This window comes from Gobio gobio (assembly GCF_949357685.1).
Source record: "Gobio gobio genome assembly, chromosome: 2".
NCBI classification, from domain to species: domain Eukaryota; kingdom Metazoa; phylum Chordata; class Actinopteri; order Cypriniformes; family Gobionidae; genus Gobio; species Gobio gobio.
In genome coordinates, this window is record NC_137098.1 from 73,859,155 (window position 1) to 73,931,243 (window position 72,089).

The 72,089-nt window shown below is 43.0% G+C and overlaps 1 long non-coding RNA gene across 1 annotated transcript; it reads left to right on the forward strand.

The window, feature by feature from the left end:
* Window positions 1–45,501: 45,501 nt before the first annotated feature.
* On the forward strand, window positions 45,502–48,378 carry LOC307122655. Its single transcript, XR_013816074.1, has 7 exons — window positions 45,502–45,620; window positions 46,211–46,284; window positions 46,503–46,550; window positions 46,634–46,717; window positions 46,868–47,073; window positions 47,241–47,400; window positions 47,499–48,378. It is a non-coding gene; the product is annotated as an uncharacterized lncRNA (long non-coding RNA).
* Window positions 48,379–72,089: the final 23,711 nt, after the last annotated feature.

Below are 72,089 nucleotides of genomic sequence, written 5' to 3' on the forward strand. Positions count from 1 at the left end.
CTGTAAATGTCAAGGAAGTTCCCGACACGAATCACTACCCCATTTATCCTTGAAACATAGGTGTTTCTGTTAGTGATGGTTACTCTGTTCACTCTGTATATCTTCAGAAGATCCACTCTCCACCACGGGTCGGTGTCTTCGTTAGTGTGGGTCCAGGTGTCGAGTGAGCCATCAAGCGCAAGTTCAGGGTAAGAGGCTGCGAAAGTTGATGACTGAGTGGTTTTGCCCCAAAGTGCTGCATTCTCTGGAAAATGTTTCAAGGACAAAGGCAAAAATTGTCAAACAGGCAAAAACAGAACAAAGGTTTAAATAAAACGGATGATTCTTACCTTCTTGTCCATTTGCCCTTTCCCCAATCAATAAAAACCCTGTAGAATCGAAATTCAGATTATCAGAGTGAGTTTCAGAGCACTGTGTTGTATTTTGCTTTAATTTACTTTTATAATGTCACTAACAAAATATAATATGAATGATAATGGAAACATAAAACATTGATCTTGTAATGAGCATGTTGGAGGACACTATTGACAAGAATAATAATCTGCAATGAACAGATGTTTCTGTGGAATCACCACCTGACAAAAAGTCATGTAGACGGTCAAACTATTTACATACACAAATGAGCAACTATTCCACTTAGGATTTGATTAGTAAAGTAGATCTGAAGAGTAAACTGAGAAATACTATCCCAGAGATCAAGTGACAGACAACCCTTCAAGTTTGGAGTAGTAAAAAAAAAAAAGAAGATGAACGTCATCATTTTATTCGCAAGAATTGATTAAATTGAACAAAAGTGATGGTTAAAAAAATATATAATAATAAATAAATAAATAAATAAATAAATAAATAAATACATATATATATAAAAACTGACCCGTCGAGGAATTGACTCAACTAGACCCCTGAAGGTCTGTTGTGGTATCTGGCCATCAACGTGATATAAGAGAACACATGATCATCAGACCAGGCCAGCTTCTTCCATTGCTCCGTGGTCCAGTTCTGATGCTCGTGCCTCTGTTGGTGCTTTGGGCAGTGGACAGGGGTCAGCATGGGCACCCTGACTGGTCAGCGGCTGTGCCGCCCCATACGCAACAAACTGAGATATTCTGTGTATTCTGACACCTTTCTATCAGAACCAGCATTAACTTCTTGAGCAAGTCTGTTTGATCACACGGGCCAGCCTTCGCTCCCCACGTGCATCAACGAGCCTCGGCCGCCCATGACCCTGTCGCCGGTTCTCCACTGTTCCTTCCTTGGAGCACTTTTGATAGAGACTAACCACTGCAGACCGGGAACACCCCACAAGAGCTGCAGTTCTGGAGATGCTCTGACCCAGTCATCTAGCCTAACTAACTAGCCACTATATTTTCAACTAAAAATCCAAATAAATCTGATTAGTAAACTAAATTAACCACATAAACTAAATTACTGATCTGCCCACATTGTCACTGTATGATAATGGAAATGAGCTGGATGACATCACCGTTCCCTTTCGAAAGGGAACTCGCGCTGCGTCAGCTTGACGCTACGGGGAACGCCTCCGGCGTGACAGGTGCCTGAAATTACTATCAAAAAACGTCAATCCTATTGACCGACAACAGCCTATGATGTCATCAAGGCGCGACCAGGAAGTATAAAAGGGCGCCTTGCCAACATGACAGTATCTCTTCGTCTTCAGTGACTGTTTTGCCTGTTTCGCTATCGGGAAGCATCAACAGAGAAAAGAATGAAGTGTGCGAAGAAGCAGCGACACTTCCGCAAGTGTGTGGATCCGTGCAACAGGTACCTTACACCTGATGACACACACACACTCTGCGTGTACTGCCTGGGGGAAGAGCACGCACGGGATGTTCTCGAGGGAGCATCCTGTGCGAACTGTGAGCGTTTTCCCATGAGAACGCTCCGCTCTCGTTTGGCTCTCTTCTCGAGGGGAGAGAGCTCAGCAGCTGGGAACGGCCCTGCTCGTGCTGAGGCTGAGCGGCGGTTACAGACTTGGGGTTCCCAGCTGGATCTGGCTCGTCGTCTGGAGACCGGTGTAGTGTTGGCAGACAACGAGCCAGATCGCGAGGGGCGGACCTCGGAGGAGGAGCAGGATTTGCGCTCCTCCTCCTCGTCCGCTGCTTTTCCATTTGAGCAGAGGATGGTTGAGGAGGCGAATGAAGCGCCTGAGGCTGAGGCTTCTCAACCACCCTGTCCCATGTATGGGGAGCTGTTGGAGGTGATGGAGCGCGCTGCAGGTAGACTGCAGCTGCCTTGGCAGCGCGCTAGGAGAGAGGACGTGCGTCCGGGTAGGCTGGACGACCGTTTTCTCTCCGCCCATGACCAACCAGCTCTCGGGAGCCTTCCATTCTTTCCTGATCTCCACCAAGAGATCGTGAGAGGATGGAAGAAACCTTATTCAGCCCGGATCCATCGACACCAGCGGGCTAATTTCGCTGATGTAGAGGGATTACACGAGGCGGGATACGTGGCGTTGCCGCCCGTAGACGAGGCGTTTGCGAACTACCTCGCCTCCGGACGGCTATCGACATTTAGGGCTCCCACCCTGCCGTCTGAACCTCTTAGGACGTCTGCGCGCCTGAACGGCAGGGCATACATGTCGGCGGGTCATGCCGGGGCAGCCTTACACACAATGGCGGTGTTACAGGCTTACCAGGCAGACCTGCTGGGGGACCTCGATCAGGGGGTGGGTCTGACCCCTGAGGCGGTAGCCGAGTTGCGCCGGTCCACAGATCTGTCTCTCCGGGCCACCAAGCAAACCGCTTTTGCCATCGGTCGTTCGATGGCGGCGATGGTGGCCACGGAGAGACATCTGTGGCTCAACCTGGCGGACATCGGGGGGAAAGAGAGAACCTTTCTCCTCGATGCCCCGTTATCGCCCTCTGAACTTTTTGGCACCTCCGTAGAGGCGGTGGTGGGTAAGTTCAGGGAGGCGAGGGCGCGCTCGGCAGCGTTTAGGACTTGCATACCGCGGAGGTCCGGGATAGCGCCCAGGCAGTCGGGTGTCCCGCTCCCGTCTCAGTCTGAGGGCTGGAGACAGGGGCAGCGAGCCAGCGTTGCCTCTCGAGCGCCCCCGCCGTGGAGGAGCGGGACGCAGAAGAGGCGGGACACCCGCAACCGGAAGAGGAAGGAAGCCGGGGCTGGCAACCGGGACCAGCATAGGCGGCAGACTCCGCCCCCGAGGGCGCGGAGATAAATGCTGCCTTTCCCTTCCTCGCTCGTTCTCCCCGGGCGCTTTACATCAGGCCGTTGGGCCTATGATGAGCAGAAAATGTAAGATTCTGACGGCCCGCCTGGCTTGGTTGTCGAAGCGCCCCCCTCAGGTCGGCGGGCGGATATTAGCTTGGTGGCTGGATTGATGCACCGCGAGGAGCGATTGGTGAGTCCCCCTCTACGAGGGTGAAACAATTTCAAAACTATGTTTTTCAGGACTTTTTGACCGTCGCTCCCCTGAGGGGTTGCTTGGGGAGATTTTTGGATCATCGCGGGATGTCGCAGGGCTGCAGCTCCCCGTGAGTAGGCTAAGAACGATCTTCTTTGCAACATTATGTGATTGTGTGTGTATGCCTCACTTTTGCTAGTAGAGTCTTGCTGCCTCTCCGTGTTATATTTTCCCACTATGTGGGTTATTAAATTGCGCTCTCGCCCGAGGGCTTGTAGTGTAGAGGACTAGCTGTGTTTTTCCATAGCGTAAAAGTGGGAAGTAGCTGAAGACCGGGTACGCGCTAATGCGCGAGCTGTAGTGAGATCTGCGCCCAGCTCTGCGGGGCTTTGGGGAAAGGGGTTTCGGGGCCTCAGTGTGTTATATTAGAGGTAATAATATATTTCTTCCCGAGCCCTGAGTAGATCTAGTGCGGTTTGCCGCACCACTTGGCCTAGGCTTTGTCAAGGATGGGGGCGTTCCCTTCTAATGAAGGTGTTTGCCCCTGGCCTGTCTTTTGATATAGAACATGGCGTGGTTTATGCATACTTGTTTCAGCCTCCTCTTATTATAGAGTCGTCCGGCCAAAGCCCGCCCCCTTCTCTGCGTTCTGGGGTTACGAGTAACGCAGTCGGGGTGTTGCAGCAGACAGCGACTTTGCCAGTGGTCGTGGGGCGGAGTGAAGCGTCTTTCGCTGGTTTTGCGATCAGACTTATCTGCCGTTTCCGCCTTTCAGAGCTTGGTGGCCGCCATCTTTGGCGGCCCCCGGCCTCTTCCTGGAGGATGTTCGGCCGGTGGGTTCTATATTTTCTAAAAGAAAAGGTATGTTTCGCCCTTGCTCTATGTCTCTGCTCCACCTCCTTTAGGGCTCGGGTTGAACTGAACATCGGATAAACCTCTGTGAAGGTTCTGGTCGGATGCTCCCCTAAGGCCCGAGCATTACCAATGGCTGACTCCCTCGCACTTATGGTTGGCCGCTGCATGGAAAGTAAGACAGCCGCCCCGAGGCAGGTGACGTAAGTTGTACTCCCCTCGCTTTAGAGGGTCTTTGATTAAGCACTTTCGCTGAGTACACTGCTGTTGGCAATGTGATTAGGTCCATGTTTGTAGGCGCTGCCCGAGAGACTGCACCGTCCTAGGGGCCCTAGGACACGGCGATGCAAGTTGTCCCTAGCTGCCTCTGGGATGGAGCCAGCCCCAGGTGCGGGCATAGGAGCCAGCTGGTTGTTAGTAACCAGCTTCGGCAGTCTGGGCAGTTGGACTTCAGAACAGGTAGTAGGCGTCAACCGGCCTCCCTGCAAGGAAGTCTCGACGCCGTGGCCCACGAGTGGGCCCTGGAGGCTCTTCTCCACTGGTGTCGACGTCAGCAGTAACCTCGTCAGCTACTTCCTTGGGGTTGAGTTCCCAGGGGTGAACTGGATTTCCAGGCTTTGTCAGCAGCAGACAGCTGCCGCCAGCCCAGGCGCAGCCGCCAGCCCAGGCGCAGCAGCCAGCCTTCTTAAGGCCACCCTGAGGGGTAGGCTCCAGGTTTGGTTTACCTTTACTCAGATGGTAGGCCCGATTGGCCTCCCTGAGGGCCTGCTGTGGTCAGCAGGCGCTGCCTGGTCTCCCCCGAGGGGGCACGACTGGCATTGAGTCCCTCGATGGCTGGTATAAGCTGCTAGTAGGCGCTGTATGGCTAGCACGAGTGCTAGTAGGTAGTAGGCCTCAACCGGCCTCCCCTAATGCAGCCGCTGGGGCGGTGACCATGAAGTGCCATGAGTAGCACATTCTGGCTTGGGCGGCTCGCTCTGCTATCAGGTGGAGGCATTGCGCCTCCCTGGAATCGTTCCCCGGTCCCCAGGTTTGGTAACGGATCGTAGCATGGGATGCTATCAGGAAAAGCTGCACGGGGCTTCCCTGTGGGATTCGCTTGGAGTAGTAGGCCCCACGTGGCCTCCTCTGAGGGCACGCTCCTGTCTCGTGGTCTCTGGATAGGTCCAGTCACTGAGCAGAGGGCTGTGATGGAGAAATGCCCGGCATTGTTGCAGGTGGTAGGCCCGTTAGGCCTCCCTGATGATGCGAGTCCCTATCTTCCCTGCTACCTCGAGGGCTAGCACGACTGCGATCAGGTTTCAGGCCCGTTTGGCCTTCCTGAGGGCGAGCTCCGCTGTTGGACACGCGAGCAGTCGGCAAGGGTTACCAGGTGGAGGCTCCTCTCGGCCTCCATGGGGAACGAGTTCCCCTGGCGGGAACGCACAACTGGCTTTACGCTGACAGCTAGTGGTCACCCGCTATCAGGCGCCGGTCTCTGGCCGTTCGCGAGACCTGGAGGCGGTGTTCTTACCCTAGCACGACGAAACTTACTGCTGCTATGCGGTCCCCACGGGAGGGGACTTTCATAGTTTGCCTACTGCATGGTTACCTACCAGGCAGGCTTATGAGCTCCTCTCAATGAGGGTCTACTATGAGCTTACGGCCGCTTGGCGCTGGTTAAGGGTTGTAGGCCCTCGGGGCCTCCCTGGCATAATCAGCCTGTAAGGCCTCTGGCCTCCTAAGCACGTTTTAAAGTAGGTGCTTGGTAGATCCGAGGATCGAGCGGCTAAACTCCCCTCGCTAGCAAGGGTTATATAGCACTTCGCTGAGAGCTGCTCTCCGGGATAACCCGTCTCTGAGATCTGGCTAGTGGATGTCACTGCCTTTTTTGCAGCACCCTAGCGGGATGCCTCTTCGGAGGCGAGTACCAGAGGCTCTGTACTGTACAGACAGGGTTGACCGTATTACGTGTCCCACATTAAGTCTGGGTCACCTGGTCAGGTCTCCCTGGTGGCATTCGGTGAGAACCTCCCGAATAGTGACTGGCATAGGGTTCCCTCGTAGTTCCCTTGCCACGTTCCCTTAAAGGAACCCCTTCTAAGTCGAATGGGCTGGTTCCAGGCCTTCGAGCAGGGCCTGGGAAGGACCTCATGTGTGTGAAGGTTCCTTCTTGGGCGATAGCTTGGGCTATGACCGTAGGGAGCGCTGTCACTGACAGCCTAATGTGACCAGAAGGGGAGTGGTTCAGGCATCTCAGTAGAATCTGCTTGTCTTGACAGTTGTCACTGCCAGTGGGCATGCACTCCCGTCGGCATGGCGGCGTTGGTATATCGTTCCCCGTAGCGTCAAGCTGACGCAGCGCGAGTTCCCTTTCGAAAGGGAACGTCTCAGGTTACGAATGTAACCATTGTTCCCTGAGAACAGGGAACGAGACGCTGCGTCGCTGTGCCATGCCGCAGGGCCTACCTGCCGAAAACAGTCCCTTCAGACGATTAGATACTGTCATGTTGGCAAGGCGCCCTTTTATACTTCCTGGTCGCGCCTTGATGACATCATAGGCTGTTGCCGGTCAATAGGATTGACGTTTTTCGATAGTAATTTCAGGCACCTGTCACGCCGGAGGCGTTCCCCGTAGCGTCAAGCTGACGCAGCGTCTCGTTCCCTGTTCTCAGGGAACAATGGTTACATTCGTAACCTGAGACGTTTTCTCCGGAGCGGCTGTACGGTCAAATCAAATTCTGTTGCATTATTTTCCTGTTTAACACTGTGAAGCTGCTTTGAAACAATCTGCATTGTAAAAAGCGCTATATAAATAAAATTGGCTTGACTTGACTAGCCGTCACAATTTGGATCTTGTCAAACTCGCTCAAATCCTTACGCTTGCCCATTTTTCCTGCTTCTAACACATCAACTTTGAGGACAAAATGTTCACTTGCTGCCTAATATATCCCACCCACTAACAGGAGAAGAAGAGATCATCAGTGTTATTCACTTCACCTGGTAATAATGTTATGCCTGATCGGTGTATGTTACAAGAGATTTCTATTTCAAATAAATGCTATTCTTTTGAACTTTCTATTCAAAGAATCCTGGGAAGAAAAAATAAATATATATATATATATATATATATATATATATATATATATATATATATATATATATATATATATATATATATATATATATATATATATATATATATATATATATATATATATATATATATATAGAGAGAGAGAGAGAGAGAGAGAGAGAGAGAGAGAGAGAGAGAAAACAGTATTTTAAATTATAATATTTCACTGTTTTACTGTTTGATCAAAATAATACATGCAGGATAATGATAGTGATATAATTATTGAACCTATGATAAAAAGGTGGGGTTAAAAAATACGGCATCATTATACAAAATAATGAATGTATGAAAGAGCTGTTTGTTTGGTAAGACATTTCAATACATTCCATAATATACATTAAATCCACAGTAGAGAGATGAGTGTAAACTAAACTACAAACAGAGCAAACAGAACAAAGTAAAGCCTTGCAGAAACCTCTAATTTGTTTGTTGTACTTTACCCAGTAAGATCCACAGGCACTTGAAGAGCTTCATCATGGCTGATTAAAGGCGTCTGTCTTTCTTTTAGGGATGAGAGTGAGAGTTTTATAGGTTTTATGGAGGACGACCCATTTAAATGTGCATCACATGATCAACCTTGTCTCTCCTCCCTTCCATCTCCATCATCTCATCTCATCGCTCTCTCTCTCTCTCTCTCTGAATTCAAATTCAAAAGAGCTTCATTGGCATGACAAATTGTACATCGTATTGCAAAAGCATTTATATGAGCATGAAAATATAAATAAATAAAATAAAAAATTAGAGAAAAACCCACCCCGTTTTTCTACACTTGTACTTTAAGTGGTGTGTGTTGCATGAGCGCCGTCATGCATGAGTGAATTATATTTTTGCAATTTTACACATAATAATCCACGATGATCACATTACACAAAACTTAAATTGCACTTCAAAATAACACAGTGTCAATATTTTTTGATACCTCCCCCAAAATTTCACAAATCACGTTTTCAGGGGAGCCCATGTCTTATTAAGGGAAGCCGAGCTCCCCCTAGCCCCCCAGTAGTTCGCACCCTGGTTTTATTCCAATAAGAAAGGTAATTTTTTTTTGTGCTTTAATCATTTGTTTGGGCCAGATTTTGTGGATGAGTGTGTCAGTGTCCTGAGGCTGATTATTGTTAGTCGTGTTAGTTTGTTTGTGCAGCTTCAGGATCAGCTGAATCAGAGGACTCTTCTCAGAGTTAACTTCAAGGTTTTTAAGTGCTTTAAAATGATAAGAGTTGGGGTCACTCATTTTTAGATGTTTCCAAAATTTGATGGCTCGTTTCTCAATGTGGATCAGTAGAGGGTATTGGCCTAATTCCACCCTTCATGCGTTGTCCAGCATGTTCCTCTGTACTCCCAGGATACTCTTACAGAACTTAGCATGCAGGGTTTCAATCTGATTTTTGTCCCATTTGTCAAATCCATAGTTTAGGAGAGGACCCCAAACTTCACTGCCATATAGTACAATAGGTTCTATTACTGATTGGAATATTTTGAGCCAGATTCTGATTGGTATTTCAAATTGAATCGATTTGATGGCATAGAAAGCCCTTCTTGCTTTCTCTTTCAGTTAATTCACAGCCAAGTTGAAGTTTCCGTTTGCATTGAATTTCAACCCGAGGTATGTGTAGTCAGTGGCATGATCTATTTTGGTCATACTAAAGGTGAAACTGTGCCTCTTTCCCTGACATCTGGGTCTTTTCTGAAATGTTAGTACTTTAGTTTTAGCCGTGTTAATTGTCAGGGCACAGGTCTGAGAGAGACTTATGCTGGACGTCCAGGTTCTGCTGTAGACCCTCTTCTGTTGGAGACAGCAGCACCAGATCATCCGCATACAGGAGGAACTTTAAAGAGGGGTCATGTAGTGTGAGGCCAGGAGCTGCTGATTGATCCTGGAGTTTCGCCAATTCATTGATGTAAATATTGAAGAGGATCGGTGATAGTGGGCAGCCCTGTCTCACACCCCGCCTTTGAGTGAAGAACGCCGTTTGTTTATTTCCAATTTTAATTGAGCATTGATTGTTTGAGTACATTGTTTTAATAATATTGTATGTTTTACCCCCGATAAGTTTAGACAGAAGACCTTCATGCCAAATTGAATCAAAGGCCTTCTGGAAATCTGCAAAGCAAGCAAAAATGTTGGTTTTGTTTTGGTTAATGTGTTTGTTGATCAGGGTATGCAGGGTGAAGATGTGGTCTGATGTTCTGTAATTTGGTAAGAATCCAGTCTGACTTTTGCTCAGGACATTGTGCTCTGTGAGGAAGTGAACGAGTCTCGTGTTGATGATCTTCCTCAGGTTACTGCTCACATAGATGCCTCTGTAAGTGTTCGGGTCTGATTTGTCTCCACTCTTGAATATGGGCGTTATGAGTCCTCTAATCCAGGTGTCAGGGAAATGACCAACACTCAGAACCAAGTTGAACAGTTTTGGTAAGACCAATCTGAATTTGTGCTCTGTGTTCTTCAGCATTTCATTGAGGATGCCATCTGGTCCACTTTTTATTTTATTTTTATCAATAAGTTAATTTTCTGTGATGGGGGTCTAATGGGTTTTGGTATTTACCAATTGTATGTTCCATATTGATCTTTTTTTTTTCCTTCATATATTTGGGTTTGTTCTGGGTTCATTTTTATTTCGCCATAAAGTTGTTCACAGTGATTCCACGTGTCTCCATTTTGTATTGCTGTTTGTTCATGTTTTTTATTCAGGGAGTTCCAATTGTCCCAGAATATGTTAGAATGTACAGATTCCTCAATAGTTTTAGTTTTGCATGTACTGTTCTCTCTTGTTTCTGAGTGAACACAGAGAATATACAAGTTTGAGTTACAAACTTAATCAACCAGCCTTTTTAAAAGAGTCTGAGAAAGGACGGCTGATCATCATCGTGTTCAGCACAGATTTTCAGGGTTTTTACTGTCATGTACAAATGCCTTTAAGTTTACATAGACCTCCTAAAGCAGCTGCAAAAACACAAACAAATCAGCAGCTTTGACTAATCCCCCGTCCCTGGCACACCTACAGCTTAAAGGTGATCACACAACTTTATTTCTGCACTATAAAAACTGATGGGCTGAAAGTAACCCAATTTGGGTTGTTTTGCAACCCACTGATGGGTAAATATGCGCAAACCCACCAGTGGGTTAATTAAAGTATGTTAAATATGGGTTTTAAATATTATTTTTTTCAGCGATGCCATAGAAAGAAGAAAAATGTTGGTTTCTCAAAGAACAGCTCTTAAAAAAGAGACTTAGTATTTCTTAGTATGAAGAACATTTTAAAGAACCTACTGTGAAAGGTTCCGAAGATGTTAAAGGTTGATGGACCTAACTTTGAATTTCAAACCTCAGACCGTCGTCTCACATTTCTGATTGGTGCACCATGTTGTGACTGATTCCCTTACAACCTGCACTTCAACAAACAGTACACATTTCAGAAAACAGATTTCAACATCCAAAGTAATTAGGTTCAGCATTATAACAAGTAAAATCAGTTTATTTTAGGCAAGGCAAAAGGCTTTTGCGTCAATTATGCGGCTCTGAGGCTTGCTCTCTTCTGACGAGGATGCAAAAACATGAGTTGTTATGTCAGAGGGTGTATTATTTCAACTGTCACTGAAACTGACCAAGACACTAACCAATGCCTGGGTGACAAACACTAACAAACACTGGACAACAAAACAACCCCCAAAAATACTTCCCAACAAGAATTTTAGTGTGAACAGCTTCCATCTCTTGCTGTTTTTAAAGGCTGTTTAAAGTGCTGTGCTCCCTAGCCTTTTAACCTTTTAGAAAAACATTTTAACTGGCCAATTTATACACCAGTGGCCTGTTGCACGAAGCCAGTTTCAGGTGCTACCCAAGTAAGTTTGAGGTTAGTTTGAGCAAATTCTGGTTTTTCGGGCTCAAGAAGATGGATTGTTTTTTAGCCGTGTTCATCACATATGGTAACTTACACTACATGGCTAACCTGCTCTGGAGCAGGTTTAATTCTGGGTTAGAGATCGCAAACCCAATCTGGACCAGTCAGCTGCAAGTAAAGGTGCAATAAAGCCACTCCCCCTGTATCTCTCGTTCCAAATTAAAGCAGTTTATAGTGAAAAAACTTTTGTGACAAGATTGCTCATCTTTTGGTGTTAATTATTTATTATATTTATATTATATGAATTATAATTACTTTTAATTCATATAATATATTCATATAATTATTATATGAATTGACAAGTAGCCTAATGTTAATATAAATATAATACATGCATTCATAATTCTTTTAAACAACGTGTATTCATTTGAGCTCTTTGTGAACCTATAATTATTTGGCATAATTCTTTGATTCACATCATAGTCAGATATTTTTTCAGCTGCTGTCTCAAACATTTGCTGCAGGAGCAGTGTTTATTCCTGCCTTGTAAACGCATTTCATTTCATGATACTTTTAAAAATGATCTCTCAATGTTCAGAAAAAAAGTGAATTGCGGCGTGTCTCTTGCGAGAAGTGAATCAAACGGACACTGTGATTGGCTGTTGGCCACGTGTCACACTTTCAGAGTTAATCACAAACTCTGGATTAAACCTGAGTTGACAGAGAATGTTTATACCAAGCTTTGAGAGACCGTTTAACTTGATCTAAACCAGGTTGGATTTATCGGGATTTGTCAACTCTAAACCTACTCTGAAACTCAGAGTTTGTTCAGCTAGCTTCATGCAACAGGCCTCAGAGGATCTATCCATGCTGTGTTTACATCCATTTCTATGCAACCTTTGAACTGTCAACTCTCAAATATTTGCATCAACGTTTATGCACTAGACTCAGTAGTGGCTTTTGCTGTTTCACCTGAAACAGGCCTAGCAACAGAAAGATAAGCACTAAAGAGAGCCAACAAAAGTATTTTGCAGTTTAAAAATATATATAATAATATTAATTTTATTTTTATTTTTTTATGTGTCAGAAAATTTGATGGGTGGTGAGCTTTGACCTTGGGTATGGATATGAATATGAATGGGTATTTTTATTATATGGGTTTGAATAACCTTGAATAAGCCTGAAGCTATCATTAATGCTTGTTGAGGACCTGTTTGCTGTTCATACCACCACACCTGTCCCTAACTTGACCCTAAACTTACTCATACCACCACACCTTACCCTAACTTTACCCTTAAACTTAGCCTTACGACCAAAGCTGTCCCTAACTTTACCCTTAAACTTACCCATACCACCACACCTGTCCCTAACTTTACCCCTAAACTTACCCATACCACCACACCTGTCCCTAACTTTACCCTTAAACTTACCCATACCACCACAGCTGTCCCTAACTTTACCCTTAAACTTACCCATACCACCACACCTGTCCCTAACCCTACCCTTAAACTTACCCTTACCACCACACCTGTCCCTAACTTGACCCTAAACTTACTCATACCACCACACCTTACCCTAACTTTACCCTTAAACTTACCCATACCACCACACCTGTCCCTAACCCTACCCTTAAACTTACCCATACCACCACACCTGTCCCTAACTTTAACCTTAAACTTACCCATACCACCACACCTGTCCCTAACTTTACCCTTAAACTTACCCATACCACCACACCTGTCCCTAACTTTACCCTTAAACTTACCCATACCACCACACCTGTCCCTAACTTTACCCTTAAACTTACCCATACCACCACACCAGTGATGAGCGGGTTGATCCAAAATGAGCGGGTGCCCGCGGCCACCCGCGGTTACCCGCGGTTACGAGTCATCCAAAAATATTTTTAATGATATTCGGGTCACGGTCGGTCGGATCGTCAATAAATCCTTATTTACCTTTTGAATGTTGAGCGTTATTAACTTTTGAATAAATGCTGACGCGGGACAAAATGCCCGATTTCCCAAAACGTTGAACTGAGCAATGCCATTGTACCATTTTAATAGGCTACTTTTAAACGCATTTAAAGTCAGTTTTATGTATTTTCTGAGAGGGGGCGGGATTTTTGTTGGGAAAGTCGGGGGAGAGACGCACACTTCGATTAGACTGGATAAACACATGCAGCATCTTAATTGTTAAGAAAATTAAACGAAATAAATGAATAAATCAAGCCTGCATTACATAACACTAGGCTATATCATACAGCATTCAGAAAAATAACAGTTTGCGCTCCTAAGGGCTTTCACACTTTTCCAAATGTTTTCCAAATGTGGGCTGATGAATTCTTCAAGCCGGGTCGAAACATAAACATCGCGTTCATCAATAATATGCATCTGGAGCTGAAATGGAAAATGATGGGCCGCCACAAGAACTTCCTGCTCTCGCTGCTGCACCTCTGAGCACCACGTCAGGGCCTGAAACATTTTCTCAATGGCCCAATGAGCTACGATGAGCATTTACTACTTTTAAAAAATGCGGGTCAGGAAGCGGGTCGGGTACAATATTTTCTTCTTTTTTTTTTGCGGTCCGAGTTGCGGGCGGGTTAGTTGAAAACTTCGGTCGGGTGCGGGTTGTTTATACATTGACCCGCGCATCACTGCACCACACCTGTCCCTAACTTTACCCTTAAACTTACCCATACCACCACTCCTGTCCCTAACTTTACCCTTAAACTTACCCATACCACCACACCTATCCCTAACCCTACCCTTAAACTTACCCATACCACCACTCCTGTCCCTAACTCTACCCTTAAACTTACCCATACCACCACTCCTGTCCCTAACTTTACCCTTAAACTTACCCATACTACCACTCCTGTCCCTAACTTTACCCTTAAACTTACCCATACCACCACTCCTGTCCCTAACTTTACCCTTAAACTTACCCATACCACCACACCTATCCCTAACCCTACCCTTAAACTTACCCATACCACCACTCCTGTCCCTAACTCTACCCTTAAACTTACCCATACCACCACTCCTGTCCCTAACTTTACCCTTAAACTTACCCATACCACCACTCCTGTCCCTAACTTTACCCTTAAACTTACCCATACCACCACGCCTGTCCCTAACTCTACCCTTAAACTTACCCATACCACCACTCCTGTCCCTAACTTTACCCTTAAACTTACCCATACCACCACGCCTGTCCCTAACTTTTAGGGCTGCTCGATTATGGAAAAAATCATAATCACGATTATTTTGGTCAATATTGAAATCACGATTATGTAACACGATTATTTCACATGACTTTGGGAATGTGTTGCATTTATTAAAAATACACCTTTCAACAATTCAATTGAAATTGTAACATTTGTTGTACTTTTTGAACTATTAAAATAAATAATATAACATATATTCAAATCAAAGTATAAAAGTATTCACGTAAAAATGATAACCACAAATAAATAAGATCAACAATATGGTTCGGCTAGATATGCTTTTCAGGTATGTCTAACATTAGTTTTCAGGTACAGAAATTTATCAAATGTACAATAACATTGCATATTTAAGTGCATAAATTAAAGATTAATCCTATTAAACTTACAAAAGCTATTCAATCAAGAGCGGTGAGTGATGTCCTTGTCTTTTGTTGTTTGACATTAAACAGACAGCAGTAAAGGCTACTGCTCCTTTAAGACCTAATGATACTGCCCCTTTAATACCTAAAGCTCGGATATGCGTCGTCTTTCTCGACTGTATAAAGTTCACTTAAGGCATATTCAGACTATGTCTGCTAGGATACTCATCAAGATGGACATGTTGACATACGTTTTGTGTGAGTTTGTCCGTTCAAGAGCAAGACTTGAAAGAGAACTCAATATTTGCGCGCTGTGAGACGCACATTTTCTCACAGCGCGCGCGTCTTCTCATTCGCGTCTTCTGGCACTAAACCCGGGTGAAGACGGCGAAATGGCAGCACTCGCATGCATTGAACAAAGTTTACAAAGAGAGAATTATTTGAAAAATATGAAGGGAAAAAAGGACGTTTACACGGCATCCCTGCTCTCGTCAGTTTTTGTTTCCATATTAGATTGTCATAGATCACTCTGTGTTTAATTTTCAAGTGGTTAAACAAATTCGTGATGTTCCCTTGCGTTGCAGCCACTACCATGTGGCAAATCTTGCAGCATGTTTCTGCTGGTCGTCTGATTCCTCGAAGCCAAACTGTTCCCAGACAACGGAGTTGGTTTTGCCTTTTTTGCTCACCAAACACTGCTGTAACTGCCCTCCTTCTGGCATCTTTACTCGCGCCGAGTTTTTACATTCCAGCGGATGATATGCACACGAGACTCACGAACTGAGAGAGATTGTGGCTTCGGGAGGGGCGGATGTGCGCGTGCGCGTTTCATTCAGAACGAAAGACAAAATAAGAGTGTTCTTGCAAAACTGAACATGGCAAAATTATCGTTTTTTCTCGATTGTACTATTTTGGTGATCGTTGGGAGGCGAAATCGAAATCGAAATTCGATTAATTGCACAGCCCTACTAACTTTACCCTTAAACTTACCCATACCACCACACCTGTCCCTAACTTTAACCTTAAACTTACACATACCACCACACCTGTCCCTAACTTTACCTTTAAACTTACTCATATACACAATAAGTACATTGTACTTAAATTATAATGTAAGTACATAGTAGTTAAGGCCACCTAATATAAAGTGGGACCAAATTATTTAATACGAATAAGAAGTTGATCAGAATCTCACCTCCATTATCAGTCCTGATGCACCAAACAGTGAATTGGCATCCTGTGACAGACACAATGAAGAAGATGGAAAGATGCAATAAGGTTAGATTAGTACCGTATACTCGTATTTGTACTGGGTTTATTCCATAAAGTCATTAACAAATATATTTTCTAATAACTTGTTTTACTAATGTATGAAAATTTCCAAATCCATTTTTTTTTTATTATTGACTATACTTATGAAAAAGAAATTTACTTTGAGTTAGTTTTATGAATTCTACTTAAGTAATGTTCAAGTATATTTTTAAGTATGCGTTATGTAGTAAGTATTCTAATATTAATGTCTACTAGTAGTAAACTTGTAAGTGCATTTCAATACTGCTTCAGACTAAATTTGCCCACTTTTAGTATATAAAAGTACACTTTTAAAATGTAAGTGACTAGGTTTCCCATGTGTACTGCATCTGTACTACAAGCAAACTTATAAGTATACTTGTAGTTTACTATTATAATACAAGTAGTGCATTTTTTAGTTTAGGAAAATACACTAGGAAATGTACTCTCAGTAAAGTACTAGTTTAGTAGTTTATACTGCAAGTATACTTCTTTAAGTGTACATAACATTATACTTATATAGTTTATCAATTATATAATATTTTTGCACTTGTTCAAATGTAGATATAAATTTTTTTATACTTGAAATACACTGTTAAATTTAACTTATTTTAAAAATAATTTTATTATAGCTTAATGAGTAACGTAGATTTAAGTAAATTCCTAGTGGACTAGCCTACACAAACATTCAGATGCGTAGTGTAGTGATAAACAAGATTTCCTTTTCAAACTCTCCCATGATGTAAAGGACAGGGCTCTAAAACTCACACCTCCAAAAGACGTTCCACTATTCAAAAAAATAGGTGGGCTAGGAGATAAGCCTACAAAGACAATTGCCAGGTACCATTTGTGGAAAGGAAGGATGATGACATTAACATGTCATGGATCACATCACCATTTGCCCATTGTTCACTCCAGTCCCTCAGCCCTGAAACTAAAGGTGTGAATGACCATTGACTCAGACTCAACAAACTGGTTTTTACCATGTAGCTTGAAGCCACAAAACATGGATTTCTTACAAAAAAATGGACAAAACTGAGAAAATCCTTTTCCTTTAACATAACTCAATATACTTAATGAGTGTTGTTTGTATATATGCAAAATATATTCAAAGTTATCTATTAAGGTATACATAAATGCATAGGTACAAGTTCAACATTACTCAATGATGTTTGGACTTTATGTTTTCAGCTCAATGCCTAAGTTAATCTGAAATTAGTTTGGAAAGTGAACAATGAACTTTAAGCTATGCAAATTAACCTCATTTCAGAGAAGGGCCATGCCGTGGCCACCTTTGACAGCATCAGCCAATCAAAACACGGGATCTGAAAGGGGCCAATTTGCCTTATCACGAGAGATTAAAAGGTTCTCTCTGAGACAGAGAGTTGTTCTATTTTCCAGTTCTAGATTTCTGGATTGTTCCAGGATTCTGGTTCCAGGGTTCCAGTTCTGGCCTCCAACTCCAGTTCCTGGTTCCAGTCCTAAGATGCACTAAGCTGAAGGAACAAGCTGTTTCTCTCTCCCTCTAAAAGAGAGAAACAAAGAAGTTCTGCAAGAAGTGAATTTGGGGAGTGTACAACAGGATCAACGACCATAAACTCAGCGCCCCCCATTTTCAAGATCTTCTGCACTCATTTCAGAATCTTTTCATCAGAGATCCTCCAGATCTGCGTGTTCCAGATTGCTCGGATCTTCTGTACGGACTTCAGAATCTTTTCATCAGAGATCCTCCAGATCTGCGTGTTCCAGATTGCTCGGATCTTCTGTACGGACTTCAGAATCTTTTCATCAGAGATCCTCCAGATCTGCGTGTTCCAGAGGATAGGGATCGTCTGCACAGACGTTAGAACCTTCCACTTCAAGGCTCCTTCATCTGCGTGTTCCAGAATAAGGACCTTCTTCAGGATTTCAACGTTCACAAGTACTTTGTGTTCAAGTCTGTGAAACACGGCCCGGCTCAGCAAGTGGAAGACGTCACCGCTCGGACTCAGCACATCACCAGGTGGAACGTAAATATACCACTTCACCAAACCTCTTTCCAGAGACCTTGGCATTAAGATTCAAGATTCAAGATTCAAGAGATTCAAGAGTTTTATTTGTCACATACACAGTTATATACACAATATACAACTGGCAGTGAAATGTAAACAGGTCCGCTCCATGGACAGTGCAAATAACAGTTACAAGAAATTAAATAGAAATAGAATAAAGTTAGAATAAAAAGTATTAACATAAGTAGAATTATAAATAAATCAAGTAAAAGATAAAAATAGGAAATAAGATAAAAATAAAAATATAAAAAATATGTGGATGATAAGTGAGATAAACTGTAGACTTAAAAATAAGTGGTTAACATAAAATATATAATATGTATATATAAAGAAGTATAATGTGCAAGGTTTATTACAGGTTGTTACGCAGTAACAATAGGGACGTAAAGTGCAGTGCAATTGCAGTATGTGGATGTTAATGTTGAAAGACCGTATGTTTATGCGTGTGCGGGGGTGAAGTGAGTCACGTGACTGAGTTCAGGAGTCTGATGGCCTGGGGGAAGAAACTCCTCCTGAGTCTTTCAGTCTTTGCCATCAGGCTACGGAAGCGCTTACCAGATGGCAGCAGGGTGAAGTGAGAGTTTGCAGGGTGATTAATGTCTCTGATGATTTTAGTAGCTCTACCTCTGCAGCGTTTGGTGAAGATGTCCTGCAGAGACGGGAGAGCTGAGCCTGAGATGCGCTCGGATAAGCGCACCACTCTTTGCAGGGCTTTGCAGTCGTGACTGGTGCTGTTCCCGTACCACGCTGTGATGCACTGAGTCAGGACACTTTCTATCGCCCCTCGATAGAAAGTTTTCAGGATGGCTGGTGAAACCCTGAATTTCCTCAGCTGGCGCAGGTGGTACAGTCTTTGCCTGGCTTTTTTCACCTGTGTCTGGATGTGTGTAGTCCAGGTCAGATCCTCGGAGATGTTCACACCCAGGTATTTGAAGCTGCTCACTCTCTCTACCGGTGTCCCGCTGATCATGAGAGGGGAGTATGACCGATGCTGTCTCTTCCTGAAGTCCACAATCAGTTCTTTGGTCTTGTTAACATTCAGAGAGAGACAGTTGTCCTGGCACCATGATGTCAGTTGCTCCACTTCGTCCAAGTATGCCGTCTCATTGTTGTTGGAGATGAGACCCAGGACAACAGTATCATCAGCAAACTTGATGATCGAGGTGGAGCTGTGTGTGGACAAACAGTCATGGGTGTAGAGAGAGTAGAGCAGGGGACTCAGCACACAGCCCTGTGGAGCTCCAACACTCAGGGTGATGGAGGTGGAGGTGAACTGGCCTACTCTCACCGCCTGGGGTCTGCCAGTGAGGAAATCTTCAATCCAGAGGCAGAGAGAAGAATTCAGGCCTAGATCCAGGAGTTTGTGTGTTAGCTTAATGGGAACTATGGTGTTAAAGGCTGAGCTATAGTCAATAAATAGCAGCCTGACATAGTTCCCACTTTTGCTGTCGATGTGAGTGAGGCAGGAGTGAAGGACGTGAGAAATGGCATCTTCAGTCGATCTATTGGGACGATAGGCAAACTGAAGAGGGTCCAAAGTGTCAGGAATGGAGGAGCAAATGTTGTTTTTAATGAGTCTCTCAAAGACCTTCATGACTAAAGATGTGAGAGCCACTGGACGATAGTCATTTAGGCAAGAGGGTTTACTGATCTTAGGTACAGGGATGATGGAGGATCGTTTGAAGGAGGTGGGGACAACAGATGTAGCAAGGGACTCGTTGAATATGGATGTAAAGAGCCCTGCGAGCTGATCAGCACAGGACCGCAGAACACGACCTGAAATACCATCCGGCCCAGCAGCTTTCCTGACATCCACACGTTTGAGTGCCCTCCGAACCTCGTCCTCCGAGACAGAGATCACGTGACCGTTGCTGCTCTGAGGGACTCTCTCTGACGCGTCACTCGCCGGAGTCGCGCTGCCGCGATTACCATCAAAGCGAGCGTAGAAAGAGTTTAACTCGTTCACCAGTAACGGATCAGCTCTCACCTCTGCAGAGGATTTAGTTCCAAAAGCACAGATGGTTCTCAGTCCCTGCCACATCCGCCGGGAGTCGTTGAGTTGGAAATGAGATTCCACTCGGTCTTTATAGCGGAGTTTTGCGGCTTTAACGGCGCGCCGGAGAGCGTAACATGAAGCTTTGTACTCCCTCATATCCCCCGTTAGGAGACCGGCATTGTAAGCGGTGGTGCGCGAGTTTACTGCAGTGCGAATTGAACTGTCCACCCACGGTTTCTGATTAGGGAAGGACGTTATAGTTAATGTTTGTGTGGCTTGCTCTGTCAGTGTGTTAATAAAGCAGAGCGCCACTTCTGTGAACTCGCTGACGTCTTCAGAACTCGCGCGGAACATGTCCCAGTCGACGTCATCAAGAGCTGCCTGTAGCGTGATCTCTGAATGGGATGACCAGCGTTTGACTTCCCTCCTCACCGGGGGCTCTTGAACGAGCCTTTGTTTATATTCCGGTGTGAGGAAAATGGCGGCATGGTCCGATTTGCCAAAAGCTGGCTGTGAACGAGCTTTGTAGGCGTTCTTAAACGGAGAGTAGCAATGATCCAGTGTGTTTGCTCCTCGTGTGGGACAGGAGACATGCTGGTGAAAGTTTGGCAATACTTTCTTTAGGTTTGCTTTGTTAAAATCACCCGCGACGATGAAAGCAGCGTCGGGGTGTTTGTTTATGAAGCCGCTGGTCACATCATGGAGGGCAGATAAAGCCAGCCCCGTGTCTGCTTGTGGTGGAATATAAACGGCAGTGGTGATGACCGAGGAAAACTCCCTCGGCAGGTAGAAAGGCCGGCACATGAGAGTTAAATGTTCCAAGTGAGGCGAGCAGGATCGCGAAAGAATGGAGATGTTCCTAGGATCGCACCATTTCTTGTTTATCATGAAACACACTCCACCGCCTTTAGATTTCCCGGCCTCGGCTGTTCTGTCCATCCGAAAAACAGAGAGGTTCTCGGACGGCGTCACGGCTGTATCCGGGACCGCTGGCGTGAGCCATGTTTCGGACAGACAATAGATGTTGCAGTCTCTCATGTCCCGTTGAAAACTTATCCTGGCTCTAAGATCGTCCATCTTATTCTCCAAGGATTGGACATTTGCGAGCAAAATGCTCGGGAGAGGAGGACTGAATGCTCTTTTTCTCAGTCTGTTGCGGATCCCAGCGCGTTTCCCGCGGTGTTTTTTGAATCTTCGCCGTCGACTCGAGTGGCCATTGTTCAACTCGGCGTCCCGGCGAATCTCAGATGGAAGATTGGAGAAAGTGTCCTGAAACAGGTCAGTGTAGCGGTAACCAATTTCCAGAAGTGTTTTGCTGTCGTAACAGATCAAAGCAGATGATCCGTTGGAAAAAATAGAGAGTAAAAGAGAGTAGAATAATAAATAAAAGCAAAGTCTTAGCGGAGCGACCTGAACGGCGACCGAGCACGGCGGCGCCATCTTTGGAAAAAAAAAAGTTTATATTAGTTTATATTGTCATTATGTGGTTATCTAACTTGTATTAGATTCTGAATAGCTGATGTCAGTTAATAACAAATAATCTCTCGATTTATTTGTTTAATTCAGAATAAGGTTTACCTTATCACTGTTTATCTTTCCACAAGATAAATGCCATAGTAACTTCCAACTCAGTCTCTTGCATTTATCATTCTATTTGCACTTTATCCATTCAGTAGTTGTTAGTTACTCGTCTATCCTTTTGTTAGTAAAATCATTTTATTACACTTCTGTCTTCCTTGTGTTGATAATACAGTAAGAGACTCTACAAGTTAACGATATCTCACAAATCCTTCAGATTGGTCAGATGACAAACTTCCTACAATTTATTTATCTATATTCTAATTCAGTCAACGATCTTTCATGATAGTTATTTATTGTCATGGTGAAATTCCTTGTCTGGTGCCCCGTAATACAGGAAGGAGTCTTCTGACACTCTCACACTCAAGTGGTTATTTTAGGTTATTAGGAACATCTGAGAGCTTAACAAATATAGCATTCCTATGCATACATCCTTTATCAACAGAAAGTAATCAAATGTTAAACAACACTACTAAATAGCAGTGAGTGATTTTCTCTTTGTCTTTTCTTGTTTGATTAACATTAATAACACAGATGGCAGCAGGATTATTAGGCTGCTGTCACTTTAAGACTGAATGAATGGATCTAATATACTGATACACATGTGACGACTTATTAAAATCAAACACCTCTAGCTCTCCGCAAACATGTTGCAAATGTATTGTTCTTTTCGGACACCTGGTAGAACTGCCAGACCGGTCAATGTAGTGAAGCAATTTCAGCGTTGCCACAGTAAATTACCAGGTGTTAAATTAACATTAAATTATGTGTTTCAATTAACACTGTTACAAAAACCACAAACTCACATTAAAAGCCAAGAGTCAAACGGTCCTACTAAAGGAAACTCTCCAAATTTTCAATAAAACAAACATCTAAACCTCTGTTAATTCTCAAAAAGAAATGTGGACAAAAGAAATGTCCACATGTAAACATGTACATGTAAAGAGAACATTCAGAAATAACAGTTTCATAACCTAAAGCAGAAAATAGTTGTTATAGCAGGGTTGCCCAACTTTTAAGTTCAGGTTGGCGATAGCGATTTCAATCTTGTTTCAGTATCAATTCATATGTATATAGCCTACTAGTGATGTTACGTATGACACTGAAGCTTCGATGTGTGTATCGCGCATGCGACACAATTTGTAGTGAAGCTCTGTATCGGGGTGTGTATTGGTTTCCCTGAGTCACGTGATCGATGACAAATGAAGCCGTCTCGGGTTATGTATATAACCCTTGTTCCCAGAGAAGGGAACGAGACACTGCGTCATCGTGTGATGACACTTTGGGAACGCCCTCAGCGTTACGCATCTGAAGTATGAATGAAATCAAGCCAATCTGATTGTTGGTGCGTCATGACGTAGTAGATGACGGCATACCCGGAAGATACAAAGGGACGCTGATGCAAACACACGGCAGCTTTACCGCGATGAAGCGAGCGCTCTGACCGTGATGGGTGTGGCGACGAGACGCAGTGTCTCGTTCCCTTCTCGGGGAACAAGGGTTATATACACAACCCGAGACGTTCCCCTTCGAGGGAACTCGCACTGCGTCATCGTGTGATGACACTTTGGGAATGTTAATACCCACTATGCCACACCGACATCACCCATGTCCTAGTGTGAAGCTGAAGACCAGGCACACTTAAGACGCAAGCACTCTAGCACCGGGAGGTGCAGACTATAAAAACGAATGAAGGTGTGCGGAGTGGCCCACCCGGCCGCCTCGCAAACCTCTTGAAGCGAGGCACCAGAGAGGAGGGCCACAGAGGAGGCCATGCTCCTGGTGGAATGAGCCCTCACAGCCATGGGTGAAGGCAGATTGCGCACCCTATAAGCTGTGGCTATAGCCTGGACGATCCAGTTGCTGATTGTCTGAGTAGACGCAGGCAGCCCTCTCTTAGGTGAGCCAAAGCACACCAACAATTGGTCTGACCTTCTCCATTGGGAAGACTTCTCCAGGTAGATCTTAAGTGCTCTGACGGGACAGAGCAGGTGAAGTCTCCCCTCTTCCGCCGTCAGGTGGGGAGGAGGATGGAAAGCCTGAAGAACCAAAGACCGAACCACCTGCGATGGCACCTTGGGTATATACCCCGGTCTAGGGTGCAAGATGGCCTTAACCCAGCGAGGCTCTCGAGGCTGGTCTCGGGTGTTAAATGAGACTCGTTCTCGACCCCCTGAAGCGGCTGACCGGCAGGGAGAAGCCGAGAACGGAGCTCTATGGGTGCACACGCTCGCTGGCCGGTCGCAAGTCCTTCCGGAGGCGACGAAGGCAGTGAGCGCGCGCGGGAAACCAGTGAGGCCTGAAGCGTCATGGACGGCAGGATTCCAACACTGATCTCCCGAGAGCTCCGGGGGGAAAACGACCTCGGTCGCTCCACCCCGGGGGGGACAGCTCTCAGTGGTCCAGCCGCAGCTAGGACCGCATTGAGGTACCCTTCTTCGCCTGAAGGACGGTCCTCAGATCGACCCTAGGCTCTGAAGGCTTACCACGAGAGCGCCGCCTCTTTTGCCAAGCTCCCTCAGGAGGGGCGCGAGAAGCGACGCTCTCCTTTTGCACCTGTCGGTGCGAGGAGGAGCTACCTGACGGCTGAGGCTGCCCTTGCTGGACAGCCTTCCCCGAGGAGCCAGAACGGCGAGGGAGGTACTGCTGGAAGGCCCTTCGCCTGCTTTCGACAACGGTGTTAACCGCGCCGCCGAAGAGGCGAAATCGGGGAATCAAGGAGAAAATGTTTCTCTCTCTCTCTCATCCCCGACAGGTTTAACCAGAGATGTCTCTCCGCGACCACCAGACCAGCCATGGAGCGGCCGATGTTGCGGGCCGTCTCCTTGGTGATCCGGAGAGACAAATCGGTGGCCTTCCGCAGCTCCAGGATGTCGTCCGGAGACGGACCCTCCCCCTCATCCAGCTCCTTGAGGAGGTCGGCCAACTACCAGCCCGCCCAGCCGCCATGTAAGCCCTACCCACCAGCGCCGAAGTGTCCCGGCATGGTTTGGTGGGTAGCACCGGGGCCTTGAGGGACTTAGCGGCCTCTGGAGAGAGGTAGCTCGCGAGAGCATCCTCCACCCGAGGCAGCGTCCCATAACCCCGCTCGGCCGCCCCCAGCACATTCCCAAATTCGAGTGCTTGAGGGGTGGAAAGTCTGGCCGAGTAGGGTTTTTCCCAGGATCTACACAACTCATTGTGCAGATCCTGAAAAAATGGCAGGCCCCGGCGTGAAGGTTGAGACCCACGCTTGAAGAACCTTTCATCCAGCTTACTGGGTGGCTGGATTTCAGGCTCTTCCTGTGGCCATTCAATGCTTAATTTGGCCACAGCACGGGTCAAAACCTCCACTAGCTCCTCCTGAGCGGGTGCGTGACGCGATGGCTGAGCTTCCACGTCACCCGCCTCGATGCTCGGCCAGCCGTGAGCGCAACACCCTGAGCGGCAGCTGATCACACTCGCTACAAGCGGCTCCCTCGAGAGCCGCTCTAGCGTGCTGCACGCCCAGGCATTGCACACACATTAGATGTGTGTCCATGCCCGAAATGAAACGCGGACACGGATGCACACATCTCTTAAACTGAGCCATCTCACTTGCTTTGCAACGTTGGTAGACAAACAACACCAAATAGACAGAAGACAAAAACACAGAGCGCTTCAGCTGAAGAGCGAAAAGCTGCCGTGTGTTTGCATCAGCGTCCCTTTGTATCTTCCGGGTATGCCGTCATCTACTACGTCATGATGCACCACCAATCAGATTGGCTTGATTTCATTCATACTTCAGATGCGTAACGCTGAGGGCGTTCCCAAAGTGTCATCACACGATGACGCAGTGCGAGTTCCCTCGAAGCGGAACTCACTTTCTGTCCAATCACGTGCACGTTTCACTTTGCGTGTCAGAAGCTTCGAACCCCCAGATCTTACTTAACGAGTCCTTGTTGGCTCAGTCTGGTTGATGGTTTCGTGAGGAGAGTGCTGTACTTTGAAAGTTAAACAATATATTACATTTAGATAAACATTTATTTGTCACTATTTATTCTTTTTTGTTTGTTGTTGTGTCTTTGTATTTTGGTAAAATATTTGCAATTTTTTTTTAGGTCATTTGGTGTTGGTATTTGGGATTAGGGTGGGATTAGGGTATAGGGTGTTGGTGTTTGGTGAAGGGTTTGTATTTAGAGCAATGGCAACAGGGAAAAAAAAAGAAAGACTTCCCCTATCTGGGAACATTGAGCTTATAGCTTCCAATGTATGTATGCTTTAAAAAAAAATAAAAATATATATATATAATGTATTTTATTCTGTATTTTATTCTTGTATGTAATTTCTTACTTTCATATAACTTTTTTCAGAAGGTGAGATGCTTGGTGTGTGACAAGCTTACGTATGGAAACAGCACATCATCCATGCTAGGGCATTTCAGAGCTTTGCATGACATTGCACAGCCCCAGAACAATCCTACAAGCACACAAAGTAGGACTGTTACTTAATGATTTTTATTCATAATTGTGAATACATTATCATGATTTAAATTAATATATGTATATTATGAACTTCTTTCATTATAGAATCTCGCAAGCAAATGGTTGAGGCAATGGTCAACATGGTCATAAAAGACTCTCAACCATTTACAGTGGTTGAGGATGAGGGTTTCAGGGGCCTCATCCATGCCCTTGATCCTTCCTATATAATCCCAACCAGACAAGTGAGTATAGCACAGACAGGTGAGTATAGCACAGTTGGATTTTGATATATTATAAATATATTTTTGTACACATAACACTGAAACGATGGGAGTGTGTTGTGGCTGCTTCATCTGACAGAGCTTCTTCCACAGGCTTCTGCCTGCTTTATTTTAAATAAGCACTAGATGGCGCTGTTCTCGACACTCTCGAAGCTTTGAATCTTTTCCCGAAACAGTCAGGGGAAAGCCTCACTGCTTCATGAGGCTTCATTTCCACATCCCTATAGCCTACTGTACATACAAGGAAAAATATGTTTGCCTTAGCATTAATTAAAAATTAATATGTGCATTAAAATAGTTAAATTATATGTTCTCATATTCATTAATATTCACTTGTTGTAACAAGTCCACTGACGAGGCAAGTTGCTGAACCCAAGTGCAGTTTATTATAACTTAAAACTTAACATAAATCAAAACAAAGACTTGGCAAAACAAAGACATGACAAACTTACCGACACAGCAGGTTACACATTCAATAACAGACGAAGTTACATGGCAAACATGAGGGCCTAAATACACTGAGACAAATGATTAGACAAGTGACACCTGTGAACAGTGATTAAACAATGAACCAATGACATGACATCACATGAGGGCAGGGGAATCAAATGACAAGACCAGGAAGTGCATGCCGAGACAAAACATGACTGTGAACATGACAAACTGAAAACACGAAACATGAACATGAACCAACACCAAAACACCCTGTGACAGATCAACCCCTCTATGGGCGGCCCCTGACGCCCAAACATAACCAAAACAACAGTCTTAACAAAAGCCCTGGGGGGCGGTTTTGGTCCTGTCCCTACATCACCTGAGTCTGTGCACTGCCTACTATGACTAGCTTGTCATAATTTTGTAATTCAAAATGGAAGTAAAGGGCAAAATGCAAATGAAGGTTTGTAGACTCCTGTCAGGGCAGGCATACTCAAATCGCTCAGCTCAAGACTAGTACATAAACCTCTTAAAGAAATCATACTGAATTTTCATTTGGTTTTAAAGTGTGTAGTAGTAAACAACAATGACAGCTATATTTACTTATATTGCAAGTGCCCTACTGTTACCCTGATTTTAGTGTAAATTGCTATTATTATTATTCGTAATTAATAATAATAAAAAGTTTAAAGAAAACTATTACTTTTAAAGAAAAGGAGGAATAAGTTCAACAGAATCCAGAACAACAAATTATTACAACCAATGATTTTTCACTATTCAAAGTCCTAGTCATGTGAAAGGTTTATTTGCAGACTTTTATTTGCTACTAACAGTCTGAATTCTCCCTGGTTTTAAAATGCGCTTAGACGGTTTTAAGTGTCTCTGACTGTATGATAATGACACCTGACCGTAGGCTACGACAAAAGTTAGTACAGAAGAATAAAACGTCATCAGCATGCACTAATGGTAAACAAATAGAGCAAGATGAATCCATTTGGCAATTGTGTTTTATATGTGCTTTGAGAAAAAAGGAGGAAGCAAAAGAGGAGAATATGGACGTGGTCATGGCTAGGGAAAACAGGCCATTGCATTCCAATTTTGCAAATGAAGCTTGAGCTAAGTATTTTTAACGCCATGTCACGTTCATCAGTACGCCATTTCATGTTGCATTTTTATTGGCTAGTCAATAGACGTAGGTTGTGAGATTGGCTTGGGTGACTGCCTTGAACACCCTGGCTCCCTCTCCTTCAGAAGGACCCATCCAGCTTCTCTGACCGACCAGAGAGGCCTCTGGTGGGCTTGGGTGACTGCCTTCAACACCCTGGAACTTTGGAGGACTTTCATCCATCCAGATAGACCCATCCAACTTCTCTGACCAACCAGAGGGCCCTCTGGTCGGCCTTGGATGACTGACATGAACACCCTGGTACCATCTTCTCCAGATGGACCCATCCAACTTCTCTGGCCAACCAGAGTGGCCTCTGGTGGGCTTGGGTGACTGCCTCCAACACCCTGGAACTCTGGAGGACTTCTATCCATCCAGAGGGACCCATCCAGGCCTTGGATGACTGACATGAACTCCCTGGTTCCCTCTTCTCCAGAGGGACCCATCCAGCTTCTCTGACCTACCAGAGTGCTCTCTGGTTGGCTTGGGTGACTGGAGAAGAGGGAACCAGGGTGTTCAAGGCAGTCACCCAAGCCAAAATAAAAATAAAAACTTTTTATCTCACAATTCTGGATTTTTTTTCTGGAGTTTGCATCTTACAGTTCTGACTTTTTCATAATTGTGTGTTATAAAGTCAGAATTGTGAGATTAAAAGTCGCAATTACCGCGATCGCAAATCACAATTGCAAGGAAAAAAGATCACAGATATCTCTTATTTTGATAAAATTATTAACACTTTGAATATTCTGCAAGGGGTATGAAACTTATGAGCAGAAATGTAGATCTCACAGTAGCAATGTTATTAATTCTGTGGTGAATTTGAACTCTTTCTCACTGGATCTCTAGTGCTGTGTAGTAACGGTGTGGTGTGATTTGAGGTCGGCCAGTGTGCGAGCTCACACTGCGCTGTCTATTATTGAGTGCAGCTCAAACGAGTAGCGCGGTTCCGTTCCGCTTTCGTTTCTTTGATGTTTCTCATGTGTAACAGAAATGGCAATTCTCATCAGTTGGGCACCAGTGCGACCTCTAAGAAAATGTAGTCGCACAAGCAGGAAAAAAGGTTGCAAAATGTCTCCCTGCACTAGCTGCTACACATAATACAAATCACAACCAGGAATGTGGGTGAATACTCTTGATCATGTCACTTCACTCATCCACATATGGTAGCCTAATAGTAGTAATATGTATGTTTAGCTAGCTAATGCTATGTTGTAATGCTTAATATTTGAAATAACCCAATAAATTAACTAAACAACGTACATTTGGGTATTTAAGACAGGATGGAGGTTATCCTAACTTTAGGAAGTTATTTACGATGACTTTTAAGACATTTTTTTTCGAGAATATGAATACTTAAAAAAAAAAAAGATAAGATAATTTTTGGGAATACAATAGAGGTTCTCTCGTATTGCGTAAGTTCCTTACGCATCGGGAAAGTATTCTTTCTTCGAGAAATTCTTTCTTTCTGAAAAACCCAAAATTATCCTTAATTTTGTAACATTGTCAACGCAGTGCGGCAGTCTGGCAGACCATAGCAGGCTATTCCAGCGTGCTATTGGCTGCTCTGCTGGCAACTGCAGCAGCCTATCGGTGAGCCCGCGTGACGTGGCGACCAATGAGGGCGCTTCGCGCCCACCTGGCTTCATTTGCCTACAGGTGGGGCGTGGCCACGTGTATATAAGCAGGGCTCATGGGCTGCATATTCGATTTTCTTTTCTTCAGTGAAGCCCTTCGCATCGCTGGATCTGGAACCCGCCGCCGTGATCGTGCAGACGAGCAAGCAGAGGACAGCGCCTGAAGAAGCCGGCAGCATCGCGCCACCTTCAGCCATCCGTGCCTGCTCTGCTATCCGGCAGCCCATATCCTTTTTCTCGCTCAGTGTTGTCGCCGCTGCGTCACACTTTCTCAAAAAAAGCCGAGCGTTTGTTCCAAAATGTCTCGTTCCACCTGCGGCTCGTGTCACGCGCAGCTCAGTTCCGGGGACCGCCATGTGATCTGCGCTCTCTGCCTGGGCCGTGATCACGCCGCCGCCGCACTTCTCGCCGGCGGATGCCCGGAGTGCGAGGAACTGACGATGTCGACCCTGCGGGCTCGACTCGATCAGTTCGAGGACGACATCCCTCCAGTCTCTGCTAAGCCGCGCAGAAAGAAGCGCCGCTCACAACGGACTCCGGAGTTCGCTGAGAGAAGCTCGCCAGAACCCTTCCCGCCCGCTTCACTCTCGCCTTCCCCGCCCCCACCCCAGGCCGCCATTTCTGTTGCCGCCTCCGGGGATGAGGCGGATGCGGCCACGGAACGCGCCGACAGCTGCTCCATCATGGCTTCCGACAGCGAGGAATGGTCTTCCGCGACCTCTTCAGTCCGAGCCTCCGGATGCTCTCGAGCGGGTGAGGACGCCGAACTGTTGCGCCTTCTCACCCGGGCTGTCGAGCAGCTAGGCCTCGAATGGGCCCCGCCCAAGGTGGCAGCGCCGAATCGACTTGACGGATGCTTCCTAAACAGTCGCCGCCGTGCGCCCACCTCCAGGACTGCACCTTTTCTGCCAGAGCTTCACGAGGAGCTCGCGAAGTCCTGGAACGCGCCATTCTCCGCGAGGGTCTCGTCTCAGGCTTCTTCGACGCTCTCACAAGTTGACGGCGCGGCTGAGAAAGGCTACAATGCTATCCCTCCGGTGGAAGAGGCGGTCGCAGCGCACCTTTGCCCGCCTTCTGGTTGGCGCTAAAAGGCTGCCCTCCCGTCTAAGGCCTGCAGAGTGACGTCATCGCTGATCGGCCGCGCTTTCGCTGCCTCCGGTCAAGCTGCATCTGCTCTGCACTCTATGGCCGTGCTGCAAATCCTCCAAGCCAATCTCCTCCGCGACCTGGACGAGAAAAGCTGTGACGCTGAGTTGATCACGGATTTGCGAAGCGCGACGGATCTCTCCCTCCGCGCTACCAAGACCGCAGCACAGGCCCAACGCGCTCCATGGCCTCCCTCACGGTAGCTGAGCGCCACCTCTGGCTCACGCTCGCGGACATGCGAGAAACAGAGCGCGCGGCCTTCCTAAACGCCCCGCTCTCCCCGTCTGGGCTCTTCGGACCAGCGGTCAAGGGGATCGTCGATCGTTTCTCTGAAGTACAGAAAACGACGCAGGCCATGAACCTCTTCCTGCCTCGACGCCCCGGCGCCAGCAATAGCTCCGTTGCTCGCCGTCCTCGCGACCAGCCAGCACCGAGGTCCGCGCAGCGCCCAGCGCGGCCTCCTTCGTCTCAGCGAAGACCGAGCGGCCGCCCCAGATCGCGCTCTTCCAGCCGTGGTAAGCCGCCTCCCCCTCGGGGCCCCCGGCCTAGGATCGCGCTGAAGTCCGAGCCTCCAAAGTCAGACTAGCCAGAGGCAAGAAACGACGGTTAAGTCCCGCCGCGGCCAGACCACCGTCAAAACTCTCTTTCCTGTCAGCCCCCACCACTGTGGCTGCTGCAGATGGATTTCACGCAGCCAACGAGCCGGCAAAAATGCCCTCTCGCCTGTCAATAACCGCCGTTTTTACGGCGAACCAGAGAAATCACAAAAGTTGCATTATTTCTGGTTGCACGGCTCACGCCGTATGTGTTTCAAATGCAGTAAATGTGCCCACTTTTCTGTGTTCACCCCTGCACACAAGCACTATAAACCCCGTGTCCCCCACTCACATAAAGCGGCCACCGGCCGCTCGAGTGCTAGAGTTAGGTCACGTGTCCGCTTGTTCCCGTCCACGCCTAGCCACCACACGCGCTGTCACACAGCCACTCTTAACCGGTCATGTTCCACGCGTAAGAGTTGTGCCCGCTCAAACGCGCTAACACATTTTCGCGAACATTATGCCTCAGGCGCTACGTGCCGCGCCACACACCATTTGTTCTCTGCCCAGGGTGGCCGGAGCGATGAGTGTAGGGCCACACACAAGCCATTCCCCGCTCAAAGCGGCAGAGATACAGTGTGTAAGGCGGCCAGCCATCGAGAGCGATCGGCTGGCCCACAGCACAGAGAGCGCGCGCACCGCGCCCGCCCCTCCTATACAGGCCGTCAAACCCGCGAAGCGCGGCGTTTCGAGCCCGGAGGCCGTTCTATCCCGTGTGGCACACGCGAAAGCGTGGGAAGCCATTCCAGGTGTATCAGAATGGGTGCTGAGAACAGTGAAGCACGGCTACACTCTGCAGTTCGCTCGCCGCCCTCCACGCTTCTGTGCGCGTACAGAGACGAGAGTGAGCGAGGAAGTAGCACATCTACTTCGAGCGGAGATAGCCACGCTGCTGTGCAAAGGGGCTAAAGAACCGGTTCCCCATTCTATGAGCGAGTCAGGCTTTTACAGCCGGTATTTTAAGGGATGGGTCGCTCAGACCGATTCTGGGTCTGAGGTGTCTGAATAAAGCTCTTATGAGGAGATCGTTCAAGATGCTCACGACCAAGCAGATCCTCGCGCATATTCGCCCGAGAGACTGGCTAATTTCCCTAGATTTGAAAGATGCATATTTTCAAATCAAGATAACGCCGCGTCACAGGCCATTCTTACGATTCGCCTTCGACGGCCAGGCTTATCAATACACCGTCCTTCCGTTCGGCCTGTCACTAGCACCCCGTACATTTACGAAGTGCATGGACGCAGCCCTCGCTCCCCTGAGAAATCGAGGGATGCAAATATTGAACTACCTGGACGATTGGCTCATCCTGGCGCAATCAGAGGCCGAGCTCCTCGCCCACAGGGCAATGCTGCTCAGCCATCTGGACAGCCTGGGGCTCATGGTCAATTGGACCAAGAGCTCATTAGTGCCCACGCAATCAACCTCATTTCTGGGTTTGAATCTGGACACTGTGGCAATGTCAGCCCGCCTGTCACCCCAACGCGCGCGCCAAGTTCGGCCCATGGCTGCGTACTTCCGGCCGGGCAAAATCGCACCTCTCAAGCTTTTTCAGAGGACGCTGGGACGTATGGCCTCAGCTGCAGCTGTGCTCCAGCTGGGCTTAATGCGCATGCGCCCGCTGCAACGCTGGTTAAACGCCCGAGTGCCTCACAGAGCCTGGGCTTCCGGAGGCTTCAGGATCAGAGTGACTCAGGGCTGCGTTTCAGCCCTAGAGCCCTGGTTAGTAGCCGACTGGTACCAGCGGGGAGTGACAATGGGAGCCATCTCACACCGCAAAGTCATCTCGACGGACGCCTCCACCTATGTTTTGTGCATGTTTTGTGTATATGCATAATGTTTGCCATTTTCGAGGGTAGACCGGCCTCGGGCCTCTGGTCGAGCGGAGAAAAACTCCAACACATAAACTGTTTGGAGATGATAGCGGTAGAGAACGCGCTCAAGCAGTTTCTCCCGTTTATACGAGGACCACGTGTTGGTCCGGTCGGACAATACCACGGTGGTGTCCTACGTGAACCGGCAGGGCGGTGTCAGGTCCAGGTGTCTGGGCAATCTGACGGAACGCCTGCTCGTGTGGGCACACAGCTCGCTGCGCTCGCTGAGAGCTGCGCACGTACCGGGCCACCTCAATGTGGGCCCGGACAAGCTGTCCAGGGGCCTCATTCTCCCAGGAGAATGGTCCCTGCACCCCCAGACAGTCCAGCTGGTATGGTGCCTATTCGGCAGAGCGGAGCTCGACCTCTTTGCAACAAAAGAGAACGCCCGCTGCCCGACGTTTCTGTCCAAAAGCGAGGATGCGCTGTCCCAACCTTGGCCCAGCCTCCCGCTGTATGCTTTCCCGCCGATTTCCCTATTGACCCAGGTCATAGCGAAAATCAGGGAGACGCGCCGCCCGGTGCTCCTTATAGCGCCGCGCTGGGAGAACCAGATTTGGTACCCAGAGCTGGTGAAGCTGTCGCACTCACCCCCCTGGCCAGTTCCGCTGAGAGTAGACCTCCTCTCTCAAGCAGGAGGGTCAGTTTGGCATCCCCATCCAGAGCGATGGTCTCTGCATGTATGGGTGACCAACGGATACCCGTAGACCTGCCCGAAGGGGTTATGAACACGATTTCACACTCTAGAGCCCCCTCGACGAGGCGGTTATATAGTTCTAAGTGGTCGGTGTTCACTGAGTGGTGTGCTTCCAAGGGATTGGATCCACAGCAATGTGGGGTCCAGCGGGTGCTCTCCTTCCTCCAGGAGCTGTTGGAACTGGGCAGGTCCCCTTCCACGCTCAAAGTGTATGTAGCGGCTATAGCAGCGTTCGCTCAGACGACGCTAGGCAGCACGCTAGGAAGGAACGAGCTCATCATCCGTTTCCTCAGAGGAGCCAGACGGATGAATCTCCCGCGGCCCCCATCGGTTCCTATTTGGGATCTGGCCTTGGTCCTAGAGGCCATGAAGGCTCATCCTTTCGAACCGCTCGAGACTGTGGAACCAAGGTTCCTTTCGCTAAAAACCGCGTTCCTGGTAGCTCTGGCTTCAGTAAAACGCGTGGGGGATCTACACGCGCTCTCAGTGAGCCCGACGTGTATGGAGTTCGGCCCCAATGACTCCAAGGTCATTCTTAGGCCGAGGCATGGTTATGTCCCCAAAGCGATAGGCAGTCCCTTCAGGGCGCAGATTGTCTCCCTCTCGGCTCTGCCAGCACCCGACGAGGGGGACGGTGGCAATGTCCTCTGCCCTGTCAGGGCATTGAGGGTTTACGTCACACGCTCCGCCGCCTTCAGGCGTTCTGAGCAGCTATTTGTTTCGTTTGGAGGGCGCACTAAAGGTCTCGCCGCCTCGAAACAGACCCTGTCCAGGTGGATAGTGGACGCGATTGCAGTAGCTTACGCTTCCAAACACCTGCAGTGCCCGCTAGGTGTCAGAGCACACTCCACTAGAGGCATGGCCTCTTCGTGGGCTTGGGCCAGAGGAATTTCCATCCACGATATCTGTATGGCGGCAGGCTGGGCCTCCCCGTCTACGTTCGTGAGACTTTACAATCTGGAAGTTCCTGCCTTACAGGCCAAAGTGTTATCAGTTCAATAAGGCTGTTGGTTCTGCCCAGTGATTCTGCGCAGACATAGCTCACATACTGGTAGTAAGTTCGGTACGAGGCTTATGTAAATTTGAAGGAGACCGGCGGTGCCGTTCCCTCATTTACGAAAAGAGCTGTTGTGAGTTTGAAGGTGACCGGCGGTGCCTTTACCTCATTCATGAGACAAGGTGTGGTGAATTTGAAGGCGACCGGCAGGTGCCGTTCCCTCATTCATAAGACAGGGTGTTGTAACCACCCGTCAGTTCGAACGAAGTGTCTGTATGTGTGGTGGCCCGTTTTCCTTACCGGCCACCCTGCCCGAGCAGTGTTATGGTCCCCGGTTCCCTGGGATACATATGCTGTACGCGAGGCACGCACGGCGTTGACAATGTGTTCCCGATGCGTAAGGAACTTACGCAATACGAGAGAACCTCTCGTAAGAGAACGATACTCGGTTACTTAACGTAACCTCGGTTCTCTCTAGAAGAGGGAACGAGTATTGCGTTCCTTGCCGTGCGCCCCGCGGGCTTTTACTCTTCAGAACTACGAAAACCGAATATGCAGCCCATGAGCCCTGCTTATATACACGTGGCCACGCCCCACCTGTAGGCAAATGAAGCCAGGTGGGCGCGAAGCGCCCTCATTGGTCGCCACGTCACGCGGGCTCACCGATAGGCTGCTGCAGTTGCCAGCAGAGCAGCCAATAGCACGCTGGAATAGCCTGCTATGGTCTGCCAGGATGCCGCACTGCGTTGACAATGTTACAAAATTAAGGATAATTTTGGGTTTTTCAGAAATCTCGAAGAAAGAATACTTTCCCGATGCGTAAGGAACTTACGCAATACTCGTTCCCTCTTCTAGAGAGAACCGAGGTTACGTTAAGTAACCGAGTATCGTTCTCATAATGTTTGCAAGACAATTAAATGAAATGTTTCTTTAATGTTAACGCATAGCCAAGAAAAAAACTAAAAAACAAACACGGTCAATGGGAACATTAACAAAATATATCACTATATTTGTGCATTCGGTGGCTGATGGGTTATTGCGTGTTAGTGGAAGTGTGTGTTGACATTAGACCAACATAGGAAGACATTGGGTTTCACAGAAATGGAAATTTCTGCTGACAGTCTTTGAATATTATTTTCAATGTAAAATATGCACGTCAACAGATGCATTGTGTAACGAGTTTCTAAACTTGTTTTACAAAGTGGACAGATCCCACACCACCTTTCTTGTCCCTGAAAAGAGCAGTCGAGTGTCCTCATGATGATTGGTTTGATCTTTGTGCTGTTATCAGGTGAGTTTTATTGGGTTTGTAAATTATATTGAAACGGCATCTTACATGAGTATGAATATGATCTGTTTTTGTCAGAGGAATCCATTGATGGGGTGGGCAATATGACCAAATTCTTAATTCCTGATAGCAGTGATTTTATTTCACAATAACAATATATATATTAAGGGTGTAAGGGTACACAAAACTGATGGTTCGGTATGTACCTCGGTTTTGAAGTCCCGGTTCGGTATGGATTCGGTACAGCAGTTTTACAAAATTGTGTCTGTCCTTAAATGAATTAAATTATAACTAAAAGTTTCTATATAGGGAGCCCTTACGTACATATTGCTATTAAAGATTAACAACAGAGCCCAAACTATTAGCCGTAATTCAGTTGTTATTTATTTTTAGATATAATAATCAACACTCATAAGCTTCACATAAGGCAGTTTTTACATTAACTTCTAAATCTAATTATTTTTATTCGTTGTTGAAATATAATCATTTAGTGGCTGTAATTTTCATGACAGGTTTATTTAAACATACATTAAATAAAGACCTCACTAACAGGCTAAGAGTATATAATGAATATAACGGCTAATATAATGAATATAACGGCTAATATAATGAATATAACGGCTAATGTTATACAACATTCCTAATGTTATGTTCCTAATGTTATACAACATTAGGAAGATTAGACCCTTCCTATCAGAGCAGGCCACACAACTCCTGGTCCAAGCTCTTGTTCTCTCCAGACTGGACTACTGTAATGCTCTTCTAGCGGGCCTTCCGGCATGCACTATCAAACCCTTACAACTGATCCAGAACGCAGCGGCGAGGGTGATCTTTAACGAGCCGAAGAGAGCGTCAAAAAGAATTTTTGATTTCTCAGTTCATGACTGCTTTAATGATTATTTTAACCCTTTAGGCGCCAGATGTTTTTTCCTAAAACGTTCGATTTTGACATCTTAATTTGAAAAGGCTATATCTTAAAAGTGATAAAAGATAGACTTTCTGTAAATTAGAGAAATATTAAGGATGACCCAAAGTTTATGTAGGGATAACATTTTCCCATCTAATTTGCATATTATGACGTCATATGGTGGTGGCCATCGTGGATTATAGAATTTTCATGAAAAGTCACACGTTTAAATGATAAAATGCAGCACTTCTTTCCCCCCAAAATGTCTCTCACCCTCTGTATGCTATATTGCACAATACTGAAGGCTCAGGTAAATAGTAAATAGTAAACAAACTGTGTAAATCATTAGTAATAAATGGTAGAAACAAACCGAATGCATGTAGTGGTTGGCCTTTTGCTGTAGAGATTTTCCAAGTACTACACACAGTAGGCACTCTGATTCCATGTATGGGGCACATATATATTATTCATATGACAGACAAACACAAGTAGACAAGACCTGTTTAGTTCAAAATCACTCGCCACGGCAAGGCAAAGATCATGAGTGAGATGACGAGAGACAGACGCACGTGTGCACAGTTCGGACTACTGTCATTGTCATTGCGACTCCCCACCCTGCCTCCACGTTCCCCCTAACTGTCCTATGAATACTTCGACCTCGTCTAACATACCCAGTGGCATTAGACAAAGTCTCCTCCACAATACTGTCGCCGCGATTGTGGAGAGGCACACGGTCAGAAGACAAAGCTTCATGGCTAGCTCCGCTTTTGTTCGCAATGATTCAATGCGCTCTTGCTCGAAGATTTTGAAGCATGATGTTTTTTTGAGTTGGGGATGAAGTATGACATGTCTGCCATCTAGTGGAGGGGAGGTCAAACGAAATTTGACACCCTATTCGCCAAATTTGACCGTTTTATTCAGTGCCTCATCTTGTCGAAAAAACCGCGATACTGCCTAGGGCCCTATCTTGCACCCAGCGCAATTGACTTTGTACACCGACGCATGTGTCATTCCTATTTTGCACCCGCGCAAAGCGCGCTTTTCCCTCCACAGAAGCACGCCGCTAAACTAGTGAATGCACTTGCGCTCCCTGGGCGGTTCAGCGCAAAAAAGGAGGCGTGTTCCGGCGCAAACAATCCCTGGTGCTATTTTGCTGTTTCATTAAACAATTGCGCCACTGACCAGAAAAAACCTAGTCTAAAGTCAGTGGCGCGTTGCGCGTTGTTCATTATGCTATTTTAAGGGCGCATGCTTGACCATAATGTATAGCGTGCACAACGCGCATACACTTTGCTCATGTAATCTACACAGATGCAACAGTTATTTTTGCAAATCATAAATTGTTACACTAAAAAAATATTAACACATGAGATATCTTCATCTTCATCCGTCATATGACGGAAATCATTGTGGTGTGCCACGAAGATGTGAAAAAATAGGCATAAATCTAGCTTACAAATGATTCAGGCTAATTGTAATAATTAAGGATAAGACCTGTTTGCCCAATAGTGGCAAGACATATATGTATATAAGGACATCTGACAAATTGGTTTGTCCGTCAAGAACCAGGAACAAAAATCGACTGAAAAACTGAAAAAACTGAAAGACTGAAAAAAAAAAAGACTGTGAAATCACCTTTACCATAATGTACAACATTACAACTTCACTTCTCTGTCTTTCACTGCTCTACAAGAACATCAGTCTCCTCGGCTGTGAACCGCTCCTGGCGTGCGCCTGGTAAATACGCCATAATAATAGCAATCCATAATGGAACTTGCGCACCTGCTTTTAAAGGGAATGTTGGATGACGCTCGGATTGGTTTATTCACGTTACGCCCAAACCACACCTATGAATAATGAAGCTACTTCAGACCAACCCATTTTAGATTTGCGCCGGGCGCAAGAGCCATTTATCCCGCCGGGAAAATAGCAACAGCGCCGAGACCCGCCCACAAAGTTACTTGCGCTTCGCGTTTTTACACTTGCGTTTCAGATCGTTAAAATAGGGCCCCTAATGTGATTATTAAACTTAAAAAAACTTGCCTTATTCAGTATACACGATTCAGAAACACTAGCAATTCCTAACCACGTTTTTGAATAAGGTTTAAGGAGAAAATACTCAGAAGTGGTGTTGATTTATGAATTTGCACATGGTTTGTCTGAAAGCATATTCATATAAACAACATTAAAAACTTGATTTTCACAGCAGGGGGACAGTTTCATTCACATGTGCTCGGATCTCTGATGTTGGTTAATGGTCACATGACATGCAGAACAGACAAATAAAATGTTAAGTCTTTTTTTAGTTAGTTATTGTTTTACTTTGATTTGTGTTTTTATTTACCTTTTTTCATTATCAACTCACAAACCCCACCCCAGCTATATCAGATGTCTAGCCATTTGCCATAGTGTATCATATTTTTCTAATTTATTATTAATAGTATTGAATTAGGGTGTGTTATGCCACATTTACATTTCAAAGTTGCACAGAAGCGCTTCTGAAAAGGCTTCAATACTTTGATTGAAGCGCTTCAATACTTTGATACTAGAGGCTGAAGTGGGTTAGAAAAGGCATAATTTAGTCAAGGTTTTAAGTCTTGACAAAGAACTTTGAGCAGGAACACAAGCAGTTTTAATTCAGCCGTGTCAAGATGCCTTTAGATGTGTTTGCATGGTTTATGTAAAGTTAAGATTCCACTTTAAGCTTTGCTAAGGTTAAGCTTTTTAAAATATTTGCCTCAGTATTATTTGAGATTGTTCTGAGTTTGTAATGTCTCTCCACAGCTCTGAGCTCCGGTGTGAACTCCCGTATATTTTACGTTATTCCTGAGAGGATGAGCTTTTCAGATGCACAGGCGTACTGCAGACAGCATTACACTGATCTCGCCTCTGTTGACGACCAGGCAGAACTTAATGAGCTGTTAAAAAGGGCTCCCAATGGTTTTAAGGAAAACATGTTGATTGGACTATATCGGTATAATGGGAAATCCCCCTGGATCTGGTCCGATCAGAGCCAATCCACGTTTCGCAAATGGGATAAGGGACAGCCGAACAATTATGGTGGCAGCCAGTTTTGTGTATGCACCAATTATGCTGGATTGTGGAACGACTGGGATTGTCTGGGTCAATTACCATTTGTCTGCTATGGTGAGTTGTTTGCAAGAGTCTTTGTAGTGGATTAAGGAATTGGCAAGATTTAGTTGTGGACAGTAAATCTAAAAAGGATCCAGAATCTAAAAATATATTAAGATATCTTTGATACTTCTTGAGTTACAGGAATGTAAATTTGAGGCAAAAAACACAAGAAGTGCTTCCCCCCATTTTTGAACGCTCACCGTTAGCATAAAATGCAATAGAGATTGATAAAGTCAACAGATTTCACTAATAGATCTACTAATATCTGTGTGAAAATAAAATAATGATGCTGCCATCTTTCTAAAGTCATTTTTATACCCCTGTAATTTGGTTCCAAATTTCAGGCGAACTCTACAAAACAGTGATTACTCAGTCAATACACATCTGTGATATTTTATATTTTGGCTTTCATCACTATTTATGTTTGTCTCAAATTTGAGGCAGGAAGTTTCTGAAATTTGGTTGATTTGACATGGAATGACCCATTAGTTAATGCATTAACTAACATTTTTATTTTTACAGCATTTATTAACCTTTGTTATAATGTTAGTTAATATTCAGAACATCAACTTTTTCCCCTACCTTTTTTCACTAAAATAACAAAATTGCTCAAACATGCATTGCTTCAAATGACATTAAAACCAGACGTTAACAGATGCAGTTGTTGGTCTTATAAGTAAATGTCAGAAATTAACAACTAATATTAATAAATGCTATACAATTGTTCATTGTTAGTACAGATTAACCAATCTGAAGAAATTAAACCTTACTGGAAAGTGTTACAAACATATTTTAAAGAAAAAAATATAATTAGCAAATGTATTTACTGCATTTTTTACAGTTGTTAGTCATTAACACTTATTTTAACTTATTCATTAGCATGAGAACTTCATCATGTGTGTTTCTCTCACAGACATGAAGAGACAGATCGTGAGACTGGAGGTGAAATCAAGTGGAAATATGAACGATCCGGTCCTGCAGAAAGAGATTTTAGTGAAGGTTAGTTCAATATTCTGAACATTGAATATGTATATATTGATGACTGTGTGCCTTATGTAATAAAGGTCTGTGTTCTTCAGATAGAGCAGAGGCTGAAGCAGAACGGACTGACAGGAGAAGCCAAAGTGTGGTGGAAAACGCTTTCTGGAGGAAATGTCTTTCAGAGAATGTGGTATCAGAAGAGGGATGTTTCTAATACAACCTGCAAGAGAATCAGGAACTGATCATCTCATATGGCATTTCTGGTGTAATTTAAAAACGCTCTCAGAACTTTAGCTAACGTTCTGGCAAGGTTCTCTCAAAGTTATGGACAAACATTCTTCCAGTAACATTAACCCTTTCATGCATTTTTATTGTGTGTTTTATTGCTCTCAGGGCATGAAAAACAAGATTTCTTTACACATATTTTTCAAAGAGATTTTCAAACGTCCACTTGAGTAAATGTAGAAGATTTTATTATTTAAAAATTAGCAGTTTAAGGCTAATGCAAAGACACTATTAGGTAACACTTTATTTTGATGGTCCCTTTTGAACATTATGTTGACTATAAGTAAATTTGCAACTACATGTCAACTAACTCTCATTAGATTATCAGTAGACTGTCTGCTTAATGTCTGCTAACTCTTTATTGTGATGGTCCTCCAACAGACATTCTACTGACTATAAGTAACTTTACAAGTACATGTCAACTTATTCTAACCCTAACCCTACCAGTCTACTTATACTCTACTAACACTCTAATGAGAATTAGTAGACATGTAGGTGCAATGTTATTTATAGTCAACAGAATGTGTTAAAGGGACCATCAAAATAAAGTGAAACCCACTATTATGTTCAAATGTGTGCTGACGTTTCATGTGTGCATGCTGACTTTGAGAAAGCCCTTTAGAGCCGCAGGACAGAATAAGAACTTAGAATGTGGTGATATGTGAGCCAGGTGGTGGAAGGTTGTTACCATAATAGGAAGACAACTATGGTATATATATATGACAGAAAATTCAAGTAGCAGGAGGGCCGGTGGCCAACGGCCCTCAGGCTTTGTTGCGGTGGTTGGTATGAATAAAGCCTCTTCTGAAATCAATGATCCTTTGTGAAGAATTTTTTATAGAAAGAGAATTCTTCAACATTTAAACTGAAGAGATACTTTATTAAACATAATAATACAGTAATGACAGCAATATTGTGTGTATTTAACAAACCAGTCAATAAAATTATATGAAATCATGTGAAAACTAACATAATAACTAAACATAATCAGATTACTTTTTGATGTGACAAGTAATGTAATGTAATAAAGTAACATGCATTTCCTTTCGTTCAGTCACTCCGAGTAATGTCAGTGACTGACGAATGGGGTTTCGCTTAGAAGCCTATCAACTTCGAGATCTAGAAAACGCCCAATGGCAGTGCCAATGCCATGTGCATGCGGAATTTGCATAGCGGACTCTGCCCCACCATGTGGGTATATAAGGAAGTACGCTGGCAATGTCGCATTATGTTTCTGCTTCGGAGCCAAGAGTACCTTCTCTTCACTCCCCAAAGCCTTCTGAGACTCTGTCAGCTTCTTCGAGACGAACAGCCTTCCAGTCGGTGTTGGTGTGACAGCGCGTTCCAGTGATCACATACTTCCTGCCTGCTGATCTGTGCAGTGATCTGTTTCCAGCTGGTGTGTGTTTCCCTGGGCGCTTCGGCATCGACTGCAAGGTTTCCTCTCACAAAAGGAGCTCACACGTGGCACATCCTTTTCAGGATGTCTCGCCCGTGTGCTTCTGGGTGCGGTCGGTCTCTCCCGCCTTCTGATGGGCACGCTCATCAGAAGGCTTTCAGCATGCTCAGGCAGCGCTCGTGGATGATTCATGTTCTCACTGCGGGAACATGGCCATCTCGGTGTTACGGTCAAGACTCTGTGAACTCTGTGTTGATGCCGGAGCGAGAGTCCCCTCTGCCACACCCCAATCTGCGGTCTCCACGAGAGGCGGCACTTTGGCTGGTGGCCAGGGTGATCTGAGGGTGACGGTGTGGAATAAAGCTCAGACGCTCATGCCTCGGCCCACACCCCCCTCTCATGCACCGAACCCGGTCTGCGTTCAGGCGAGTACATCAGCACGCTCCCTGGGCCAGGTAATGTCCACAGCTGTGGTCCAGGAGAGACACCTATGGCTCAACCTGGCTGATATGCGTGACGGCGAGTGGACCCGGTTCCTCGGCGCTCCCATATCCCAGGATGGGCTATTCGGCGGAGCGGTTGAGAGCTTCGCCCAACAGTTCTCAGCCAGAAGTAGACTGAGGCTATCAAACATATACTACCCCGGCGGCCAGCTGCTGTCTCCACCCAGCCGCCGGCACAGTCGTCTCAGCCTGCTCGCCGCCGAGGGCGTCCTCCTGCGGTTCCCTCAACCTCTGCACCACCCAAGCAGCAGCCTCCACCGGGACCGAGCAGAGGAAATCGCAGGAAGGCATCCAAGTCTGCTCCAGCCCCGCAGCCCCCAAAGAAACGCCAGGCTAAGTGGCGCTCCTGATGTGGACAGCTCAGGGATGGGCACCCTATTATGGTTAAAGAAAGCCACATCCTCTGCCACATCCACTGCATGAAAACACTGAAATCCGGCACTATCCGGGCATGGTATACTCCTGTGTAATTTGATGTTTACCGGATGTATGTGGGAAAAAGCGGATCAGAGTAACACGGAACAGTATATTTCCAGAAAAACCCGGAAACCTCACGTATGCGGACGTATACAGGAATCCGTGAAATTTCACGGACATATACAGCTGAAACACTGCTGGGTGTGCTAGGACTGAAGACTGTTAGGTGTGAAGAAGACCTTTCATATGTTAATGACTGACACTAGTGCTGGCTGTTCTCAGAGGGAGGGGGGCAGGGGAGGACTTGAGGATTGAGAATTATCTCTGGTCTACTGTAGGCTACAGCAAACAAGCTTTTTACACAGAAAAAAAGAATTCTTAAGGCCCTGAAACACTAAACTGAACTAGCAATGACTAAAGCCGACTGTGGGGTTGGTTCACGTTGCCTGGGTCTGAGCCAAACCATCAGAATGGTGTGTCCCCAGATAGCAAAAAATATCGGCACGGCTTCTTTTTGCCGCCGGCCCTAAGCTGTCGGCTATAGGTGCGTCCCGCTGGCGGTGATGAAACGTTTGCCGCCGAATACGTCACTCCCATTTCTTGCGAGATGCCGCGGCCGACTAGCCGGCGGGCCGCCGGCTTCATTTTCTCTGGCGGTTGCCTCCGCCTAATGGACCGCGGCCGGCTGGCGGCAAGCCGCTGTGAAATACAAGGATTTCTACTCTCAAATTCGACCAGCCACGTTGGCTATGTTTGGCTTGTTGGGAAATAGAGTGGAACTGACAGCATTTTAACTAGTTCTCACATTTGAAGCGATTATAAAATCATAATAGCCTATATGTGAATTATATCAAATATTAGTTTTTTTTGCTCCAAAGCCATTAGGGTTTATAACAGATTCTTGACTCTTGATTCCATGATAAGGTTAGGTTTAGGAAATTACATTTAAATTTTCACTTGATTATTTGCATGTCGAGTGTGTTTAAACAGTGTTGGTCAATTTGACCCATAATGGATGTAATACTTTTTTTTTTTTTAGCATAATAGGAGGGTTAAGAAAGTTTGAAAGTTCATTTTAGGATAACACTTATTTTTGTATTGGCCTTTTTTCTATTTCTTTTTGGACTGACTTTAAAATAGACATGACAAAAAATTAGAACTAACTTCATGACATTTTACTTTGTTTTCAAAACCCATATTTTTCTGAAAAACAAAAATATATTATTAATTATTTAGGAAAAATTCTACATTCATAAGACAAGAATAACTCAAAAGAAGCCCTCTAATATTACCTCTTATAAAGCTGATTTTTACAATATTTGAAACCCTCTCAAACATGAGGTCGCAAAACAAAAAGCTTACAAAAACAGAAACCTGAAAGCTTTTCAATTTCATGTGACTGCCTTAATATTATAAAGTATTTTCTATCTCAGAATTCTTATTTTTATTATTTATTTTATATACAGTGTTACATTTGTTGTTATTCTTTGTTCTACATATTCGGAACTGTACCACAATGCTTTATTATTTTTATTTTTCTCTCATTGTACTTTTTGTATTGTACTTGTCTATACATGTACTAATTTAAATAAAAATACCTCCACCGGCCGAGAGGGGCAGTATACTTAAAAAAGACGGAAGACAAACCGGTAAAACATACAGATTTACCAACAGCGGCCGCTCATCACATGGTTTTAGTATTTGAAGAGAGGAGATCAGAAAATATCCTCGACTACGAGCGTTTAAGTAAGTACATGTTTCCTTTTTGTGTCACACAATATTATGTTCATTTTTGATGTATATACCGGTAGGTTGTTTTAATTAGTTTGTTCAGACACGCACGCTGATATAGTGCACAATACACAGTGTTAGCTAACACGTGCTGTTTCGCCTTTTTTACACACTGAGTTCAAGCATGTTCTACATGTTAAAATGTATCTAGCTACTGTAGGTAAGTTAGCCAAAGCTTTACATCTAGAAAGACTTAAGTTTAACTTTTGGTGTTTTCTAACAAAACAGAATGATGTATATAGGTTATTTAAATTATTTTGTTAGTCCGAACAAGCATGCTGCTAACGTTAGGTCAGTTTTAGCAAGTGTTAGCTAACATGTGCTGTGTTGCTACTGTTCTTCTAGCATTTAAGGTCATTTATGAGTTATTTCTCTGAACTGCTGTACTTATTATGTTTGAGGACAATGCAGTTTACTTGAATCACTACACTGAATGAATACATTTTACTGTTCCACATTTGGCTGACCAGTTTTTCCCCCCACAGCATAGCTACTGTATATTCTGTATTTAACGTTAATGCGGTTTTGTTCACATTTTCTTGCAGATACCTTGACCAGAGCACAATCGGTTATCTTCATCCAAGAGACCTATTGTTGGACAATCGTTTCGGCTTTCAAGGTAAATAAATTGTTAGTCACAATGTCTAGTTACTGGGCTATAAGGAGAAGAATATTGAAAGGAGTTGAGATGGACAAACAGGAAATTGCAGATGTTGGAAACTTTAACAGTATGGAAAATTGTGCCTGTAGTTGTTGATATATATATATATATATATATATATATATATATATATATATATATATATATATAATTAAAATAAAATATTTTTTATGTAGATTTCCAGAATGAGAACCAAGCCCTGAGGGAAAGCAATGCACGAGCAGGTGAGAACATGCACTCTTTCTTAAATTTTACTTTTTTGACTGTGATGTAGGTCCAAAATTACCAAATGCCTTTCATTTTGTAGCTTCGGATGACAGCGGCTCACTTCATGAGCAGGTGAAGCAAGTTGGGACAATGTTGACGACGTTTGCTCGTACTGGGCAATCAGGTACAACTTGCAAACAACACCTGTGGTTGTTGGTTTAATTCCCACTGGGGCCACCTGTACATGTAGTAGACCTAGTTGTAAATGTCATAGTTTAGTAGTTGAGGGACCAGGACTGACTGCTTTATTCTTTTATTCTGTGAACCCCTGTAGGTGCAGATCAGACCCTAATGCTGCGACGTCTTGGAGAGTTTGGCGATGTTGTGCATAGCATGGACAACAAAATGGACACTATGCTGCAACATTTCAGTGCCAATGTGTCTTTTGGAGAGTTATCCCTGCCAGGGGGTCTGTTACTCCCCCTAGACAACCCATTTGGCGTTGCTTGACAACAGTTTGAGGCAGGATAAAGAGCTCCAGTAAGTGTGCTGATTTTGTTTATAATGCTGTAGGGTAATCTAAAAAGTAAAATTTAAGATTGTACACTGCATATTCTACAGTCTGAATCACAGCCTGTCACATTTTTATATTTATGTATGAGAAGCTTCAGAGATATGTAATTTGTAACACTTTTTTGTATTTTCAGCTTCGGTTTTTGGCAATCAAATGTGGGAGGGACCTAAAGACAACCGTGTGGCGAATGCTTTAGAGTATCTTCTCTAATCACCTTTCCATTAATACAACCTGGACGGGTGTAGGGGATAAAGCATGTTTTAGAGACATGTTCCTGAAGACCATTGTTCAAAGTAATATATATATAAATATATAAATTTGTTATATATTTAAGTAGATGTGTGTGGCCTTATGACATTCACATGGAATGACAGATCTGTATTTTCTACAGGAGCCATCCGGAAGAACCCGGCGACCCAGGATGCCACTGATGAGGCGGTCCAGGTTAGCGCTATGCGTTACCTGAAAGGAGCATCTGATCGTGAAGGTGGAAAAAGACGCCGCACAGCTGAGAGGGACCCACAGCCGACCTCTTACACCTAGGCTGACTACTGACACCTGGAACCCTTTCTTTATCCTGCAGTCAGTAACATCAAGACCCCTAAAGAAGCCAGAAGTTTCAGGCTACACTCACCCAATCCACACTGTTCACTGTGGAAATTACTTTTTTTTTATTCCCTGTGACCCTGCCTTGAAGGCAGCTCCTTGGATAGATATGGGATGGCGAGGTTGTTTGTCCTTTATATAGGCGCACAAGAAATCACTGAAGATAAGCCAATTTGCGCTGCCTCATTCTGGAGGTCGGGGAAAACCGGAGAACCCATAGTCAGGCTTGTTATAATGTTCTGTTCTACTACTGTTCTATTCTTCTCCAGAGCTTTACTCTAAATTATTACCATTTATGCTATTGTTAGAAATGGCTTGTTAAATGTGATGTTATACCTCGATTTATTTGGTATCCTGCACATTCTTTGGTACCAAATATCCTCATTATTTGATATAATATTTAATGGTAATTCTTTTCATCCCAGAGCTGACCTATTTGTTATTAACAAATATTGTAAGTGTTATAATTTGCTTGTAAGGCTGTTTTTTTTTTTTTTTAAACCAAAATTTAATTGGAAACATGCAGGTTCTTTAGTAAATGTTTTTTGTTATTTATAGGCCTATTTAAGCTTATTTATTGTCTGTTATATTTAATTTATATTATCTTGTATCATTGACAGTTAATGTACTTTGAAATGTGGAATAAAAATGCCAAATGGGAATTTATCTGGTTTGTTCAATTATTATCCATCATAAACTGCATGTTACAAATATATGAATAATAAATAAATATATATATTATTTATTACACAATAAGCGGAGGCAGATCGTTCGAAAAAAGCGTTTGCCTCCGCCGGGCCGCCTTCTGGTATAAAGGCGGCGGAACGGCGGTTTGCCTGCGGGCCGGCGGCGGTACGAAGGCGGTAGGAAGCCGGCTGCCGCTTTTAAAAAGCGGCTGCCGCCGGCGGTGCGCCGTCAAACATGTTTGCGATTACGCAATTCTGACGCTTCTACAGCCGCCGGATCACCGCCGGTGGTCCGCCGACTCATTGCTATCTGGGTCTGGGCCTTAAAACCCCTGCATGAAAAGAGTCTCTTAATCAAATATTTTTTATAAAAACAGTACAAAATAAAAACCCTGTCTGAACATATACGTTCACAAAAAAATCTGAATATGTAATGAAATAAACAAATAAATGTAATGGAATTAACAAAGGATAATTAACCAAACATTTTAGACTATCCCCAAACAATCTTTGCAAAGTTTTACAAATTGTAGGCAATAATAGAATTAAATAAAAAGGAGATGAAATGTGGAAAATGAAAAAGTTTGTTTTAAAAACACCAAAAACTGATATGCTCAAAATAAAAATATGGAATAAAAAAAGAGCAGGGATTCACTTGCTCAAGAAACACAGAAACACAAGCAGATCTTTCAGCTCTGCAACTGTTAACAAAAAGTGTCACTCCAAGATTCTTAACTTTAACACGCTGCAAAAGAGGGGCGTTTTGAGGTTTGAAATCCACCACTCACAATAGATGTAGGTGCAACCAATAAGGTTACCAATAAAAATAAGGCAACCAATAAAAATAATCCTAATTTTACAGAAAAAAACTTCAGTTTTTTACAGTATTTTCTTGTAATTTTGAATTATGTTTAAAACGATGTAAAATTACAAACAATATCTAAGTAAACAACTTGACTGTTATTTTAAGGATTATATCATTAATGACAAATTACAGTAATTCTCATTTTTTTATACAGGAACATCACTGTATTATTTTTCTGTTTTCATAAATAACAAATTCATGCAAAATTACAAACAATATCTGTAAATTAACAACTGTAATACAATATTTCGCTCATTATATTAAAGGTTTATGTTTATGTCCATACTAACAATTTAACATTATTCTTTGTCATTTTAAAGTAAATCTTATTAGTTTTATATTTACACTGTAAAACTAAAAACCTAAAAAAAACAGCAGCTACAGCTGCAAAACAAAAACCGTAAAATAAATCAAATATCTTAAGTCAAATAAAGTTAAAAAACTTCACAGAAATTTACATTAAACGTTTTAGAGAAAACAGATTTTACAGATTTTTCCTTATTTAAATTAAGATATTTACTTTAATTTTCTGTTTTACAGTGAAGGTGTATTTTTACATTCAAACTGGTTTTACATTCAATTCTGGATACAAATATAACAAAATATATAGCAAACTAAATATCAAACAATAATTGTTTTTAAAGAGTACAAATCTGCACTGCTCTCCAGGTTGAAACTTCCAGGCCTCTGCCCACACCACAAAACACCATTTGACCAATTAATTAAATATAACAGCAAATAAAAATAAATATACACATTTTCTAACTGTTGTTTAAAACAAGTTTTTTTCTATATTTGCAAGGCTATTTGCTGTCTTTCCGTGTTCTTTTGAGCGTGATTGGTCAATCTGAACGTCATCCAGAAATCTGGCCAATGACAGTGCTCGTCTTCAGTTTGAATTATACACCCTTTGTCGTTGGAGTTGCTCGTGGCTCGCGGGGACGCGACGCGATCGCGGCTTCACGGACCCTTCTTCTGTCCATTAATGGCATTGCATGGATCGTTTTAAACCTGTTAAAATCTTATTTTGGACGAATTTTGATTGTGGGATGTCGACTGAGAACGAAAAAACATGAATACGAACAGACTAAGTTTCCAATGGCGGACAGCAGACGGCAGAAGGTAACGTAAATCCCTTTATATTTTTTCTACTGCTTATCAAGATATAACGTTAGTGCATTAAAGTCATATGCTAATCGTGATTAACTTACATATTCTTTTTCTGTGTTTTGTTGTAATATTGTTAAGATAGGGCTGGGTGTTATGGCGATCTGATGATACTGACTATTGTTAGTGATTTTGCTGTAAACGTTGACATTACCTTTTTATATTGCGGAATGGGAATATAGCGTATATAACGCAGCACTGACTGTACTAAAAGTTTTTGACATTTTGACAAGGAAACATGCATGAATGTAGAATAATGAACGGGACATGCATGTGTTAAAATAAGCCTCTCTCAGACAGCAGGCGATCCCGAAATCAATTATCTTTCTGTAAAATGCACACAATTATCTCAGAAACCTTGTCATGTGAGGTATTCACTTGATTTAAACAGTCAGTTATGTCTTAAGTAAGTTAAACAGTTCAAGTTAACGTGGGGAAACCCGGATGCGTGTCATTCTGTGCATCCGTTCTTAAAGGGGCTGCAGCTTTGTCATAATTTTAATAAAACAAAAGAATAGAGAAGACCTTCTGCTTCTTTAAGAATCAAGTGATATTAATTAATTGAATATCATACAGTGAAGACTTTTAAAGCAGTATTATTCTGTAGCATTTTAATAAAATGTCCATCAAAATAAATATATTGTGATATCGTTATTGTAAAATAAAATTTCTCATGTATGTATAATTATATGGTCATAATGCCCACCCCTACTATCAGCTAGTTTTAAGATCAAGCTTGTCATAAAATGTAACAGAGTTTTGGAATGAATAATCTGAGAACACTGTCATGTACACTTGTTCTGCAGAGAGGACAGGAAAACACCATACTTGGACTCTGAAGAATTATAGGCAAACCAGGATTTTGGATCTACTGTAAAGTTTTTGTATGGGCCTGGTGAGTATGTTTTGCAAGTCCATGTCCGTAAGTAGTTGATTAATATTAATGTTTTATCAAACAAATTAATATTTATTTGTGTGTGTGCATGTTTCTTCCCCCCTCATGATCCAGAAGTTTTGGATCCATGATCCTGAAGAACTTTTACAGATGTTGACCCTGAATGTGTAAAAGGTAATCTTTAAAATAATGACAACATTTTTATATTCTGTTTTTTTTCTGTAATGTAGACGCTTGCATTTTCTGTGAAGTTGCTTTGAAACAATATCAGGGTTTTTCCTACATTTAAATTTTTTTGCCGGCCGCCAAAACCTTATTTGTTGAGTTATTGTGATTTATGATTGATGTAGTAGATGCGTGCTGCGCTTGAGTTAACTGAGTGACAGAGAGAACGACCAGTGAGCTCATCCCTCGCTCGCACTCTCTCTGTCTTCAAAATAAGCATTCTTAGCTTTCTAATGTTTCACATTTTACGTTAATCAAAATCAAAAGGTCGGAAGACCGAATCCATGTTGCACGTGGCGCTATCAGACGATGTCTTCCTTTAATTACCGCTGGGTGTGAAATGCGCTCAAAAAACATTGACTGATTCTCTGACCAGCTGACATAAAGCATACTTTAAATAAACAGGAAACAAATCCTATCCGGTTATGAAGTGTTTTCTGTGTGTTGACAAATCTTTCGCGATTTTCTAAAGACGGGATTCACACACAACGCGTCTGCTAATGTCCGATTCGCCACCTAATGACTCCTTTGAACCGAATCATTTTAACGACTGGTTAGAACTGATCTGTCCAACACTGAACTCACGAATCAGTTTAATAATTTACTCAGAACAACACCTGAAATGAGAACACAAGTGTGCTTACCCAATTTAGCAAGAGTGGATAGTAAGAATTATTTTTAATTATCAACAGTCTTTCAGCTTATTTATGTGGACAATGTGTAGTAAAATAAATAGCCTAAAATCATTTAGTTTAGACTGGACTGAGGTGAACCCAGAACAAATTTGTTGTTAGCTAGCTGATTGTATATGGCAGAAAATTGTATATGGCTGAAAATTAGGCTATTTGTTCATTTTTTTAATACTATTTTTTTAATATTTATATGATTACCAAAACAATTATCAGTAAATAGTGTAAAAATGAGGAACAAAAACAAACATCAAGGTATCAAAATAAGATAAGCAAAAGTTACAAACTTTCTTTGAATTTATTTCAAATTTATTGTCAGTATTGCGCTTGCAGATCAAGTGGGTAGGGTATTTTTTTTTTACCGTGCGTATGTGTGTGTATGGATGACCATGTCTGTCAGCCACCACCGAAGACCATTTTTGACCCAGGAAAAACCCTGAATATGTATTGTGAAAAGCGCTATACAAATACATTTTAATTGAATTGTTTTACTTACTTTTATTGGCATTAACTATATATTATTAATGTATTATTTGGCAGGTCGCAAGATGTATTTTATTTTGTGAGACTTTGCTGAGGAAGTATTCTTTGGCTCAGTCTGAAAAGGCCCAGAAAAGAAACACTATGAAGAACATCACACAGAACCGTCAGAGAAAGAGACGGGTAAGTTAAGAAACCGGTTAAGCTTTTTCCCTCCAGAATGTTACTATACTCCTCTCTGAGTTTTAGTGGTTAATTTACTGTCATGTTTTGCAGTTGCTGGAGACCAGGTCCAGGGTTGCACAAACCAACACAGAACCTGTGGCAGACCGCAACTATAGACCTGATGAAGATGATGCTGTTGTTGATGGAAGGCCAGTGTGGATGGTTTGGCTAGCTACTACAAACCAGACTAGGCTGACCCACGCTACGCATCACATCACCAGCCCATTATGCCAGTTTGAAAAAATTTTCAAAACTCAAACAACATTGTGTTAGAGTTGGTCACAATTATTTTATAATTATAATTTTAATATTCAATTGTTCCATTTTATATTTTCTTTATTCCTATGTCCATATACTTATACTTTTATTGGTTCCCATATATAGAACATTTACATATATTTCATATACACTTTTTAATTTATAGATTTCTTTGTCTCGTTTTATATTGTATACTTTGTATGTTTGTTCCTTTTTAGATGTCCATGTTGCTTTTGATCTCCACGTTTTGTATTGTTGTTCCTCTTACGTCGCCTTCCTTTAGAAACATTTTGTTCACTTATCTTTTCCCCCATTCATTTTAATGTATGTTTATAATGCTCTTTGTTCTTTTTATTTGGTTATATTGTTTACTTGGAATATTTATATGTATTTTAATATATTTTATATACACTTTTTTTTGTCTTATAAATTTATTGTTCTCATTTTATATTGTTTAATTTGTATATTTATTCTTTTCCTTTTTATGTTCACTGTGTATTTTATTCCTTTACATCTGTCTTTTAAATGCATTTTGTTCATTGTTTTTTCCCCTTTTTGTTTCTTTACCAATTCATTTTAACGTATATTTATGTTCTTTGGACTGGTTATATTTTTACATTTGTTCCTTAACATTTTCATCCCTTTTAAATACATTTAGTTCACTTGTTTTTGTTTTACCGTTGTTTTAATGTTCGTTTATAATGCTGTTAAGAATGTTTTTTTTTTTTTATATACCTTTTTAATAAATATTTCAGACTTTCTCAAATTGTTTTGTGTGTATTTTTATTTTGGGAGGGAGAGGGGATTATTTTTTATATATATATATTATATATTAATGAGCAAAATCTGCATAGCTGGCCTATAACCAATCAAGTCCCTATGCTACAAAACCTAGCCCACCCTTAGCCTTAGAAGTAACCAATAAAGTTACTTGACTGGGTTTTCAATGCGCCCTGTCCTCCAATAGCAGTCTGGGTTTTGGGAGTGGTTTTAAAAAAAACAACCAATCCAGTTTGAGATGAAGGACCAATAGGGGATGGAAGGCAAAGCTGTTTAGAGGTGTGAAAATGTCTCCTGGGAAAAACTTGATGGGATTATTTGCCATGGCAACAAATGGCTGTAGCATGGGAGTATACGGCCACAACATACATCCGATTTGGTACCAATTCGGATGAATACGGACATATACGGATCCATGGAATTTGACCTATCCGGCCAGTATACTCCTGGATTCTTCCGAATTTCAGCAGTGTATACAGGAGTATCCTGGTCCGGATACACCTTTTTTCATGCAGTGATCTACTGTACCGCTGGAGCGGCCGGGGGTTCAGTCTTGGCTCCTCAGCAGGTAACATAATGCGACATTGCCAGCATACTTCCTTATATACCCACGTGGTGGGGCAGAGTCTGCTATGCAAATTCCGCATGCCCATGGCATTGGCACTGCCATTGGGCGTTTTCTAGATGTTGAAGTTGATAGGCTTCTAAGTGAAACCCCATTCGTCAGTCACTGACGTTACGTCTCCGTTCCCTCCTCAGGGAACGAGGGTTACATACGTAACCGAGACGTTATGTAATCAGATTACTTTTTGATCTACCATGTAAAGTAATACATTATAAGCAACATGCACGTATCTACAGTCAAAAAAGTTACTGCAGATGAAGGTTTTTTTTCAAAAACTACAGTCACAGTAATAGTATAAATGTTTTTTTTTTAAAATTATCTATTGTTGGAACTTTTGGTAACACTTTAAAATAAGGTTATATTAGTGTAAGAGTGGACTCCTGCTCATGGTTCAATCTGCAGGGTTGCCAGAAGACTAAAGAAACGTTATCAGAAAGATGGAAGAAAACTGTACATTTCTCGTCTATTTCCACCCACTGCAACTTATACCAACGACGGAAATAAGTGCAGTTACAATAGCAAAATATGTGGGAGAGCGTTGCTATAATGTGACTATATTGTATTGCAATAGGGAGCACTTGAAAGTAAAAACCAAATCAAACTCAATAAACTTATGCCATTAATCATACACAGTATGAATAAAAAGTTACCTGAGGGATAGAGAGAGAGAGAGAGAGAGAGAGTGGGGGGAGAGAGAAGAAGAGAGCAAAGAAGAGAAGCCCCAATGACCTCAAGAGCCAGAGAAAAGAGAACAGTTAACAAAGATAAATAAATGCTTTAAAAGTGCAATTCATTATTAGTTCATGTTAACTAATGTAGTTAACTAAAGTTAACTAATGAACTTTATTGTGTTGCCGAACTTATTTTTAGCTGAAACGTTTAGTTGGATGCAATTGAATTTACTAAATTTTTAAGGTAAGTGGTTGCAATCAATTGATTTTATTTAAATTTAAATAAACACATCTAGTTTAATCTACTCAATTTGATTTAGTTGCCTTAGCTCAATTAAATTGAGTTGATTGGAGTATATTACATTTAGTAATTCCACCCTTATTTAATGTTACTTCTACTTAAATTATTTGATTATTTATATTTATTATAATGTAATGAGTTAAAAAATGATCTAGCAAGTTAAACATCCACAGTGCTATATAGACAACGGAGATATAAAACTTGGATGAGAAATTTTTATTTAAAAATCATGCCTAATGTTTTTTAAATGTTACTTGTTTCAGAAAACATTCAAAATAGAATGTTCACATAACCAAAAACACTTTTAAAACATTTTGAACATTCAGAGAACATTCAGAAATAACATTTTATAACTTACATTAACAAAGTGTTCTTTGAACATATTTCTGTTAGCTGCGTAGATGCTCTCTGTCACTGAGGCATCTGTAAATGTGGCTCTATGTCACTTTCTGCAAATCTGTTTTCATCGCAAAAATAGGATTTGTAGGTTTGGGGTAATGACAATAATAAAAATAACTTATTCATCCTTATGTCTTAAACTGACGTTTTTTTGTCATTTAGCTACACTTTGAATGCTTTTGCATTGTTAGTTGATTCTAGTTCTGAGCTAAAAAAACTAAAATAAACTAAATACAAACTGATGTGACACCTGTCCTGTAGAGGGAGCTCTACACTTCAGTCATTTTGATTGGTCAGAATGACAGTCACATTCATTTTGCATATGCTGATTTTAAATGACAGAAAATGATAAATTGAGATTTAACTGTCTCGTTTACTTTAGCCAATTTGAATTTGGCCACTAAATGCAAAGTGTCTGCCTCAACCAATACGTTCTTGTCGGTTCAGATTTCTTGTCCAGCAGATGTTGGTGTTTATCAATCCTAACATGTGAAGACAATACACAAATATAAAATGAATATGAAAAAAACATAAATGATCAGCTCTAGATCTTCTCTCAACCAGCACACTCTCATCCATTAAATAAAGAAAATAATTCAATTGTTCTGTTAATATTGTGCCATACTTAACAAAACTAATCTCTAATAAGCATTTCTGCATTCTGGCTGTGTTTGAATGCAAATCACATCTCCATTTCCCAAACGTAAACAAGCACTAGATGGGTATCATACAGTTTTTGACTATTGCAATTTTAAGACTCTAAGCCTTGGGACGCCCGTATTTTTTTGAAGACATGAACGGCCAAAATAAGATTGCGTCATCTGTCGTGTGTGAACTGTGAACGGCCCGCCAAAACCAAACCTCGCAATACTCCTGTGGAAACTTGTGGAAATAATTCAATAAGTACATCAACATTAGGAAATGGCAGTTCAGTGTTATTTTAATGAAGTGCCTGATCGCGTCCGTGTGGGATAATATGTTTGTTCGGCACATTTCAGAGTGGATGGTTTGTGAACCGTCAAGAGAAAAGATCACAGCAAACCTGTAACAGATTTCATCTGAATGTTTCATCTACTGATGACTGTGATATTTATGGGCTTAATTAAGCAGTTGGGTTGGGTACCGAAACCCGGTGCCAATATGGCCAGATACACATTATATACTTAACTATATAGTTTACTCTATTCTTCTCCCAGTTCACCGCTCACTTACTTTCATGTACTTCGTGAGACATGAATGAATGGTAACACTTTATTTTGATGGTCCCTTTTGAACATTATGTTGACTATAATTAAATTTGCAACTACATGTCAACTAACTCTCATTAGATTATCAGTAGACTGTCTGCCTAATGTCTGCTAACTCTTTATTGTGATGGTCCTCCAACAGACATTCTACTGACTATAAGTAACTTTGCAATGTCAACTTATTCTAACCCTAACCCTACCGGTCTACTAATACTCTACTAACACTCTAATGAGAATTAGTAGACATGTAGGTGCAATGTTATTTATAGTCAACAGAATGTGTTAAAGGGACCATCAAAATAAAGTGAAACCGAATGAATTTATGTAATGTAAATCCGACAGATCCGATTCTCTGAGGCGCAAACTAACATGGCGCCGCCCATCGCGCAGTATAGATCAACTAACACACATTCACTCACACATATTTGAAAATCAGAATATCAGATAGTTCATGACATAGCAAGTCTGTGAATATTTGGAATAAAAAAGAAAAAACGAAATAAACCTGATACAGCTGAGCTGTCATACAGCACTATTGCGGCTACTGTGTTCAGGCACTGTTTAGTCACCGGTACCGTTTTAAAAGTATTGGTTTGGCACCGGTATCGAAAAAAATCCAAACCCTATTAAGTAGATAGATACAGAAACTAGCAAAAAATACGCCTGACGTCGCATTGCGCCTGGTGTATGACCTCAGGCTGGTCATTTGGATGGTGTTCAGGGTGTGATTATGGTTGAACATCAATATACATTGCTTGAGATACAACTCTTGGATTTGTTTAGTTGTCAAGGAGTTTGTAATTGTAACGTACTGCTCTGAGACAGAAGAAACAAGATCCAAATGCAGCTTTATTAAAGGGTAATCCACACTCATAGTCAACAAACAGGCAAGAGGTCATAACAGGTAATCAGTCCAATACAGCAAACAAGACAGGAGAGACAGGCAAACGGGTAATCCACGGAACAGGCAAGAAATCCAAAACCAAGAGACATGAAACCAGGGAGAATGCTCAGAAATGCAGTATAGACAAACAAGACTTCGCAGTGAATGACAGAGTGGACATGGTTTATATAGGCTGGGGTAATGGGGTAATGAGGTGATGAGACACAGGTGCAAACAATGAGTGATGATTATGGGTAATGTAGTTTGTGATGGAGTGACAGTCCGGGGTGGAGTGCCCTCAGGTGGTAATCGGGCACTCTCACTGGTGATTGTGACAGTAATCCATTCACTCTCCAAAAAAAAAAAAGAGTACAAAATTGTGGCCATCACTGGGGTGGGACCCTTAAGGGTAAATTTTTGTACCTCTAAGTCAGGAGTGTGCAAGTTCGGTCATCGAGAGCTGATGTCCTGCAGAGTTTAGCTTCAACCCTACACCATAGTATAAAACTCATGGCTCCCAGCATGCATTGCAGCATTAAGTATGTCACCATTGTTGAGATTCATATGCTGATTCTTGATATCTGTGTGCGTCCAAAAAAAAATATGTTTGATTTGTGCGTCCAAAAAAAATTGATTTGAACAGATTATGTATGTGTTTTGTTAACACTGTAATAAAAAACACAAACTCACATAAAAAGTCAAGAGTCAAACAGGCCAACTAAAGGAAATACTGATCCCCATAATGGTGACCAAATATTTCCAATAAAACATCAACATCTAAACCTCTGTTAATTCAGTCTTTCAGGTTTGGAGCCAAACTCTGCAGGACTGTGACTCACTAGAACCGAACTTGCCTCTCCCTGCTCTAAGTAGAGGAAAACAATGGTATAACTGTACCTTTAGGACCAATTGTGTACCTTTAAAAGGTACAGTTATACGTTTTGTTCCCCAAGGAACAAAATTGTACCTCCACTGTACCTTTTTTTCTGTGTTGAGTGTTCAGTGTTCATATTGAGGCATAAGTGTTGATCTGTTAAATATCCTATGCCTGTCGTTTCCTTCCACTCACCACCAGAGGTCACCCATTCACCATTAAGACATTTTTCACTGCACACACAGTTACGTTACCCTGGACTACATTTCCCATGTTTCATTGCTCTAATTATTTCCACACCTGTAGTCAATCACAAGGACTATAAAACACTGATGCACAAGCTCACTGAGTGCAGAGTATTGTTAGCAAATGCTGCTGTCTAGGTGATAGCTTCTTTACAGAGCCAACAGTGTTCTTAGTCTGTTCTAGTCTTACTTTTGCCCTGTGTTTTGGTTCTAGCCTGGTTTCCTGTGTTCTGCCTTTCCGGCTGACCTACTTAATGTAGTCTAACAATAATTTAATTGATTTGAATAATATAAATTGATACTGTTTTATGTGTATGCCATAGTAAAGAGATGTGTTTTAGTCTAGATTTAAACTGACTGAGTGTGTCTGCTTCCCGAACAATGCTAGGAAGACTGTTCCAGAGTTTAGGAGCGAAATAGGAAAAGGATCGACCGCCTGCAGTTGATTTTGATATTCTCTGCATTATCAATTGGCCAGAGTTTTGAGATCGCAACAGACGTGATGGAGTTTAATGCGTTAAGAGCTCGCTCAAGTACTGGGGAGCTAAACCATTTAGTGCTTTGTAAGTAATAAGCAAGATTTTAAAATGTATGCAATGTTTATTAGGGAGCCAGTGCAGTGTTGACAGAACTGGACTAATATGGTCACACTTCCTGGTTCTAGTAAGAACTCGAGCTGCTGCATTGAATGTACTTAACACTCAATTAAGTAAGCTTAATTGCAGCAAGTTGTTCTTACTTAAACCATTTAAGTTTTGCATTGTGGCATGAATAAATTAATTGCTTTATTTTACTATTTCTGGCTTTATTTTACCATTTTATTTGCTGTCTTTTGTCAGTACAAAAACCAATAACGAGCAAATAATATTGTAATGGTCTTAAAAAAAAACTTCACCATTGTTGTGTTTTGATGTTGAAGTGTGTGTGTGTGTGTGTGTGTGTGTGTGTGTGTGTGTGTGTGTGTGTGTGTGTGTGTGTGTGTGTGTGTGTGTGTGTGTGACTCAAGCATGGTCAATTGCAAGATTTTGTAACCAAAGTCGTAATCTCCATGTGATCTCTGATCTCCGCCAGTCGGAGATCACCAAAATTAACATTAAAGAGGTGTGTGAACTCGCTAGTACGATGTCAGAGGCTGTTTATTGTTCTGGTCCCCTCCCCGTTAGAAGGAGTGATGAGATACTTAGCAGACTATCATCACTCAATGGCTGGTTGTCTAAGTGGTGTCTGCAAAATAACATAGGGTTCATAGACAATTGGAAAAGCTTTGGCAGATCTGACCTGTAGAAGAAGGATGGCATCCATCCCTCCTGGGGTGGTTCCGCTCTTCTCTCTAGTAATTTGGCACATAGTCTTAGAGCTAAACCTTGACTGACTAGGGCCCAGGTCAGGAAGCAGACAAACTGGCTAAACCGACCGTCTGCTAGCTGTCTCACGTCACCGGAGTCAGATAAATCCCAGCACATAGAGACTCATAGAGACATATTATCACATAGAAACTGTCTGTTCCCTGAATTAACAAATCAAAAACATCAAAACCATTCAACATTAAAAATGTAATTGATGTCCAACAAATAAACAACAGATATAATACAGATGAACAATTGATAAAGCTTGGGTTGCTGAATATTCGATCCCTTTCCCCAAAAGCGCTTATTGTTAATGATATGATTACAGATAATAACCTAGATGTGCTGTGTTTGACAGAAACCTGGCTAAAACCTGACGACTACATTACTTTAAATGAGTCCACCCCCCAAGATTACTGTTAAAAACATTAGCCGTGTCTGAAAGGTAAAGGGGGAGGGGTTGCTGTCATTTATAATAATATCTTCAGTATTACTCAGAAGTCTAGTTTCAAATATAATTCCTTCTAAGTCCTGGTGCTTTATGTAACTGTAAGGCAGTGTATTGTGTCATCCTCAAGAGGCCGCTATAACGCTGTTGCGTTATAAGAGATTTGAGTAACTTTAGCGCTTTTTGAGCCTCTTGGTTTACCGTAGTGTTGATATGTTCTTCAGTTCATTTGATCAACTCTATAGGTAAGCCATTCTAACAGAAGTGGAAATGGAAATGGAAAATATCTTTGTTGTTTTCTTACTAAAGTTGAATTCATATATATAATTTCTGTTTTTAAACTGCTTACTGTTTAAAGACCTATATGCAGAATAATAGGGAAAGTCAAAATGTTTTGTTCTTTCTTTTGAATTTGATTGATGCATGGTGGTTAATGCAAATATCTTTGATTATTTTCAATTCCTTCAAGATTAAAGAAAATAATCCAACGCCGTGGTACAACGAGCACACTCGGGCCCTTAAAACAGCAGCCAGAAAAATGGAGCACAGCGGGAAGAAAACAAAACTAGAGATTTTCTGTAATTCGTGAAAAGAGAGCATGATCGCATACAGCCACTGTATCGAATAAATATCTAGGGTTGTGTTTGTTTTCTTCCAAGAGAGTTCTTACGGCCTTTCTATATGTGATCATGTGCTCTTTCCACGAATTACGAAATACCTCTAGTTTTGTTTTCTTCCAGCTGCGCTCCATTTTTCTGGCTGCTGTTTTAAGGGCCCGGGTGTGCTCGTTGTACCATGGCATTGGACTAATTTCTTTAATCTTCTTTAAGCACAGGGGAGCAACTGTGTCTAAAGTACTGGAAAAGAGAGAGTCAATAGTTTCTGTTGCAACATCGAGTTCTTCTATGCTATCTGGATTGCTAAGGAGATGATACTGATGAGGAAGATTATTTAAAAAGCAATCTTTAGTAGCGGCAGTGATTATTCTGCCATTTTTGAAGCGAGGGGGCGGCTTTGCAACCTTAGCTAAATTAAGTATACATGATACTAGGTAATGATCTGAGATGTCATCGCTCTGCTGCTGAATTTCAACGGTATCAACATTTATTCCATGTGACAATATTAGGTCTAAAGTATGATTATGGCGATGAGTGGGTCCTGACACGTGTTGCCTAACTCCAATAGAGTTTAGTGTATCTTTAAATGCTAATCCCAATACCTCATTTTTGTTGTCTACATGGATATTAAAATCACCAACAATTAGTACTTTTTCTACGGTCAGTACTAACTGTGATAGAAAATCAGCAAATTCTTTGATAAAGTCTGTATTGTGCCCTGGTGGCATGTATACAGTAGCTAACACAAATGTTAAACGGGTCTTATCATGTACACTACATAACGTTACATAAAGCACCAAAACTTCAAAGGAATTATATTTGAAACTAGACTTCTGAGTAATACTGAAGATAATATTATAAATTACAGTAACCTCTCCCCCTTTACCTTTCAGACGCGGTACCACAGCCTGTGGTAGCCCACCTAGAACCTCCGCATCCCGTCCAGGGACCAGACATGGAGTTTCCAGAGGTCCGGACACGGGTGCCATAGAGTGCCCCATCCCTGAGAAAGAAGGCCCCTTCTCAGGGGAATCGGCCAAGTAGGGGATGTCGCGAGGAGAGTTAGTTCTGGGAACCAGGTCCGGTTGGGCCATTAGGGCGCAACTAACAACACCTGCTCTTCGTCCTCCCTGACTTTGCACAGGGTCTGTGCAAGAAGGCTCACTGGGGGAAACGCATACTTGCGCAGGTCTCAGGGCCAGCTGTGCGCCAGTGCATCCGTGCCGAGGGTGCCCCCTGTCAGGGAATAGTACCACTGGCAATGGGTCGAGTTCGGAGAGGCAAACAGATCTACCTGTGTGGCTCTGAAGAGGCCCCATATCAGCTGGACTGCCTGGGAATGGAGTCGCCACTCCCCTGAAGGTGTCGGCTGCCGTGAGAGCTCGTCGGCTGTCCGGTTTGTAAGAGTGGACTCCTGCAGATGGCTCAATCTGCAGGGTTGCCAGAAGACTAAAGAAACGTTATCAGAAAGATGGAAGAAGATCAATATTTATAAATATCAGATTTCAATTATCAAATATCTTTGATTATTTTTAATTCCTTCAGGTTGAACGCACCTGAGATGTGAATGGCATGAAGCAAACTCAGCTGCTTCTGACTCCAAAGGAGGAGGTGGCGGGGAGGTGGTCCGTGAAGACCACAGCATGCCTGGAAACCTGTTCTAAGGGCCCTCCGGCCCATAGAAACGAAGGGTCCAACCACGGGCTGAAAGCGAGACGGTCTGGGGAGCTGTAGCCAAGCCCCCGGAGACCGCACAAGCGGGACCAACGGCACCACAGACATACCCGGGGCGGGGGAGCGAGGTGGAATAGGCAGCGAGGTGAGGTGGCAGCGAGGTGGAATAGACAAACCCGATTCGGGAGGTCGGGAGGCGGCCCGGAGTGTTGTCTGAGTATTCCAGGGTGGGGCAGAGTGTGGGAGAGAAGGCCCGGGGGCGTCCTCGAGTGGCACACTGCTTCCCCCTGGCGAGGAGAGGGGAGGAAATGAGTGACAAGGCCCGGAGGTGTCGCGCACCACTAACTTGGCCCTCTTGGGGCCCAGGGAAATGGGAAACTGCTCTTTTATTGAAAATGTGGGTACTGCTGGACTCTGGAGAGAACGTTGTAACCAGTCTGGACCCCCGGTCCTCCTCCGGGGGGTGGGGGAGGGGTGCGGACACCATCTCCCTCAGAGCAGCTCCTGATCTCCCTGGGCTGCCCGTCTCAGGGCCGCTTGCCCTTCCGCTTGCTTGGGGGTTTAGTGGATCCCTCCCTTACGTCCGGCACCCTGCTTCCCAAATGGAGGCTGCTGCTTGGGTTTCGCTGGGGCGGAGGCAGATGCAGGGGGACGCCCTTGGCGATGAGCTGGCGGAGGCGCTGCAGCCGACGAAGTGACGCAGGGACGCAAAGAGCAAACCGAACCAGCGGGATCCAGGAATCCGGAACGAAGAGCCATGACCAGGAACACACAAAACAGACTGGAACCTCCAGACAAACGGCAACAATCTGACAACAAGGCTGAGTGAGACTCGTATAAATAGCCCAGGTGATGAGTGCAGCAGGTGGAAGTGATCAGAGTGTTCAGCAATCAGAAACCACGCCTCCAACACAACCACACACAGAGAAGGTGAGATGATGTATTCATGAACCGTGACACTGAAGGGACAGTGACCTGAGAACAGTGTGGAGGACTGAAATGTCATGTTGAGGAATGAAAAGTGGACTCAAAAATTTTTTTAATTTCTGCTGTTAATGATAATTTAATTTATAATACTCTCATCTCCATTTTACAATATATGAATCAATACATAGCCATATATGGTCCATCCATATGGCTATATAATATAAAATATAATGAATGTCATGCAAAATTTGATTTGGACTATTGTTAATCAACCTCTCTGTAAATCTATGCATCAGCTTGCTTATATAATACTTTTTTCAATAAACATACATGCAATAATGTAATACAGTTTTGTTTGCATATCAATGTATTTTAATATATGAATCAATATATAGCAATAGGTTGTCCATCCATATATTGCTATATATTTTCAAATATATGAGGAAGTTTCTGATACATTGAAATATATTTTCTAATGTATTGCAATATAAATTCTAGTATATTGCAATATATTTTTTGTTTCGTAAGGGTCAGAGGAGATTGCGGATAACAGCTCTGTAAAGTCTTCAACAAAGGCTGGAGAGTATTTTGGAGCCTGTAAATAATGATAAGTAGAATGCGTTGAGCACCTTTTAACACAATACCCAGATATTCTAGAGACAAATAGTCACCAAATGATACTTGCTTACACTGATAGACATCTTTAAATAGAGCAGCTACACCTCCACCCCTCTTGACTGCTCTGCAGACACTCATAAATGTAAAGTTAGGAGGGGCTGTTTCATTGAGGACTGTTGCACTTCAGCTGTCTTCTAGCCACGTTTCATTTAGAAGCAAAAAATCTAGGTTGTTTGTGGTTAAGCCGTTGACTAGAAATAATTTATTTTTAAGTGAGCAGATGTTTAAAAGTGCTAACTTTACAGTCTTACTTATTGTACCCATGGTAATATTAGTTTGATGTGTAATAGGCAGCAGATTAGATGGGTTTGCTATACGGCTTGAGAAGGCCTTTCTATCACGTAATAGAACAGAAATAGAGAAAGCAACTGGCACACTGGGTTCCCGCTTGTTCTGTAAACATTTGATAGAGTTACTGCTATCATGGTGGGGACCCGACACACATCACTGAGAGCTGGAATCAGTTGTTTTTGGTTCACCTACAGTATCAAAATCACCTGCTGGCGGTCGATCCTTTTCCTATTTAGCTCCTAAACTCTGGAACAGTCTTCCTAACATTGTACGGGAAGCAGACACGCTCTGTCAGTTTAAATCTAGACTAAAAACACATCTCTTTACTATGGCATACACATAAAACATTATCAATTTTTTTATTCAAATCAGTTAAATTATTGCTTTAGGCTGCATTAATTAAGTCTGCCGGAACCGGGAACACTTCCCATAACACCTGATGTACTCTTTACATCATAAAACATAGGGTAGCAGTGTTATATCAGTGGTTCATGTAGGTTGTCTACAAACCGGAAGGTTGGTGGTTCAGTGCCCAGTTCCACCTGACCAAGTGTTGAGGTGTCCATGAGCAAGACACCTAACCCCAGCTGCTCCCGACGAGCTGGATGGCGCCTTGCATGGCTGACACCGCCGTCAGTGTATGGATGGGTGAATGTGAGGCAATATGTAAAGCGGTTTGGATGGCCATAGGTCTGTTGAAAGCGCTATATAAATGCAGTCCATTTTACCATTAAAAAGAATGGCATCTACGCTAATGTTAGTCTCTCTGTTTATCTCGAGGTTTACCGTTGTCAGTTGGATCCGGGCCATATCCAGATCAGATGGCGGACCTGCACCTTGACGCAACAAACGCAGCCCTGAAGTTTCAGCAGAGACCGTTTCAACTAGACTCTCCCCGGTGATAGCCTCATCGACATCAACAAGCGCGTGTCCCCCCCCCCTCCCTTTTTATTTTCCTGTTACCATTGTGAGGCTGCTTTGAAACAATCTGCATTGTAAAAAGCGCTAGGTGGCTATGGATCAATCTTGACTTCTGGCAGTTAATCGCGGTAGGTGTCCTGCTCGTTCTAAAATAGTCTGAATACAAACACTTATTATAGGCGTACCGAATTGATTCAGGATAAGATGAAAATACGGTTTGGAAGATGTAGTCATGATCATTATACATTTTGTAAATTGAAAAAAAAGTTAGCCTACATAGTGTACCTTACCTTTACCCGTTCACACACCACAACTAGAGGAAGGATAGCGTTGGAATCAAATTCAGAACAATTATTTTCTAACTGACGACAGATAAAAGATTGACAGCCAATCAGAATCCATCCTCGAAAGGAGCATTTGTGTCCATTTTTTTTTCATGTACATGTTATAAATAATTGCTTTCGTCATGTTGTAGATCCCTTGTTCATGTGTAAACGGGTTATAACAGTATTAGAGTAGGTTGGACATTAGGTGGTCATTTGTGGTCACACACAGGGGGAAACAAAGATACATGCAAATAACCATATAATCAAGCATTTTTAAAGGTCCCGATCTTCGTGATCCCACTGTTCAAACTTTAGTTAGTGTGTAATGTTGCTGTTAGAGCATAAATAATACCTGTAAAATTATAAAGCTCAAAGTTCAATGCCAAGCGAGATATTTTATTTAACAGAAGTTCCCTTTCAAAGCCTACAGCGAACGGCCGGCTTGAGCTACATCCTGGTACTTCCTTCTTTAATTACGTCAGTAGAACAGTTTGTTGACTAACCTCCGCCCACAAGAATACGCGAAAAAGGGGGCGTGGTCTTGTTGCTGTCCCACGTGGAGAAGAGGAAGTGTTGCGTGGAGAAGAGGAAGTGTTGCGTGGAGAAGAGGAAGTGTTGCGTTTGACTGTGTTTGTCGCCATGTCGTCGAGACGCTGTTATTTTCATCCCGGAGTCAAATCACCTTTGTTTGGCTTTCCCAGGGACGCTGTAGAGTTTATTGAGTGCATACATCTCCCGTTAAGAGGCGTGACCTTTCCGTGCAACGTACGCTAAGCTGCAGTCAAATCACAACACGGGAACCGCTGGCACAATCAGAACTCATTACGTATTTCTGAAGGAGGGACTTCATAGAACAAGGAACTCATCAGCTGTTTTTAGGACAGTGAGAACAGCGGTACACAGATAAGTAAATTGTGTGAAAAATACTGTGTTTTTTTACGCGCGAAACATGAACACATGTTATATTGCACACTGTAAACACAATCAAAGCTTCAAAAAAACACGAAGAACGGGACCTTTAAGATCCCAATATCTACAGTATTCTGGTGAAAATTCATCTGTCACTTAAGATTAAACAGATGCAACTTGCACAGGTCCTCAAAAATCATCAACAAAACTACATGATGTTTTATTAACAAAGTTCAGGAGGAGCACGTTCAGATAATTTACACAAGTGGGGAGCACTCAGCTAATCATCAATAGAGGTGTGTTTATATATATATACATATATATATATATATATATATATATATATATATATATATATATATATATATATATATATATATATATATATATATGTATATGCAGCAATCCTACCTCTGTTTGTTGACAGTTATCAGCATCCCTCCACCACCCCTTCGCCACACTTTTAAGTCAAGTCAAGTCAAGTCAAGTCAACTTTATTTATATAGCGCTTTTAACAATGTAGATTGTTTCAAAGCAGCTTTACAGTGTTAAACAGGAAAATAATGCAGCATAATTTTATTCAGCTGTATAGCCATTCTGGAAAAATTTCAAGTATCATACAGTGACAGTGTGGGCTTTAGATCAATAATTTGATCAGTAATTTAGTTTAAATGGTTAATTTAGTTTATTATTTAGATGTATTTCGATGTTTAGTTGAAAAATGTAGTGTCCCCAACTGAGCACGCCAAGCCAGAGGCTTTTAGTTCTAACCACTTGCATACACGGGGGATTACTCTGGGTTCCGGCCAAATTCCGAGCTCGAAGCCCTCTCCCCGGACAGCACGCCAAAAACACATTAAATTTATTCTCTATAAATTATATTTAAGTGTGAACTCGTGAAACAAAGTAAAACATCTCGGGTTATGCTTGTAAACCTTGTTCCCTGTCCTTGGCGAAGTCAACACTATGGGGAAGGCCTCTGCATGATAAGATCTGAAGCACGTGTGAAACTAAACCAATCCTGATTGGTGCTACGTTGTGACATAGTGTGTGTACACAGAAGCTTACAAAGACAACACAACAGCATTAGCTTCTTATAGGATGATGCAAGCCGCTCTCAGGCATTCAGGAGGTGTGGCAAAGTGATGCACTTATAAATTAAAAACTAGGAACTATTCTGATACAGACTCTATGGGCTCAAAATGTGCCAGGGATAATCCTTCTAGAACCACAGACAGGTCCCAAACTGGAACCCTGACATAAGCTGCAGGCATCATCCTCAAGGCACCACAAAAGAAGTGGAAGGCAGCTATGTGTGGATGGGGCAAAACCACCAGAGAGGTGGTCTTGAAGGAACTCCAGTTCCTCGTGGAGGGAGTTCTAGAGTTTAGGATGGTCTCAACAACTTCAACTAAGAGCTGGTCCCCCTCAACGGCCAGACCCATAGCTTCCACAGTTCCGGCCGGGAGTGATAGATTGTGCCCCCAGCCTGTGAGAGAAGGTCCATCCTAAAGGGAATCTCCCAAGGCTGACCCTCTCTCTAGAACTCCCAGGACCAGAGCGATTGGGGAAATGTGTACAGGCGCCACCTCGGCCACGGCTGTAGGAGAGAAATATGAGGGAGAAACATAGCGGACAGTGGGTTGTCTTTTGAGACGCAAGCAGATCCACTTCTGCTTGGCTGAACACTAGTGTTGTAGTACTCAAGACCGGACTTGGTCTCGAGACCAGTCTTAAGACCATTTTTTGAAGGTCTCGGCTGCATTTCTCCTCGGTCTTGTCTTGGTCTCAGACTTACAACCACGAGATACAAGTTGTATCAGAGATACAACCACGATCGTTTTAGTAGCTTAGTCGGTGTAGGGTCGAGCATACATGTTGTTGTTTTAGATGATTTAACGAGTTTAGCCAATTCTTCTCCTATAACAGGGAATGAATGTGATCAGTGATACCACAATGCACTGTATTATGTTAAAAAGGTATTATGTTAGACACTGCTGCCCAAAGCCCCAACAATCTGGAACTGTTTTGGAAATGCTATGGCCTGGCCTAGCTTGATCCTGGTAACTTCCGCCAGGATAGACTCGATATGAGCGGGAAACAATTGTGTCCGCATCATAGTCGAATCCCATACCACTCCCAGGAACATAGTTCGCTGCAGGGGAGACAATTTGCTTTTCTTGGCATTGAGCTTCAACCGTAGACACCTTATATAGCTAAGGATGACACCTCGATGCCGAACTGCCATCTACTGCGTCTGAGCTAGAATAAACCAGTCGTCTTTGTAATTGAAAACACAAATGTCCTGGAATCTCTAGGGAGCCAGTGCTGCATTCATGCATTAGGTAAAGGTTTGAGGGGATAGAGCTAGGTTGAATAATACCTGATATTTGAAAGTCGCTGAATGTCGATGACTGCATGGCATTTCTTTTTAGTGCCAAGTTTCCTGGAGAATGTGACAAACAGATGCCGAAAACCTACTGTATGTTATCTTGCAAATTTACGCCCGTTTCACACATACTCCGTTTGCAGTGCGTATGCGGTGCGTATTTTTTTCCGTACCCATGTTAACGGATTACAGCTTTCACACTGCACGCGGATGCTGTCCGTCAGTCCGTTCCAGGTGCGGTGCGTCTGCAGCAGTCCGGCGATCGTTTCCGTACCGAGTCTATTTTTTGCTGTGCTGCACTGCGGAATTAAAGCGACAGCACATTGTTCGCTTTAAAATAAACATGTACTGACGCGAAAATCTAGTAATTTTACCACATATGCATATAATTTAAAATATACTCTGTTTCAAAGTCAACACATGGCTTTTTTTTCTCGGGTAAAGCAAGGAAACGACACCTTACCTGGCATTTAGGTAAAAAAAAAATTGAAATAATGGAGAGCACGTACGTTCCTGGAGGTGGAAAAACAAAGGTCTTTATGACCTGCTTTTAAAAGGATTTAAAAACGAAAGAAAAGACGAGAGTCGGCTGTTTTTGTATAGCCTATAGCCTATTGTAAGTTTCTAATTTAAAATGTTTATAGGCTATAAGTTATATTTAAATGTTTTGCCACTTGTGTGAGCTAAATCTAAAATATACACTCTAAAAAAAAAAAGGTTCTATATTGCACCAAAAATGGTTCTTGGCTCGTAATCATACCTTTTCATAACCTTTTTTAGTGCTATATAGCACCAATTTTGGTGCTTCAGTGGTTCTTCAGCGGTTCTTCAGAGGTTCTTCAGCGGTTCTTCAGAGGTTCTTCACCGGTTCTTTGACTAAGGTGCTATATAGCACCTCTGAAGAACCGCTGAAGAACCACTGAAGCACCAAAATTGGTGCTATATAGCACTAAAAAAGGTTCCCCTATGATTACGAGCCTTTTTTTTTAGAGTGTAGGCTATATAAATATAAAGTAATGAATTGATGTACGTGTTGATCTTGTATTCTGACTAGATCAAGTGTGTGAAACAATTTATTACTGTTGTACAGAAATTCTGGCCACTTTAGAATAATGGTCTGTCATTAATAAGTAACTAGGCAGGAAGTAATCCGTGGAAAATGAGAAGTTCTACATTAGCACAACATGGAAACAAGCTTAACTAATCAGTAAGTAATCACACATTTAGGACTGGTATTAAATTAACTCTAATTAGGTAATCAATAATTGCTGATATATCTAATAACAACATTATTGTGTGTGTAGGTGCCAGGTATGGTGCGCTGTCTCTTATTTTGAAATTGTCTCTTATTTTGAAATTGTTATTTTCTATTTGGGTAACCTCACTTGTTGTGTAGGAGGCAGGGAGGGGGTGAGTAGCTGGGACGCTCACTTTTTTTTGACCGTTTTCGTACACTTTATAGTTTTGTATTGTTATTTTGTTTATTTTATGTTTTTCTACTTTAATGTCACTATATATCACTGGGCTGTTCCTTTCTACATGTATAATTTAACCATCTTAATTTGAAACGAAACGTGTCATGGATGTTAATCCCACTGCTTAGCCTCTCAGCGGCAACTTCCGCCCACTATAGTGTGTCTGAGACGTAATCAATCATCTTTTGCTCTGAATATAGTCATAAAATGTGAGATGGTGGTCCAGTGGGTTAAACCATGGAACTGATACACAGAAGGTTGCTGGTTCGATGCCAGCGGTCACCACCAATGTGTCCTTGAGCAAGGCACTTTACTCCATGTTGCTCAAGGGGGATTGTCCCTGTAATAAGGGCACTGTAAGTCGCTTTGGATAAAAGCATCTGCCAAATGCATAAATGTAAAATGCATCACTAATTACGCAAGTGTTACTTAGTCACTGCAGGAACTACTAATGATCTGGACCATTATTTTAAAGTGGAAAAGATGTTTGTCACTTTAAAATAATGGTCAGTAGTGGAAAGAGCACTAACAAATTGTACTTAAGTAAAAGTATTGCTACTTGCTATTAGTAAAAGTTCTGAAAAATATGAGATAAGAGTAAATAAGTCGTTTTCTGAAAAACTACTCAAGTTACTATGTTACAAAGTACTTTAGTATTATTTTTCTATTTTTACCTAAAATGAGGCGATGTTAGCAATATGCTAACACTTTTGTGCAATTTCTGTTTCATTCATACTGGAAGCCAGTTTGCGATCCAAATTGTCTGTGTGTTGATTTGAGAGCAGCAAAAATGAGAAAAAGAAAAAAGATTATGGAGGAAGTGGTTGGGGAGACGCAGGGAGCAAGGATTGTGTTCTGAG